This window comes from Elephas maximus, chromosome 3, assembly GCF_024166365.1.
Source record: "Elephas maximus indicus isolate mEleMax1 chromosome 3, mEleMax1 primary haplotype, whole genome shotgun sequence".
NCBI classification, from domain to species: domain Eukaryota; kingdom Metazoa; phylum Chordata; class Mammalia; order Proboscidea; family Elephantidae; genus Elephas; species Elephas maximus.
This window is the reverse complement of record NC_064821.1, coordinates 197,152,114-197,224,202: the sequence shown is the minus strand read 5'-3', so window position 1 is coordinate 197,224,202 and position 72,089 is coordinate 197,152,114. Positions and strand designations below refer to the sequence as shown.

At 38.9% G+C, this 72,089-nt stretch overlaps 3 protein-coding genes across 3 annotated transcripts; all 3 read left to right on the top strand.

The window, feature by feature from the left end:
* The first annotated feature begins 2,177 nt into the window (after positions 1-2,177).
* On the top strand, positions 2,178-4,616 carry LOC126073807 (olfactory receptor 6N1-like). Its single transcript, XM_049880902.1, has one exon. The coding sequence runs from the start codon at positions 2,406-2,408 to the stop codon at positions 3,351-3,353; it is 948 nt and encodes a 315-aa protein (XP_049736859.1). The 5' UTR covers positions 2,178-2,405; the 3' UTR covers positions 3,354-4,616.
* Positions 4,617-21,905: 17,289 nt separating this feature from the next.
* On the top strand, positions 21,906-24,124 carry LOC126073808 (olfactory receptor 10C1-like). The gene has a single exon (XM_049880903.1). It carries the CDS (start codon positions 22,202-22,204, stop codon positions 23,147-23,149), a length of 948 nt encoding a protein of 315 aa, XP_049736860.1. The 5' UTR covers positions 21,906-22,201; the 3' UTR covers positions 23,150-24,124.
* A 27,000-nt stretch (positions 24,125-51,124) lies between these two features.
* On the top strand, positions 51,125-52,162 carry LOC126073805 (olfactory receptor 6N2). Its single transcript, XM_049880900.1, has one exon. The coding sequence runs from the start codon at positions 51,130-51,132 to the stop codon at positions 52,081-52,083; it is 954 nt and encodes a 317-aa protein (XP_049736857.1). The 5' UTR covers positions 51,125-51,129; the 3' UTR covers positions 52,084-52,162.
* The last annotated feature ends 19,927 nt before the right edge of the window (positions 52,163-72,089 follow it).

The following is a 72,089-nucleotide window of genomic DNA, read 5'->3' as shown; positions in this document are numbered from 1 at the left end:
TTACTAATGAATATCAAAGACTACAGCCTTCAGTATGAATTACACTTTGACAAAAAGAAAAATCCTCACAACTGGGCAAATAAACAACATCATGATAAACAGAGAAAATATTGAAGTTGTCAAGGATTTATTTTACTTGGATCCACACTAAACACCCATGGAAGCAGCAGTCAAGAAATCAAACGACATATTGTTTTAGGCAACTTTGCTGCAAAAGACGCCTTTCCAGTATTAAAAAACGAAGATGTCACTTTGAGGACTAAGGTGTTCCTGACCCAAGCCATGGTATTTTTAATTGGATTATATGCGTGTCAAAGCTGGACAATGAAGAAGGGGGACGGAAAAAGAATTGACGGCTTCTTATTACGGTGTTGCAAAGAATATTGAATATACCATGCACTGCCAGAAGATTGAACAAATCTGCCTTGGAATAAGCACGGTCAGAATGCTCCTTAAAAGAGAGGATAGCGAGACTTCTCACGTACTTTGGACATGTTATCAGAAGGGAGCAGTCCCTGAAAGACATTATGTTTGATAAAGAAGAGGGTCAGTGAAAAAAAGGAAATCCCTCAAAGAGATGGACTGATATAGTGACTGCAACAAGTGCTCAAACAATGCAACAATTGGTAACTACAAGCAGAGAGACGTGGGGACATCCTACCACCAAAAAAGAAATACCGGGAGCAGAGCTCATCCTTTGGTCCCAGGGTTCCCGCGTGGAGAATCTCCCAGTCCAGGGGAAGACTAATGAGAAAGACCTTCCTCCAGAGCTGGCAGAGGCAGAAAACCCTCCCCTGGAGCTGACTCCCTGAATTTGGACTTCTAGCCTACTAGACAATGAGAAAATAAATTTCTCTTTGTTAAAGCCATCCACTTGTGGTATATCTGTTACAGCAGCACTAGATGACTAAGATACCTGCCATCCAGCAATCCTCATTGTAGTGGAGTGGAGAGGAATCTAGGTGAGAAATCTCCTTATAAGAATTTTAAGTAGATATGACTCACTTCTGGGGTGCTGAAGGTGTTATTCTCTCTCTACGCACAAGCACATGCAAGATGGGTCATCTCATCATGGACAGTAATGTGGGATTTGCAAAAGATCTTGTGGCCCAGAGGAGGCAACACCCCTGGGAATGGATACCAGAGCCCAACAAGGAGGGTTACAGAGTTGAAAAAGTCTGCTACACTTCCCTATGCATGACTTCCTTCCCCAGGGTAACCCCTTTTGAGAGTTATTCACAGCCAGAAGCCCCAGGGAATACAAAGCAAGAAGCCCTGGGAGGCCAGACTTCCAGGAGTATGGAATATAAATCAGGAAAATACTTAGGAGTAAAAAGGACACCGAGGAGGAAGCTACAAGTCCTAATATCATGAAAAACAATCAGGTAATGGGCAGGGATGGTGCTGCAGAAGTGAGAGTAGTTGAAGAAGAGAACTATGAGAAAGTTTTGACCCTTTCCTGGGTGATGCTTATTAGGTTGTAGAAAGTAAAGTCTAGGAACAATGATGTTGGCACTCTCTCCCCATAAATATTTTTCAGTGACTTTAGAGAACAATAAATTATCCCTTCTGTAAGGGACTTGCAGAACATCTATTTAAACTTTCTTTTTTTTAGAAAAGAGGAAGCTGAGGTTAGGTGAAGAGAAGTTTCCCAGTGTGCATTGCCGGTTAGTGGCAAAACACGTTTACAAAGCCAAACCTGTGACTTCAGAGAAAATGCCTTCTTTTATGCTACAAGTCTTCTAGATCAATTCCTAGGAGGAAAGGGGAAGCTCTGACCACATTGGATTTCTCTCTGAGACTTCCTTGTGGATATCTCCTTCAGTGACCATCTTTTAAAAGGCATAATGTGTCCACTGGGTGAGTTATCATTAGGCACTATGGACCTTAGCCTTCAGAGATTGTTTCCAGAGTTTCTGCAATTATTTATTTTCCCATCTCTTCTTCTTCTAGTCCTTAAAAGAAAAATCCTCAAACTTCAGAGGGACCTCCTGAAAGAGGTGTCAACAGTCACTTTTTAGGGGAAGATATTTTTCTTCCTGACAGCCAATTATTGCTGGTTATTTTATCATTGGAAATTATAAGAAAGAGAGAGGTCAGAATTTTCCTGTCTCTCCTATTTTCTGATGTTGGAGGAGAGAAGAAATATAGTTGTCTGAGTCTCTGTAGTCCAATATTATTAAAAAAAATTAAACAGGAGGAGCAGGAGCCTTGCTTTCTAGTTCTAGCTCAGTCACCAACAGACTCTACGATATGAGACCAACCATTTCTGCTTCCTGGTCTTTGGTTGCTCTACTGCAAAGTAGAGGTGATTACATTCTACATTCTTGACATTAGGAACATTTCCTGAATCAAAGAAGAAGCCTACATTGCTAGTCCTCTGTCCTTGCCCCTCAGTCCTGGGAATGATGGTTCATGTCAACCACACTTGGACCCAAAATTTCATCCTTGCTGGTTTCACTACTACTGGGACTCTGCAACCTCTTGCCTTCTTGGGGACCCTGTGCATCTATCTCCTCACCCTGGCAGAGAATCTGTTCATCATTGTCCTTGTTCAAGTAGATTCTGGACTGTCCACACCCATGTACTTCTTCATCAGTGTCCTCTCCTTCTTGGAGCTCTGGTATGTCAGCACGACTGTGCTCACGCTTCTGCATACCTTGCTCCACGGACATTCACCCATCTCATCTGCTTTGTGCTTCATCCAGCTTTATGTCTTCCACTCCTTGGGCATGACTGAGTGCTACCTGCTGAGTGTCATGGCTCTGGACCGCTACCTTGCCATCTGTCTCCCACTCCACTATCATGCACTCATGAGCAGACAGATACAGCTCTGGCTAGCAGGGGCCACTTGGGTGGCTGGCTTCTCAGCAGCAATTGTGCCAGCCAGTCTCACAGCCACTCTTCCTTTCTGCTTGAAGGAGGTGGCCCATTACTTTTGTGACCTGGCACCACTGATGCAGTTGGCATGTGTGGACACAGGCTGGCATGCTCGGGCCAATGGGACAGTGATTGGTGTGGCCACTGGATGCAACTTTGTGCTAATTTTGGGACTCTATGGGGGCATCCTGAAAGCTGTACTGAAGCTACCCTCAGCTGCTAGCCGTGCCAAGGCCTTCTCTACCTGTTCTTCCCATATGACTGTAGTAGCACTATTCTATGGTTCTGCCTTCACAGTGTATGTGAGTTCATCTGGGAGTCGACCTGAGGGTACAGACAAGCTTATTGCCTTGATGTATGCCCTTCTTACCCCTTTCCTCAATCCCATCGTCTATACCCTTCGAAACAAGGAGGTGAAAGAGGCTGTGAAGAGGGTCACTGATAGGCTCAGGACTATTTTGAAGGGATCCTGATGATCTCCGCTGTCATAGCCCAACTTTTTGGTAACTCTCAAAAACAGCTGGTTAGGCAACCATCTGATGAGAGTCAAAGTAAACATTAGTAAACAATCAATCAGATCACTGGTCACACACACTGCAAGCACTCACTGAAGAGGATGTAGTCCTGGGTTGATCAGAGTTGGAATATGTAGAGAGAAAGGAGATATGGTCTCTGATTCCACCCCAACTGAATGTAGGACAAGTGCCACAAAGGAGGAGAAACAAAAACAAAATGTTAGGTAGGGTATAAAGGGTCTAGCTGAACATATGTCTTAGAGCAGAGTCTCTGGGTGGTGTAAACAATTAATGCAGTCACTGCTAACCAGATGCCTTGAGTCCACCCAGAGCTGACTCAGAAGAAAGGGCTGGTGATGTCCTGAAAAATTAGCCATTAAAAGTCCTTTAAAGCCCAGTTCTACTCTGACACACACAGGGTCACCATGAGCAGGAGTCAACTCAGTGGCAACTGGTTTGGCTTTTTTGGATGTCTTAGAGAAAGAGCGCACTACTGAGAAAATGGAGACTAACTAAGGCTGGGAGTAGGGGCTTTAGTCAAGATAGGATTCCTGGAAAAAAAATTGAGAAGGTGCCAAACAAAGTAGGCACAAAGGAGACTAAAATAATAGTTTGTTTCAAGTTTCAGTTGTGGAACAGTGACCTATGGGCAGAGAGCTCTTCAGATTGGGGAACTCAGTCATCCTGGGTTATCTAGTGATCAGAGGATGCCCAGTGAAGGGGATTGGAGAATGGAAACTACAGAAAACAACTTAGTCTGTAATGGGACAAGAGCAGGTATTGGAGATGTGATTGCAGTCTGAGCTGTCTTCCGATATCATGGAATACACCTTAGAAATTATCTGACCCCACATTAAAAAAAAAAAAAGTATCAAACAAACAAGAAGCTTTGCAAATCATGTATATACAGCACGCACATACAAAGTAGAAAACAGGTGGAAATAGAAAGTAGGAATGGGGATCTGAAGCCCTAATCACTCCTTATACTTTCTTTTCTCCCTCATTTCCGACCATCTCCTTTACTGAACAGAGTTTGAAAATTACCACCCAAGTTCAATCTCCACACTTTAATGATGAGTGAATTGAGGGTCAAAGATCTGCCAAAGGATGAACAGATAATGACAAGGATAGAACAAAAGCCTTGAGACTAAATGACTGTATGGGTCTTGAAAGTTCTCTCTTTTTTCCTCATTCTAATGTATCTTAGTGCTAAAAAATCAAATCGACTATTTTTGTATGTACACTCTAAGCCAGAAACAATGACATCTGCTGTGAAGTATCGTTTTTTATTTAATCTTCACAATTTCTCTTTGAAAGAGGAAGAATCACCCTGATACTTAGATGACGAAAATAGATTTCTGAACCTGCAGTAAAGAGACATGGATTCAAGCCCTAGACCCACTCCACCTAGTCGGGGGACCTTGGTAAGGCTACCTCAGCCTCATTCTCTCTGTCTGTACAAATGATACGCTGGGAGTAGATGAATGTTCATATTTCTTCCAGCCTGGGGAGTTTCGATTCTATAATTGCAACACTTCTAAAGAAAGCAGGACCAGAACCAGGCCCAGATGGGTAGGGAAAGGTGTTGGTCCAAATCCCAGTTTTGCCATTTTTTGTCTACATGATCCTGGGTAAAAAACATAACCTCTCTCTGACCTCAGTTTCCTGTTCCTTATAAAAGGATAGAAGAATTTTCTACAACAGAGTGTTCTGAGGATTAAATGAAGTAACATACACGAAGTGTTGAATAAATAAATTAGCTTTAATATCCCAGGAGGAATGCCATGTAATGGTTACAGCATGCACTTTGAAGCCTGCCTCCCTGGGTTCAAACATTAATTCTACCATTTACTTGCAATACACTTAACTTCCCTGTGCCTCAGTATTCTCATCTGTAAAATGGGAACAATTACGAATGTTTCATCAGACAGTGTTTATGAGTTAAATCAGTGTGCACGTGTAAAGCACACAGAACAGTAAGCACCATAAGAATTTAATCATTTGCTTCAAGTTTTTTCACATAATATTTTGCAGTGAGGATTTTTTCCTTGAGAATGCTTGGTATGTATATATATATATAACCTTACATTTGTTATGTGCGGGGGTAATAGAATTAGTAACACTCCAAATGCAGCATTTCCTTTTGATCTAGATGCCCAAAGCCATCCTTCCATGTCCTGAGAAGTACTCCCTGCTTTCACAAAATCTATACTTTTTCCCTAAATGCACAGTGCAATACTCCATTCTGCTAGCCTGCTAAGTCTATTGCTTTTGAGCTCCTAGCCTTTTCTCCTCCGGAACCTCACTTTGTGCAAAGTGGTTTTCTTATAATCGTGGTCATGGGCACAACAGAAAACTACTTCCTTGGGTGGCAGCACTAAAGAATGGCTGGAAATTGCTTGCCCTTGCAATGGCTTTGGTCGCATTATTTAATAACCCTGTGGGTTCCCATCACCATGGGGCCTATACTGTGTAGTGAGGCTGGGGAGCTTACAACCCTCTTGGGGAGACATAAAAATAGTTATCTAACAACACAAGGCAGCATATATTTCACCATTGATTTCTAGTATAGTGCCTGTTATTTATTTATGAACAAATTAATGAACAAATGAATGCATGAACTCCTAAGAGTCAAATGAGTATGGTAGAGATTAAGTGTTCCTCCCATAACCCCATGCAGAAACAGTCTGTTTCATTCCATAATCTTCTCTCTTGAAACCTCTCCAGGTCCCTTCCTTTAGAATATAAAGTTTAGATATTGTTTAGAGCAGAGAAATATCAGATATTATGTAACACCTTTTATACAATAACCCAGTGACTCAATAGGTCATAACTTTTATTGTCAGATAGGGCCTGAGGGGCCTGGAGCCACTAAACTCATTTGCTCTGGCAGCAAGCAGTCTTTCTGTTCACCTCAATGTGCGTTACAAATATTATCATTTTTTACATGTACTAGGGTCGCTATGAGTCAAAATTGACTCGACGGCAACGGGTTTGGTTTTTTGGTTGGTTTTGTGACAAAAAAAAAGTTGAAACGCAATGCCTTAGTGTAAGACATATTGAGGTAGGTGGCCAAGGAGCACTGTTTCTCCCACTGTGACATCTGGATAGCTACTCTAGCAGGGGATATAATGGGAAGCAGACAGGACTAAAAAACAGCATAATCAGACCATAGACTCTGTACGATCCTTGAGGCTGACATTCTACCACTTTAGGTGTTCGGATAGCTTGATGCCCAAACCAAACACAAATACAAACCAAAATACAAAAGAAAGTAACTACCATAGGACATCAGGTATAAACCAGAGTTATCTTGAGCAAACAAAGACAAATGTCCATAGTATACCACTTCCTATGGTATTTATTTACTCTAAACGATTTATTTGCTTCCACAAATAATACATTTACAGTGTTCAAGAATCAAATCAATCTAAAAAGATTTACATAGAAAGCCTTGATCCAACTTCCCAACCTATCTGCTCCTTTCTACTCCTCACTCTAACCCTGATAAGAAACCACCCTCAAAAGTTTTTCCTATGTGCTTGAAGAGCGTCTTTATGCAAAGCTTAGCAAATTTAAATAATCTCATAATCCCCAATTCTTAGACATAAGCCACCACACTATATACTTTGTTCTATTCTTGCTTTCTTTTACTTAATCTTGGAGACTTTTCCATTTCCTTGCACAGAGTGCCTTCTCATTTACAAAAAGAAACAATTTCATAATATTCCTCTGTGTTTTCAATTTAAACAAACAAAAAACTGGTTGCTGTGGAGTTGATTCTGACTCACAGTGACCCCATGTGTTTCAGAATAGAATTGTGCTCCACAGGGTTTTCAATGTCTGTGATTTTTCAGAAATAGATCACCAGGCCTTTCTTCCAAGGTACCTCTGGTTGGATTCACACCTTTTGGTTAGTAGCCAAGCACTGTTCCATTTTTGTCACCCAGAGATTCTGTTTAATTTAATCAGTCCCTTGTTGAGAAGGACTCTAGGGTCACTTCCAGTCTGGGCTCTTGAAAACAGTACAGTGAGTAACCTTATATAGGCATCATTTCATACATTTGCACATAAGTTCCTTGAAATGAGATTCCTGGGTCATGGTGCAAATGAACATGACTTTGGGTAAATTTTGCTAAATATTCCTCAAAAGAGATTATGCCATTTAGTTCTCCCATCAACAATGGATATAAATGTGTTTGCCCATAGCAACTTCAATAAAGTATTTCCAAACTTTTGAAGCTGTGTAAATACGAAGGTTGAGAAGTAATATCTCATTGTAGTATTAAGTTGCAAATTTATCTTACTATGAATGTGATTGGATTTTTTCTTATGTTTAAAAAACTTATATTTTAAAGATAATTGGCTCTTTGGGGACTCTGTCTCCCTGACTCTACAGTAAACATCTTAAGGGAAAAGACTATGTTTTATGCCTCTCATTTTCCCTAGTTGCTAGCATAAGGCCTGGGGCATAAAAGGTATTTGGTAAATGTATTAAGTAAATAAATAAATGATTGTGATGTCCTCTGTTTCTCAAACTATTTTAGGTGCAGTTGACATCATTTTTCTTAACCTTTGAATCACACATTTTTTGAGCAATGCATTACATGTAAATACAACCGCATTAAAATGTTTCGATGAGTCAAATTTTAGAATCACTTATAATCCCATCACCTTAAATCAATTATTCATCCATTCATTTTAATTTCGAATAAACATGCACATTTTTCAAATATTAACAATATTATTGTGAAATTTTGAAACTTTGCATTTTACTTTTTCACTTGTATTTCTGAGTTTCACTTAAGTTTTTAATGTAAGTATTTTTAGACATTTTCTTCCTCCGTAAATCATGAATTACGTGTTGAGGGTATTGGGTCTTACGCTTCTCTCTCCCTCCCATTCCTGGAGTGAAAAACTGCTAAGTGAGCACTTTTTTCTAACACCTGATGACATGAAAAGAGAAAAATCAGCCTTCTGGGCAAAGCAAGGCATATACTGTGAAACCCCCAACTTTTACCCTTCTTCTTCTTGCTACTTTTAAGCCGCAAAGTTCTTTACTCCTGATCCATAAATAGAATAGAAATCCTTTAGCATGTATTTCTGCACTGACTGATTCTAGATTTTCTCTGTGAGTCCTATGATCAGGTATTTATGTGACATTTGAGAGTCTTCTAAGGGATAGCACATAGTCCTTATAATCTACCCTGTTTAAGGCCAGTGCATTGCTATACAACTGGACACTACAAAGATGAAGGAAGTTTCTCTCAGAGTCTAAATTGTGGAAAAGGAATGTATAAATACCAATGTGATGTAAATCTACGCAGAAATAAAAATAAATACCAAAATGGCTACTTTGGATACAGCAAAAATACTCATTTGCATAACCTAAATAGTTGGCTCGTCTATATAGATTCATAAAATAAGCCTGCAAATGAGGAGTGTTTGGGTTTGGGGGACTGTGGAGTATGCAGTGATTTAGAGAAAGGGTAATTGCAACTAACCATACTGGAGAAAAGTCAGATATTTCAGATGAAGTAGGATACAGGTTCAAGGTGGTTAAGATTGAAATAAAGTGATTATCCAAATACTCATTTTTTTTTTTTTTTTTTTTTTACTCAAAGAGACTCTTTCAATCCTGAAGAGGCATTAGCACTTAGAGAAGCAAATACTTCCTTTCCTTTTGCTCAAAAATCTCCAGCTCCCACAGGAAGCTTTTCCGGTTTGATTGCAGAAGATTAAATGATTGCTTTCCATTCTATACACTTTACTTGCTAATCTTTAATGATGCCTTCTTATCTTTAATTTGTCCCCGTCTCTGATTCTGAAAAATAAAAGTACGTTTGGATCTGTGAATGATTCAAATGCTTACTTTGAATAGATGTTGTTGTTGTTAGGTGCGGTCAAGTCGGTTCCAACTCCTAGCGACCCTACGCACAGCAGAATGAAACACTGCCCAGTCCTGCGCCATCCATATGCTTGAGCTCATTGTTGCAGCCACTGTGTCAATCCATCTCGTTGAGGGTCTTCCTCTTTTCCGCTGACCCTGTACTTTACCAAACATGATGTCCTTCTCCAGGGACTGATCCCTCCTGACAACATGTCCAAACATTGTAAGATGCAGTCTTGCCATCCTTGCTTCTAAGGAGCACTCTGGCTGCACTTCTTCCAAGACAGATTTGTTTGTTCTTTTGACAGTCCGTGGTATATTCAATATTCTTCGCCAACACCACAATTCAAAAGCGTCAATTCATTTTTTCTTCCTTACTCATTGTCCAGCTTTCACATGCATGTAATGTGATTGAAAATACCATGGCTGAGGTCAGGCTCATTTTAGTCTTCAAGGTGAAATCTTGGCTTTTCAACACTTTAAAGAGATCCTTTGCAGCAGATTTGCCCAATGCAATGCATCCTTTGATTCCTTGACTGCTGCTTCCATGGCTGTTGATTGTGGATCCAAGTAAACTGAAATCCTTGACAACTTCAATCTTTTCTCCATTTATCATGATGTTGCTTATCGGTCTGGTGGTGAGCATTTTTGTTTTTTTTATGTTGAGGTGTAATCCATGCTAAAGGCTGTGGACTCTGATCTACATTAGTAAGTACTTCAAGTCCTATTCACTTTCAGCAAGCAAGGTTGTGTTATCTGCATAATGCAGGTTGTTAATGAATCTTCCTCCAATCCTGATGCCCCGTTCTTCTTCATATAGTCCAGCTTCTCGGATTATTTGCTCAGCCTACAGATTGAATAGGTATGGTGAAAGGATACAACCCTGACACACGCCTTTCCTGACTTTGCACCAATCAGTATCCCCTTGTTCTGTCCAAACAACTGCCTCTTGATCTATGTAAAGGTTCCTCATGAGCACAATTAAGTGTTCTGGAACTCCCATTCTTCGCAGTGTTATCCATAGTTTGTTATGATCCACAGAGTCAAATGCCTTCGCATAGTCAATAAAACACAGGTAAACATCCTTCTGGTATTCTCTACTTTCAGCCAGGATCCTTCTGACATTAGCAATGATATCCCTGGTTCCACGTCCTCTTCTGAAACCAGCCTGAATTTCTGGCAGTTCCCTGTCAATATACTGCTGCAGCCATTTTTGAATGACCTTCAGAAAAATTTTGTTTCCATGTGGTATTAATGATACTGTTCTATAATTTCCACATTTGGTTGGATCACCTTTCTTGGGAATAGGCATAAATATGGATCTCTTCCAGTCACTTGGCCAGGAAGCTGTCTTCTATATTTATTGGAATGGGTGAGTAAGCACCTCTAGCATTGCACCCATTTGTTGAAAAATCTCAGTTGATATTCCGTCAGTTCCTGACACCTTGTTTTTCGCCAATGCCTTCAGAGCAGCTTGGACTTCTTCTTTTAGTACTGTTGGTTCCTGATCATATGCTACTTCTTGAAATGGTTGAACATTGACTAATTCTTTTTGCTATAATGACTCTATGTATTCCTTCTATCTTCTTTTTTTTTTTAATTTTTATTGTGCTTGAAGTGAAAGTTTACAAATCAATTCAGTCTCTCACACCAAAAACTTATATACACCTTGCTACATACTCCCAATTGCTCTCCATCTAATAAGACAGACTGCTCCCTCCCTCCACTCTCTCTTTTCGTGTCCATTTCGCCAGCTTCTAACCCCCTCTACCCTCTCCCCTCAGGCAGGAGATGCCCTCATAGTCTCAAGTGTCCACCTGATCCAATAAGCTCACTCCTCACCAGCATCCCTCTCCAAGCCATTGTCCAGTCCAACCCCTGTCTGAAGAGTTGGCTTTGGGAATGGTTCCTGTCCTGGGTCAACAGAAGGTCTGGGGGCCATGACCACCAGGGTCTTCTAGTCTCAATCAGACCATTAAGTCTGGTTTTTTTGATTAGAATTTGGGGTCTGCAGCCCACTGCTCTCCTGCTCCCTGAGGGGTTTGCTCTTGTGTTACCTGTCGGGGCAGTCATTGGTTATAGCCAGATACCATCTAGTTTTTCTGGTCTCAAGCTGATGTAGTCTGTGGTTTATGTGTCCCTTTCTGTCCCTTGGGCTTGTAATTACCTTGTGTTCTTGGTGTTCTTCATTCTCCTTTGATTCAAGTGGGTAGAGACCAATTTATGCATTTTAGATGGCCACGTGCTAGTGTTTAAGACCGCAGACATCACTCTCCAAAGTGGGATGCAGAATGCTTTCTTAATAGATTTTATTATGCCAATTGACTTAGTTGTCCCCTGAAACCCTGGTTCCCAAACTCCTGCCCCTGCTACACAGGCCTTCGAAGCATTCAGTTTATTCACGAGACTTCTTTGTCTTTGGCTTTGTCTGGTTGTGCTGACCTTGCCTGTACTGTGTGTTGTCTTTCAACTATCTAATTAGTGAATACCCCTCTCCCACCCTCCCTCCTTCCCCCTCTCGTAACCATCAAAGAACACTTCTCTGTTTAAGCTATTTCTCCAGTTCTTATACAATATTTGTCCTTTTGCAACAGACTAATTTCACCTAGCATAATGTCTTCCAGATTCCTCCATGTTATTAAATGTTTCACAGATTCATAACTGTTCTTTATCGATGAGTAGTATTCCATTGTGTGAATATAGCATTCATCCCTCGATGGGCACCTTGGTTGCTTCCATCTTTTTGCTATTGTAAACAGTGCTACAATGAACATGGGTGTGCATATATCTATTTGTGTAAAGGCTCTTATTTTCTAGGTTATATGCCAAGGAGTGGGATTGCTGGATCGTACCGTAGTTCTATTTCTAGCTTTTTAAGGAAGCTTCAATCGATTTCCAAAATGGTTGTACCATTTTACATTCCTACCAGCAGTGTGTAAGTGTTCCAATCTCTCCACAACCTCTCCAACGTTTATTGTTTTGTGTATTTTGGATTAATGCCAGCCTTGTTGAAGTGAGATGAAATCTCATTGTAGTTTTGATTTGCATTCCTTTAATGGCTAATGATCGTGAGCATTTCCCCATGTATCTGTTAGCTACCTGAATGTCTTCTTTAGTGAATTGTCTGTTCATATCTTTTGCCCATTTTTTAAATTGGGTTATTTGTCTTTTTGTTGTTGAGTTTTTGCAGTATCATGTAGACTTTAGAGATCAGGTGCTGATCAGAAAGGTCATAGCTAAAAACTTTTTCCCAGTCTGTAGGAAATCTTTTTACTCTTTTGGTAAAGTCTTTCGATGAGCATAGGTGTTTGATTTTTAGGAGCTCCCAGTTATCTAGTTTTTCTTCTGCATTGTTAGTAATGTTTTGTATACTGTTTATGCCATGTGTTAGGTCTCCTAATGTTGTCCCTATTTTTTCTTCCATGATCTTTATCATTTTAGATTTTATATTTAGGTCTTTGATCTACTTTGAGCTCGTTTTTGTGCATAGTGTGAGGTATGGGTCTTGTTTCATTTTTTTGCAGGTGGATATCCAGTTATGACAGCACCAATTGTTAAAAAGACTATCTTTTCCCTATTTAACTGTCTTGGGGCCTTTGTCAAATATCAACTGCTCATATGTGGATGGATTTATGTCTGGAGTCTCAATTCTGTTCCATTGGTCTCTGTATATGTTGTTTTAACAGTACCAGGCTGTTTTGACTACTGTGGTGGTATAATAGGTTCTAAAATCAGGTAGAGTGAGGCCTCCCACTTTGTTCTTCTTTTTCAGTAACGCTTTACTTATCCGGGGCCTCTTTCCATTCCATATGAAGTTAGTGATTTGTTTCTCCATCTTTTAAAGAATATCGTTGGAATTTGGATGGGAATTGCATTAAATCCATAGATTGCTTTTGGTAGAATAGACGTTTTTATAATATTATGTCTTCCTATCCATGAGCAGCGTTTTTCCAATTGTGTAGGTCTCCTTTGGTTTCTTGCAGAAGTGTATTGTAGTTTTCTTCGTAACAGTCTTTTACACCTCTGGTAAGACTTATTCCTAAGTATTTTATCTTCTTGGGAGCTACTGTGAATGGTATTGATTTGGTGGTTTCTTCTTCAATGTTCTTTTTGTTGGTGTAGAGGAATCCAACTGATTTTTGTATGTTTATCTTTTATCCCGATACTCTGCTGAACTCTTCTATTAGTTTCAGTAGTTTTCTTAAGGATTCCTTAGGATTTTCTGTGTATAAGATCCTGTCATCTGCAAATAGGGGTAATTTTGCTTCTTCCTTGCCAGTCTGGATTCCCTTTATTTCTTTACATAGCCTAATTGCTCTGTCTAGGACCTCCAACACAATGTTGAATAAGAGTGGTGATAAAGGGCATCCTTGTCTGGTACCCGATCTAAAGGGAAATGCTTTCAGACTCTCTCCATTTAGGGTGATGTTGGCTACTGGCTTTGTAAAAATGCCTGTTATTATGTTGAGGAATTTTCCTTCTATTCGTATTTTGCCGAGAGTTTTTATCATGAATGAGTGTTGAACTTTGTCAAATGCCTTTTCTGCATCAATTGATAAAATCATGTAATTCTTTACTTTTGTTTATATTTATATGATGGATTGTGTTAATTGTTTTTCTAATGTTGAACCATCCCTGCATAGCTGCTATGAATCCCACTTGGTCATGGTGGATTTTTTTTTTTTTTTTTTGATATGCAGTTGGATTCTATTGGCTAGAATTTTGTTGAGGATTTTTGCATTTAATTTCATGAGGGGTATAGGTATGTAATTTTTTTTTTTTTTTGTGGTGTCTTTACCTGGTTTTGGTATCAGGGATATGGTGACTTCATAGAATGAGTTTGGTAGTATTCTGTCCTTTTCTATGCTCTGAAATACCTTTAGTAGTAGTGGTGTTAACTCTTCTCTGAAAGTTTGGTAGAAATCTGCAGTGAAGCTGTCCGGACCAGGGTTTTTTTTGTTGGGAGTTTTTTGATTACCTTTTCAATCTCTTCTTTTGTTATCAGTCTATTTAGTTGTTCTGCCTCTGTTTGTGTTAGTTTAGGTAGGTAGCGTGTTTCTAGGAATTCATCCATTTCTTCTAGGTTTTCAAATTTGTTAGGCTACAGTTTTTCATAGTAATCTGATTCTTTTAATTTCAGTTGGGTCTGTTGTAATATTGCCCATCTCATTTCCTATTTGGGTTATTTGCTTCCTCTCCTGTTTTTCTTCTGTCAGTTTGGCCAATGGTTAATCAATTTTGTTGATTTTTTCAAAAAAGCAGCTTTTGGTCTTGTTAATTCTTTTAATTGTTTTTCTGTTTTTTATTTCATTTAGTTCTGCTCTAATTTTTATCATTTGTTTTCTTCTGGTGTCTGAGGGTTTCTTTTTTTGCTCTCTTTCTACTTGTTCAAGATGTAGGGATAATTCTTTGATTTTGGCCCTTTTTTCTTGTGTGCATTTATTGATATAAATTGGTCTTTGAGCACTGCTTTTGCTGTGTCTCACTTCTGCTAGGAAGTGTTTTCATTCTCGTTGGATTCTATGAATTTCTTTATTCCATCCTTAATGTCTTCCATAATGCAGTGTTTTTTGAGCAGGGTATTGTTCAGTTTCCAAGTGTTTGATTTCTTTTCCCTTCTTTTTCTGTTATTGAGTTCCACTTTTATGGCCTCATGATCAGAGAAGATGCTTTGTAATATTCAATGTTTTGGATTCTGCTAAGGCTTGCTTTATGACCTACTTAATATATGGTCTATTCTAGAGAATGTTCCATGTGCACTAGAAAGAAAGTATACTTGGTTGCTTCTGACTGGAATGTTCTGTATATGTCTATGAAGTCAAGTTGGTTGACTGTGGCATTTAGATCTTCTGTGCCTTTATTGAGCTTCTTTCTGGATGTCGTGTCCTTCACCAAAAGTGGTGTGTTGATGTCTCCTACTATTATTGTGGAGCTGTCTATCTCACTTTTCAATGCTGACAGAGTTTGTTTTATGTATCTTGCAGCCCTGTCATTGGCTGCATAAATACTTAATATGGTTATATCTTCTTGGTATATTGTCTCTTTAATCATTATATTGTGTCCTTCCTTATCCTTTATAATGGATTTAACTTCAAGGTCTATTTTGTCAGAAATTAATATGGCCACTCCTGCTGTTTTTTTTGATTGTTGTTTGCTTGATGTATTTTTCCCGCCCATCCTTCGAGTTTTAGTTTGTTTTTGTCTCCAAGTCTAAGGTGTGTCTCTTGTAGGCAACATATAGACGGACCCTGTTTTTTAATCCATTGTGCCACTGTCTATTGGTGCATTTAGTCCATTTACATTCAGCTTAATTATGGATAGGTATGGATTTAGTGCTATCATTTTGATGTCTTTTTTTGTGTGTCGTTGACAGTTTCTTTTTCCCACTTAATTTTATGTGCTGACTAGATTATCTTTATATATTGTCTTTTCCTCATATGGGTTGTTCATTTTGCTTCTGCTGAGTCTCTATTCTTTTCTTGTATTTTTTTTTATGTGTAGGATAGTTTGTCTTCTCTGTGGTTACCTTATTATTTACCCTTGTTTTTCTAAATTTAAACCTAACTTTTATTTCTTTGTATCGCCTTGTCTTGCTCTCCATATGAAAGATCTATGACTACATTTCTTAATTCCTCTTTATTGTTTTAATTTTTTCTTCTTTTACATAATAACATCACAGTTACCCTGTTTTCAGTGTTTTTTTTTTTTTTTTTTCTCATCTTTATTTTTTTGATTTCCCTGTCTGGGTTGACTTTAGATTGCTCTGCCCAGTGTTCTAGTTTTTGTTTGAAACCTGCTATTATTCATTTTCTAACCAAAGAATTCCCTTTGGTATTTCTTGTAGTTTTGGTTTGGTTTTTACGATTTCCCTGAACTTCTGTTTATGTGGAAATGTCCTAATTTTGCCTTCATATTTGAGAGACAGTTTTGCTGGATATATGATTCTTGTTTGGAAATTTTTTTCCTTCAGTTTTTATGTAAGTCATCTCGTTGCCTTCTTGCCTGTGTGGTTTCTGCCGAGTATTCTGAGCTTATTCTTTTTGGCTCTCCTTTGTAGGTGACTTTTCGTTTATCCCTAGCTGATCTTAAAATTCTCTCTTTATCTTTGGTTTTGGCAATTTTGATTATAATACTTCTTGATGACTTTCTTTTAAAATCTACCTTACGTGGAGTTTGATGAGCATTTTGGATAGACATCTTCTTGTGTTTCACAATATCAGGGAAGTTTTCTGCCAACAAATCTTCAACAATTCTCTCTGTATTTTCTGTTATCCTTCCCTGTTCTGTTACTCCAATCACTCATAGGTTATTTCTCTTGATAGAGTCCCACATGATTCTTATGGTTTCTTCATTTTTTTTAATTATTTTATCTGATTTTTCTTCAAATATATTTGTGCCAAGTGCTTTATCTTCAAATTCAGAAATTCTGCCTCCCACTTGCTCATATTTGCTTCTCTGACTTTCTATTGTGCTGTCTACTTCTGTAATTTTATTGTTAATCTTCTGATTTTCTGATAGCTGTCTGTCTATGGATTTTTCCACCTTATTAAATTTTTCATTAAGTTCCTGAATAATCTTTCTAATTTCTTCAATTGCTTTATCTGTGTGTTCCTTGGCTTGTTCTGCGTATTATCTCATTTCCTATCGGATGTCTTGAAGGGTTCTGTGTATTAACCTTTTGTATTCTGCCTCTGGTAACTCCAGAAGTGCACTTTCATCTAGAAGATCCCTTGATTCTTTGTTTTGAGAGCTTGTTGAGGTGATCATGGTCTGTTTCCCTATGTGACTTGATATTGACTGTTGTCTCTGAGCCATCTATAAGTTATTGCACTAGTTTATTTTATGTTTGCTTTCTGTGTCATAGCTTTTTGCTTTGTTTTGTTTTGATATGTCCACATGGGTTGCTTGAGTGAGCTAGCTTGATTATTCTCACCTTTGCAGCTCTGACGTCCTGTCCCTAGATGGCTAGAGTTGTTATCAGGTATATCAGTCTAGGAGTCCATTCAGTTTTCTTGTATGAATTCAGTTCAGGTGTCCAGGTATCTGATCATCAAGTGTGTGGTACAGGCTCTGTCCTACAGTATTAGAGGGGCAGGGGTGATTGGCATAGGTAACGGTATCTGATTACAGTAGGGAGTCACTCTCTGTACAAGGCAGGGTGCTGAGAATTGTCCCCCCAGTGTTTCTGAGGAAAGCATGTCCCTGTTCCCTAGAGGGTACAGGCAGGTAGGTCCTGCAGACGGACCATGGCACCCAATGTTTTTGGTCATAAGGACTGGGAGGTACAAGTTATCCTTGGACCCCTGTCACAGGTGGCTGGGTGACCTGAGTGGAGCTACCAGTCCTTATGCCCCTGATGTGGGTGGGTGAGGACCCTGTTTAATATGCAAAGGAATGGCAAACATCAAACACCCAACTGTCCACCGCACAGCTGAAAGGGTTGGAGTCTGCCAACAAGGGCCTATTCTCCTGAAATAGGCCCACACAGGTCCATGCAGAGAAGAAAGGTACTCACAGTCCACAGATTGTTTATGCCTAGATAGGAGCCACTTCTGTCCTGAGCTCCTCCAGTTACTGGAGCTGGCAAATTATGTTTTCCCCCCAATTGCAAATTTATTCCTTCTCCAAGGCCAGGAGGCTGGCTCTAGGTACTCAAAAGGGCCTATCTCAGGCCCAGGGAAGTCAGCTGCTGAAGCTGCCTTGGTGGGGATAGGGGGTGGTGGGCAGTAAAATATATGCAAGTACTTAGCTTTTGCGAAGAGCGCTATTCTTCTCTGGTTTCGGAGGTGTGAGTAGGCTGTGTGGCTGGCTGCTTCTCCAGGGAATGGTGCCTGAGGGCTCCCCGTGATTCAGATCCGGTAACTCCTCTCTGCTTCTGAACTCTCTTCCTCCCCCTACCCCTCAGTTCATTTTCTAAGCTTGCCTTTGATAATCAGTGCTCTTAACTTGTCACAAATATACTTATTTCACTTGTATTTTCAGGTCTTTGTTGTAAAGATGGCTGGAGGAAGCGTCTGTCTATTCCTTTCATCTTCTTTTGATGCTTCCTGCATTGTTTAATATTTTCCACATAGAATCCTTCAGTATTGCAACTTGTGGCTTGAATTTTTTCTTCAGTTCTTTCAGCTTGAGAAATGCTGAGCATGTTCTTCCCTTTTGGTTTTCTATCTCCAGCTCTGTGCACATGTCATTATAATACTTTGCTTTGTCTTCTCGAGCCACCGTTTGAAATCTTCTGTTCAGTTCTTTTACTTCATCATTTCTTCCTTTTGCTTTAGCTGCCTGATGTTTGTGAGCAAGTGTTACAGTCTCTTCTGACATCCACCTTGGTCTTTTCTTTCTTTCCTGTCTTTTCAATGAACGACCTCTTGCTTTCTTCATGTATGATGTCCTTGATGTCATTCCACAACTCATCTGGTCTTCAGCCACTACTGTTCAATGCATCAAATCTATTCTTGAGATGGTCTCTAAATTCAAGTGGGATATACTCAAAGTCATATTTTGGCTCCCGTGGACTTGCTCTTATTTTCTTCAGTTTCAGCTTAAACTTGCATATGAGCAATTAATGGTCTCTTCCACTTTTTTTTCCCCCCACAGTTGTCTCCTGGCCTTGTTCTGACTGACGATATTGAGCTTTTCCATCGTCTCTTTCCACAGAGGTAGTCAATCTGATTCCTGTGTGTTCTGTCTGGCGAGGTCCATGTGTATAGTCGCCATTTATGTTGGTGAAAGAAGGTATTTACAATGAAGAAGTTGCTGATCTTGCAGAATTCTATCATTCGATATCTGGCATTGTTTCTGTCACCAAGGCCATATTTTCCAACTACCAATCCTTCTTCTTTGTTTCCAACTTTCACATTTCAATCAGCAGTAATTATCAATGCACCCTGATTGCACGTGAGGTCAATTTCAGACTGTAGCAGCTGATAAAAATCTTCTATTTCTTCATCTTTGGCCCTGGTGGTTGGTGTGTAAATTTGAATAATAGTTGTATTAACTGGTCTTCCTTGTAAGCGTAGGGATATTATCCTATCACTGACAGCGTTGTACTTCAGGATATATCTTGAAATGTTCTTTTTGACGATGAATGCAACACCATTCCTCTTCAAGTTGTCATTCCCCACATAGTAGACTATATGATTGTCCGATTCAAAATGGCCAATACCAGTCCTTTTCAACTCACTAATGCCTAGGATATCGATGTTTATGCGTTCCATTTCATTTTTGATGATTTCCAGTTTTCCTAAATTCCTACTCCATACATTCCAGGTTCTGATTATTAATGAATGTTTGCAGGTATTTCTTCTCATTTTGAGTTGTGCCACATCAGCAAATGAAGGTCCCAAAAGCTTTACTCCATCCATGTCATTAAGATCAACTCTACTTTGAGGAGGCAGCACTTCCCCAGTCATCTTTTGAGTGCCTTCCAACCTGGGGGGCTCATCTTCTATCACTATATCAGACAATGTTCCTCTGCTATTCATAAGGTTTTCATGGGCTAATTCTTTTCAGAAGTAGACTGCTGGGCCCTTCTTCCTGGTCTCTCTTAGTCTGGAAGCTCAGCTGAAACTTGTTCTCCATGGGTAACCCTGCTGGTATCTGAATACTGGTGGCATAGCTTCCAGCATCACAGCAACACACAAGCCCCCACAATACAACTAACTGACAGACATGTTGGGGACTTTGAATAGATATTCTATTTTGAATAGATAGATACTTTTATTCTACAATTTACCTGGACTCCATATCCATTTATGTACATGCCTACAGTGCTCAGCTGAGGTCAGAGCTCAAATAACAATTTCAGGACTTTGATGAAGATATTGATGATACAGATAGAAATAAAAGTGATCATGAAAAAGTGTATGTGCATCATAGGGATACCCCGGGTAAAAATAATGGTGGTGATGGTGTAAGTAATGATAGTGGGAGCTTAGAACAGTGTACCACATGCAAGAGGAGCCTGGGTGGCATAAGTGGTTTTCTATCAGCTGCTAAACTAAAGGTTGATGATTAGAAACCACACATTGAATCCATGGAACAAGAAAAAATAATCCTTTGTTGTTGAGTTGATTCCAACTCATAGTGACCCTACAGTAACCTATAGGACAGAGTAGAACTGCCCCATAGTGTTTCCAAGGAGTGGCTGGTGGATTCCAACTGCTGATCTTTTGGTTAGCAGCCGAGCTCTTAACCACTGTCCCAACTTGGCTCCATGGAAGAAAGACTTGTTCAATAAACTGTGATTGAATTAATGGGTAAATGATCATGGATGTGTTAAAAGTAGAGGTGGTGGTGACAGTAACAGCAGTGGAGATGCTCAGCATAGACAGAAGTGCTGGTAGTGTCATGTTGATTGTGCTCACATGGTGGTGAGGTTGATATTGATCAGAGTGAGAAGATGAATGACAAATTTCCTTGCAAGGAGAATTTTAAGAGGATGAGACTCACTGCTGGGGAGCTAAAGGTGTTAGCCTCCATGTATGCACATGTGGGATGGATCTTTTCTCACCATGAAAAACAATGTGGGATTTGCAAAAGTGCTACTGACCCAGAGGGAGAAATACCTCTGAGATTGGATTCCAGATCCCAACAATGAAGTTGCAGAGTTGAGAAAAGTCATTTGAGGAGTAGCGATGATCTGCTTCACTTCCCTGTGCTTAACTTTGTGCCCCAGAGGACCCCCTATTAAGAGCTAGTTACACCAGGCAGCCCCAGGGAATAGACAGTAAGGAGGCTCTGGAAGGTTAGCATTTCCATGAGTATTAAATATAAATAGGGAAGTGCCTTGGGGGTAGAAAGGGCTCCAAGGAGAAAGCTACAAGTTCTAATATCATCAAAACATGTAATAGGCAGGGATGGCGAAGCAGAAATGAGAGTAGTTGAAGAAGAGAACTAGAAAAGGGCTTTGATCCTTTCCTGGATGAGGCCTATTAGAATGTGGGAGAAAAACTCTTGGGACACTAGTGTTGACCACCCACCCCCACTCCTACCCGATAAATATTTTTTGGTGACTTTGGGGTGCCATAGACTACCAGGGCTTTAAGCAGCATAAAACATCTATTTAAACTTCTTCTTTTAGAGAAGAGGGATTTAAGGTAAAGAGGGGAGAAATGGCCCAGCCCAATGTCCATTGAGAGTTAGTGGCAGGGCAAGTTTATCAGCCCAGTTGCTAAAGAGGATGATCCTTCTCTTATACTACAGAGCTTCTATACCAAACACCACGGGGGCCAAAACCCCCTCAGTTTTCCCTGTTAGTAATTCCTGGTGCATGCCCCCTTTGGGAACCTTTCCTTAAGATGCCCACTGTTTACTCACTGATATCCTCTTCTGGGCTCTACTGTTCTGAGTGTTGAGGGACTGTAACCAGAGGATCCTCATTTTTTTCTTTTCCCATCTCATCCTCCTTCAGTCCTTACTGAGAACATTCCCGAACTTCAAGGAGGCTCCCTGAAGGAGCCTCAGGGTTAAATTCTTAGAAAATATATATTTCTTTTCTCCACAGCTCAATATAGCTGATCGTTGGATACAAAGTGGATGCTTAAAGAATCATGGGACATTTCATTAGGGGCTGTAGAAGAGATGAGTTGGCAGTTTTCCTGGTAGAGTATGTAGGAGAAAATACCAGGGCCTGCAACTCTGGTGCCATGTCTGTACAATAAGAAAAGTACTGGCTTGCAAATCAGGGAAACTGGAAGCCACTCCAACTTTTCAGGAACAGATTGTGATATAGAGTAAATCACATCTCCCTTCTGGTCTTCAGTTCCTTTTTTTTACAAAGTGAGGGGAGTTGATTTTATAATGTGTAAGATCCTTTCAAACTCATGTGTTCTTTGCCTTTTCTCTTGGGAAATTTCGCAAGTGAGAAAGAAGCCTGAAGTAATTAATCTTCTGTCTTCACCCCTCAGTCCTAAGAATGATAGATCATGCCAACCACACTTCGACCCAAGATTTCATTCTTGCTGGTTTCGCTACTACTGGGACTCTGCAACCGCTTATCTTCTTGGGGACCCTGTGCATCTATCTCCTCACCCTGGCAGGGAATCTATTCATCATTGTCCTTGTTCAAGCAGATTCTGGACTGTCCACACCCATGTACTTCTTCATCAATGTTCTTTCCTTTTTGGAGCTCTGGTATGTCAGCACCACGGTGTCCACACTGCTGCATACCTTGCTCCATGGATGTTCACCTATCTCGTCTGCTTTGTGTTTCATCCAGCTCTATGTCTTCCACTCCTTGGGCATGACTGAGTGCTACTTGTTGACTGTCATGGCGCTGGACCGCTACCTTGCTATCTGTCACCCACTCCACTACCATGCATTCATGAGCAGACAGGTACAGTTATGGCTAGCAGGGACCACTTGGGTGGCTGGCTTCTCAGCAGCACTTGTACCTGCCAGTCTCACAGCCACTCTTCCTTTCTGCTTGAGGGAGGTGGCCCATTATTTTTGTGACCTGGCACCACTTATGCGTTTGGCATGCGTGGACACAAAATGGCATGCTTGGGTCCACATTGTGGTGATTGGACTGATCAATGCATGCAACCTTGTACTCATTTTGGGACTCTATGGGGGCATCCTGAGAACTGTGTTGAACCTGCCCTCAGCTGCCAGTCGTGCCAAGGCCTTCTCCACCTGCTCTTCTCATATGACTGTAGTGACCCTTTTCTTTGGCTCTGCCTTCATTGTCTATGTGGGGCCTCCTGGGATTCCGGCTAAGGGCATGGACAAGCTTATTGCCTTGGTGTACACTCTTTTTACCCCCTTCCTTAACCCCATTATTTATACCCTTCGTAACAAGGAAGTTAAAGAGGCTGTGAAGAGAGTCATTCAGAGGATTAAGGCTGTGTTAAAGGGACCCTGAGGATCTGTAGGGTCAGAGACCATCTACTCAATAATTTAAAAAAATCAGTTCATTAGTCAATCAGCTAATCAGATGCAATATAACAGAACATTAATTGTTTCTCAAACATACTGCATATGCCAAATAAAATGATCAGAGCCTTGGATTTAGACAAATTAGGCAGTGCAGAGGAAGGAGAATATTGTCTCTGAAACCATGCCTGTCTAAAATGGGAGAAAGGATATATAAATGAAAAATATAACAAAACAAAAAAATAAGGGTGTGAGTAAAAATTTTTAGGTAGACTTAGAACTTAAAGGTAGAACTATGTTGAGTGATTTGAGAAGAATAGAAGTGGCTGTGGGGGCTATGGTCAAGATAGAATACCTATAGAAAGACTGAGAAGAAAGTAATGAATGAGACTGGCAAAAAAAGAATTGCTTGAGTAAATGTTTATATGTGAATTGGTGAGCAATTGGAAGAAAGACTCATAAGAGAGGAGTCAAGTGTTCTTGGGTGATCCTGCAATAAAAGGATGTTTAAAGTGGGAGCTGAGAATTTATTTTCTAATGGGGAAGAGGAAGAGGAAGGGTTCTGGGTGTGTTGATGATCTAAGTAAGTTATAAAAATGTATTCTGACTTTTGGATTTGAAATGTAGGTTACTCAACAGGAAGCACCATTCATGGAATCCCTCGAATGCAAAATTAGTTCTGGGAACAAAGCAGAGACATAAAAAGTAGACATCATTTCTGTTCTCAAAGAAATTACATTTTGTTTTAAAGAGCCATTTCTCCCTCTTTCTCATACACAAACACATACACACAAACACACACTCACACACACACACATCACAGCAGCAGCAACAGCTGCAGCAGGTCATATTGACTAACACCAAGAAATAAACTTTTCCATTTTACTGTATGTGCATCTGCGGTGGTGTGAGGTCATGAAAAGTGGCGAAGGGAGTGCATGGATTGGCAAGGAAAGAATGGGAAAAACAAAAGTAAGTCTCACCGTGTTTATTCTGACATTTTCCACAAGCCTCAGACTTTGGTATCCTAATAACCTAGGTACTCAGTTTCTACTTCTTTGCAGGTTCTCTTCAAACCAGTCATGGAGCCATGGCGTCAACAAATGACATTCCGTGTCTCAGGCTAACATGACCACAGGTCTACTGGAAATACTAAAAGAAAACTCTTTTGAAAAATATCTCTCCTGTGCGAGGTTTTGTTGTTTGTTTTTATGATAAGGTTTTTGTTTCCTGTTTTTAAATAATAATGTTCAAAGACTTTTTTTCTAAGCAAGGATGACTTAGTATTCATTGTAAGTTATTTTACTGGGAGGAAAGTTTGTGTGGGGTAAAACACAGTAGCATTGACTTCCGTCCCGACTCAGTCATCCTGACTGGGCTCACAGAGTGTTCTTAATCACTAATGGTTTATCCGTTTTTAGAATGGTTTGTCCATTTTGAGGTTTTTCTATAACGATGCTGCACAGGTACATTTTCCCTGATCATTTAGACCAGATCTGGACTACACTGTCTTTTCCGACATTTCACAGGTCCTAATATTTTTTTTTAACTAGAGGCCCTGGTGGTGCAGTGGTTAAGAGCTCAGCTGCTAATCAATCAAGGCAAGAGAAAAGAAGGACAACATTTTGAAAAGCAAAGAGAATCCGATCCTGCTGACTGAGTCTTTATCCTCTTTACCATACCTGTCAGTTGCAGATTTTTCAGTCTCTGTGAAACACAGGAATCAGGCCACATAATGACCATAGGACCTTTCATTTAAATTACATTTTACTTAAATGACCTTTTATTTAAATGTGGGCTAGAAAGACAAAATCCTTTAAATATGATTTATTTGAGCCAAGATTTATTTATACGAGCCTGCAAAGTCATTTTTGGAAAAGTATTTTGTCTTCTACAGTTATAAAGTTGCAAAAATTATGCCAATATTTTGAGGATAATTTCTTCACCCAGTTCTTTGACTTGCTTAGTGAACAAGGCTTTTTGAGTCTTCCCCAAAGATGGGGACACGGATTAGTTGTGTGTGGCGGGGGGGGGGGGGGGGGCGGGGACCATTGCCGTCAAGTTGATTCTGACTTTAGCAACCCTATAGAACACAGTAGAACTGCTCCATAGGGTTTCCAAGGAGCAGCTGGTGGATTTGAACCTCTGAGCTTTTGGTTAGCAGCTGAGCTCTTAACCACCATGCAACCAAGGCTCCTACGGAATAAATAAGGCTTATAAAACCACTTGGAATTGCCTCAGGGAAACTTTACTCATACAAGTTTGTGTTTTTTTTTTTTTGATGAGGATGTGTATCCCAGACCTACTATATTAGACAGGTTGAGGGTGGGACCTAGCAATCTGTGTTTTAACAAGCCATCAAGATAATTCAGAAGCAAACTAAAGTTTGAAAACCTCTTATCTAACCTGTTTGGTGAGTTTGGAAGGAGGAACTAGGCATGAGTAATCTAGCCTCTTCCTCTCTCCTTGTCAGTCAGTCTGTCAAGTCTGTGTGTTCTGCTCTGCTCTCTGCTTTGTGGTGGAAGGGACTTGCCCAGTTGAGGAAGTCTGTGGCTTTCAGCACTGCTTGATAAAATCCTTTCCTGAGTGCTTAATATAACAGGCAGATAAATCACAAGGGTTTTTTTAAGGGCATAAAAAATTTGAAGAAAATAATTAACAAGATCCACTGACTGAAGATATACAGAATATAGACTGGCTTCAAGCACACGTAGAATTAAACAAACGCTAGGCCATAGGGTTGCTGTGAGTCGGAATCAACTCAACAGCAGTGGGTTTGAGTTTGGTTTTTGGTAGGCCATAGACAAAGCCTCAAAACAGTTAAGCGAATTAGTGTAGAGACCACAGTTTCTAATCATGATTTAATTAACCTGGAAATAAATAACTATGTAAGTTTAAAATGCCCATAAAGAAAAAAAAAAATAGTTGCTGTCAAGTTGATTCTGACTCATGGTAACCCTATGTGTTAAAGAACTGTGTTTCATAGTTTTTTCTTGACTGTAATCTTAAGGAAGCAGATTACCACACGTTTTTTACCTGGTGGCTCTGGATGGGTTGAAACCACCAACCTTTAGTTTAACAGCTGAATATAAACTGTTTGTGCCACACAGGAACCTTTAAAATGTTCATATAATTGGTATTAAAATAAAACACTTCTGAACATCTTGTAAATCTCGGAATAAATTATAAGGAAAAAAAAATTTTTTTTTGATCTGAGCAATAATAACCATCATAATCACAAAACTTTTGGGATGAAGCTAAACTCCTTCTTAGATAAATTCATAACCTTAAATGTTTACACTATAAATGAAGAAATGTGCAAATTTAATTAGCTAAGCATCCAAATTAGGAAACCAGAAAAATCACAACAGGGGAAAAACAAAGAAAATAGAAGGAAGAAAAAAATAACTATAGAAGCAGATTTATATTTGACTTATAAATCAAAAAGCTGATTCTTGGAAGAAAAGTTTAAAAAAATCAAATTTTTGACAAGATTAACAAAGAATAAAAGGGGGGGAGAAAAATAAGAAATATTGAATATGAACAATTAATACAACAGCAAGTACAGCAAAGTTTAAAACAATAAAATGATACTATTACTGCCAATTCATTAAAAAGTTAAATTAGATTCATTTCCAGAAAATTGAAAATTCCCAGTACCAATCTTACAAGCAATAGAAAAATATGAATTGTATTGAATTAGAAGTCAAAAATATTTCTGAAAAGAAAAAAATCAGGTCCAAGTTGCTTAACAAGTGAGTTCTACTAAATACTGAAGAAAAAGATAATTCTTATTTTTACATAAACTTTTCAGAGAATGGAAACACTGGAAATACAATTTAACAACAAAGTTTAAGAAGCTAGCCTAGCACATATTCCATAATGAAAAAAACCAGAACAATGAGAAAATAATTAGAGGCAAATCTTACTCATTAGCATAAATGCAACCTCCCCACCCCAATCCACAATACTGTACTCCTAAACCAAGTCCAACAATGTGTACAAAGTGGTAATGATTGAGTTTGGTTTATCTCAAGAATGTAAAATAGGTTTCATATTTGAAAATTGAATAATGTCATCTATCATATTAACAAAATAAAAGGAAAAAGCATGATTATCTCATTCAATGCAAAAATAAAGAAGAAAACATTCGATATCCATTTCAAATATCCAATATTCAAGAAGCATTGCTATCTAATTAGAAAAAAGAAAGAAACAACAATAAAAACAAATCTACAAATAGAAAAAAGCTTCCTTATCCTATTAAAGGGCATCCTGTAAAAACATGCAACAAATCTAGAAGTGAAGAGTGAAAATCAATTCCCTTAAGAACATAAACAAAATAAGACTAATGGCTAATACAACTTCTAATCATCATTGCTCAAGAGATATACTGCCTAGTGCAGCAAATAAAAAAAGAGGAGTACAGAAAATAGAAGTATAAATATTGGAAAGAAAAAACAAAAACCTGCAAATTATTTGCAGATGATATTCTAATTTATGTTGAAACATAAACAGAACTTCAGATAAATTATTAGAATTAATATAGCAGTTAACAAGCTTGATAGATACAATTCAACTGAAAAGAAAGCCAACTGTATTGTATACAAGTAAAAATCAAACACATAATTAAAGAACAACAGTTATAATAGCAGCAAGTCTTCTGTCCAACATGGAGTTTTAGATGGAAGCACCACACCATCCCTCCATAGCAAAGACCCAAAAAACTAAGTAAAGCAGAGACAAATGTTAACTCTTGAACCCTAACCATCAAACGAAGAGTTAAAGAACTCAGCCAAGCACTGAATGAACAAGAAACTGACAGAGGAAAGAGAGCAACGAGAAACGGGTACAGACGTCCCCTATCAGCTAACACAACACGGATTTGCCATCTTGGATTCCTGTTGGAGATCAGCGGACAGGGAGTATGGGAAAGCAGCTTCGCAGAGCCCCCAGCAGGAGACGGAATATCCAGTAACCACTGATATACACTTTCCCACCCGCCCCCCTTCTCTCCCCCTTTCTCAACCACCCTTGCTGCATAGCTGGCTGCAGTTGCTCAGCCAGCTGAAAAGTGCAGGGTCCTTGCTGTTTGAATTCACCCTGCAGACAGGAAGTATGGGAAAGCAGTTTATAGGAGCTTCTAGAAGGAGACAGAGCACCTGGTAACCAGTGATATATGCTTTCCCACCCCCCTTTCTCCTCCCCCCTGCTGCTGAGCCTCCTCTGTTTCCTGCCAGCCACAGTCTCTTGGCCAAGAGGTACTGGCTTCAGCCTCTCATTGCTTGGCTACACCTCACCCACACTGGCTGGCTCCCAGAGTGCCATTCATTTGTTGCTGATGTTGCTTTTTTTCCATTTCTTTTGTTTTTATCCATGCATCTCACTACCTCCCCCTCCTTTCTCTCAAACACCTGGCTCTGTGTTACACCTTTGCTTCTTCTTGAAAGGCTATGAAGCACCACTCAACTAGGGAACAGCTCCCCAGACCAGCAACCACACTGGTGGTATCCCCCACAGTCATTAGAAGAAAGGAAATAAAAATCAGAGCAGAAATAAATTAAATATAGAATAGAAAAACAATAGAATCAACAAAACCAAAAGTTGGCTCTTTGAAAGGATCATCAAAATAGACAAATCACTGGCCAATATGACAAAAGAAAAACAGAAGAGGATGCAAATAACCCAAATAAGAAATGAAATAGGGAATATTACAACAGACCCAACTGAAACAAAAAAGATCATAACAGAGCATTATGAAAAACTATAACAAATTTGAAAACCTAGAGGAAATGAATAAATTTCTAGAAACACACTACATACTCGAGCTAACACAAAATGATGTGGAAAATCTGAACAGACCCATATCAAGAGAAGAGACTGAAAACTCCCAACAAAAAAGAAGCCGTGGCCCACAGGGCTTCACTGGAGAATTCTACCAAACATTCAGAGAAGAGCTTACACCAGTACTACTCAAAGTATTTCAGAACATACAAAAGGAAGCGATACTGTCGAAATCATTCTATGAAGCCAGCATAACCCTGATAAAAAAACCAGGCAAAGACACCACCAAAAAAGAAAATTACAGACCAGTATTCTCATGAATATAGATGCAAAAATTCTCAACAAAATTCTAGCCAATAGAATCAGCATCATATCAAAAAAAGAACACAACACGACCAAGTAGGATTCATACCAGGTACGCAAGGATGGTTCAATATCAGAAAAGCAATCAACATAATCCACCACATAAATAAAAGGAAAGAATCACGCGATAATCTCAATTGATGCAGAAAAAACATTCAACAAAGTCCAATGGCATCTAACAACAAGAATGACATATATATTTTGAAAATAAAGGCTGAGCCTTATCTATCATCTATCTATCTACCTACCTACCTACCTACCTACCTACCTACCTACCTACCTACCTACCTACCTACCTATCTATCTATCTATCTATCTATCTATCTATCTATCTATCTATCTATCTATCTATCTATCTATCTATCTATCTATCTATCTATCTATCTATCTATCATCTAATCTATCTATCTATCATCTATCTATCTATCTATCTATCTATCTATCTGTCTGTCTGTCTGTCTGTCTGTCTGTCTGTCTGTCTATCTATCTATCTATCTATCTGTCTATCTATCTGTCTATCTGTCTATCTATCATCTAATCTATCTATCTATCTATCTATCTATCTATCTATCTATCTATCTATCTATCTATCTATCTATCTATCTATCATCTATCTATCTACCTACCTATCTATCTATCATCTATCTATCTATCTAATCTATCTATCATCATCATCTACCTATATCTATCTATCTATCTATCTACCTACCTGTCTACCTACCTACCTATCTACTTTTTTGGTGGGAAAATACCAGATTCAGATACATCTGAAATGATTAAACACAAATACCATTTGTGAATCATTCTTAATCTTTCATACTGAACAGGCTTTATGACTCCCTAGAATCTGCCAAATAATGGTTAGGAATCATATCAAACATGACGGTTTGCGGTCTACATGCATAATAAAAATTAACACCAATACAGCCTTTGTTTCTTTCCTTGAATGCATAGAAACACAATGGATGAGATTTAGGCTTACAATAGACTGCAGTGCAGTTAATGTTAATCTTACCTAAGAACTTTGTTACACTTTGTTTAGTATGCATATTTATCTACCGCCCTGGCTTGTACATAATTATATCCTTTAGTTTCTCTTATCAACAGTAATCAAGAGACTCACAACAAAAGTTTCTAAACAAACTTCCAGGTGTAAGTCATATGCTTTACAGCATCCTTTTAGTTATAGCTTATTTCCTCCTTAATAGGACGGTTATTTTTGTGATTTCATATTTTCCTTTCTCAAAAAGGGGCTTATGCAATGTTTCCACTGTAACCACTGTCCTCACCAGGAGTTTGCCTGGAGTTATCTCTGCCATAGCCCAGCCAAACTAGCCTTAAAAAGACATTGCCTGCAAGTCCAAGACAGGGTTCATGGTGGATATGGGCTCTAAGAGTCTGTATTTGTAAAGGACATTGAAGCCCAAATAAGAGAAATCTTGCAGGAGAACATCTATTTGCTTTAAAGACATTTACCCTTTTTGGCTGGATCAGTGTTTTCTGGGATAGAAAGAGATAGCTTTTCAAGCATCATAACAAATGGGAGCAGTCAAGTTGCTAGCGTCTGATAACTTTTATTCAAAATAAAATGTGTGCAAGTAGCTGCACCCATGCGCAAGGAAAGAAAGTCTCTGTGTGATGCAAATAATTAAATAGATAGGCTGCTAATCAAAAGTTTGGAGTTTCGAGTCCACCCAGAACTTTTTTTTTGGAAAAATAATTTTTATTCTCCTTTAATTGAAAGTTTACAAATCAAGTCAGTCTGTCACATATAAGCTTATATACACCTTACTACATACTCCCATTTACTCTCCCCCTAATGAGTCAGCCTGCTCCCTCCTTCCAATCTCTCCTTTCGTGACCGTTTTGCCAATTTCTAACACTCTCTACCCTCCCATCTCCCCTCCAGACAGGAGATGCCAACACAGTCTCAAGTGTCCACCTGATGCAAGTAGCTCACTCTTCATCAGCATCTCTCGCCAACCCATTGTCCGGTCCCTTCCATGTTGGATGAGTTGTCTTTGGGAATGGTTCCTGTCCTGGGCCAACAGAAAGTTTTGGGACCATGACCGCTGGGATTCTTCTAGTCTCAGTCAGACCATTAAGTCTGGTCTTTTTATGAGAATTTGGGGTCTGCATCCCACTGTTCTCCTGCTCCCTCAGGGGTTCTCTGTTATGCTCCCTGTCAGGGCAGTCATTGGTTGTGGCCGGGCACCATCTAGTTCTTCTGGTCTCAGGATGATATAAGTCTCTAGTTCATGTGGCCCTTTCTGTCTCTTGGGCTCATAGTTATCGTGTGACCCTGGTGTTCTTCATCTCCTTTGATCCAGGTGGGTTGAGACCAACTGATGCATCTTAGATGGTCGCTTGTTAGCATTTAAGACCCCAGACGCCACATTTCAAAGTGGGATGCAGAATGTTTTCATAATAGAATTTATTTTCCCAATTGACTTAGAAGTCCCCTTAAGCCGTGGTCCCCAAACCCCCACCCTTGCTCCGCTGATCTTCGAAGCATTCAGTTTATCCCAGAAATTTCTTTGCTTTTGGTCCAGTCCAGTTGAGCTGACCTTCCGTGTATTGAGTATTGTCCTTCCCTTCACCTAAAGTAGTTCTTATCTCCTAACTAATCAGTAAATAACCCTCTCCCTCCCTCCCTCCCTCCCCACTCTCGTAACTACGAAAGAATGTGTTCTTCTCAGTCTATCCTATTTCTCAAGATCTTATAATAGTGGTCTTATACAATATTTGTCCTTTTGCCTCTGACTCATTTCAATCAGCATAATGTCATCCAGGTTCCTCCATGTTATGAAATGTTTCACAGATTCGTCACGGTTCTTTATCGATGTGTAGTATTCCATTGTGTGAATATACCACAATTTATTTAACCATTCAGCTGTTGATGGACACCTTGGTTGCTTCCAGCTTTTTGCTATCGTAAACAGAGCTGCAATAAACATGGGTGTGCATATATCTGTTCGTGTAAAGGCTCTTATTTCTCTAGGGTATATTCCGAGGAGTGGGATTTCTGGGTTGTATGGTAGTTCTATTTCTAACTTTTTAAGAACACGCCAGAAAGATTTCCAAAGCGGTTGTACCATTTTACATTCTCACCAGCAGTGTATAAGAGTTCCAATCTCTCTCCAGCCTCTCCAACATTTATTATTTTGTGTTTTTTGGATTAATGCCAGCCTTGTTGGAGTGAGATGGAATCTCATCGTAGTTTTAATTTGCATTTCTCTAATGGCTAATGATCGAGAGCATTTTCTCATGTATCTGTTAGCTGCCTGAATATCTTCTTTAGTGAAGTGCATGTTCATATCCTTTGCCCACTTTTTGATTGGGTTGTTTGTCTTTTTGTGGTTGAGTTTTAACAGAATCATATAGATTTTAGAGATCAGCCACTGGTTGGAGATGTCATAGCTGAAGATTTTTTCCCAATCTGTAGGTGGTCTTTTTACTCTTTTGGTGAAGTCTTTAGATGAGCATAGGGATTTGATATTTAGGAGCTCCCAGTTATCTGGTTTCTCTTCATCATTTTTAGTAATGTTTTGTATTCTGTTTATGCCTTGTATTAGGGCTCCTAATGTTGTGCCCATTTTTTCTTCCATGATCTTTATCGTTTTAGTCTTTATGTTTAGGTCTTTGATCCACTTGGAGTTAATTTTTGTGCATGATGTGAAGTATGGGTCCTGTTTCATTTTTTTGCAAATGGATATCCAGTTATGCCAGCACCATTAGTTAAAAAGACTATCTTTTCCCCAATTAACAGACACTGGGTATTTGTCAAATATCAGCTGCTCATATGTGGATGGATTTATATCTGGGTTCTCAATTCTGTTCCATTGGTCTATGTGTCTATGTGCCTGTTGTGGTACCAGTACCAGGCTGTTTTGACTACTGTGGCTGTATAATATGTGCTAAAACCAGGAAGAGTGAGGCCTCCCACTTTCTTCTTCTTTTTCAGTAATGCTTTACTTATCCAGGGCTTCTTTCCCTTCCATATGAAGTTGGTGATTTGTTTCTCCATCACATTAAAAAATGTCATTGGAATTTGGATCAGAAGTGCATTGTATGTATAGATGGCTTTTGGTAGAATAGACATTCTCACTATGTTAAGTCTTCCTATCCATGAGCAAGGTATGTTTTTCCACTTAAGTAGGTCCCTTTTAGTTTCTTGCACTAGTACTTTGTAGTTTTCTTTGTATAGGTCTTTTACATCTTTGGTAAGGTTTATTCCTAAGTGTTTTTATCTTCTTGGGGTACTGTGAATGGTATTGATTTGGTGATTTCGTCTTCGATGTTCTTTTTGTTGATGTAGAGGAATCCAAGTGATTTTTCTATGTTTATCTTGTAACCTGAGACTCTGCCAAACTCTTTTCTCAGTTTCAGTAGTTTTCTGGAGGATTCCTTAGGGTTTTCTGTGTATAAGATCGTGTCATCTGCAAATGGAGATAATTTTACTTCTTCCTTGCCAATCCGGATGCCCCGTATTTCTTTGTCTAGCCTAATTACTCTGGCTAGGACCTCTAGCACAATGTTGAATAAGAGCAGTGATAAAGGGCATCCTTGTCTGGTTACTGTTTTCAAGGGAAATGCTTTCAGGCTCCCTCCATTTAGAGTTATGTTGGCTGTTGGCTTTGTATTAAAAAAAAAAAAAAATTTTTCCTTTCTTATGTTGAGGAATTTTCCTTCAATTCCTATTTTGCTGAGAGTTTTTATCATGAATGGGTGTTGGACTTTGCCAAATGCCTTTTCTGCATCGATTGATAAGATCATGTGGTTTTTGTCCTTTGTTTTATTTATATGGTGGATTACATTAATGGTTTTTCTAATATTAAACCAACCTTGCATACCTGGTATAAATCCCACTTGATCGTGGTGGATTATTTTTTTGATGTGTTGTTCAATTGTATTGGCTAGAATTTTGTTGAGGATTTTTGCAACTATGTTCATGAGGGATATAGGTCTGTAATTTTCTTTTTTTTGTGGTGTCTTTACCTGGTTTTGGTATCAGGGATATGGTGGCTTCATAGAATGAGTTTGGTAGTATTCCGTCATTTTCTATGCTTTGAAATACCTTCAGTAGTAGTGGTGTTAACTCTTCTCTGAAAGTTTGGTAGAACTCTGCAGTGAAACCTTCCGGACCAGGGCTTTTTTTTTGTTGGGAGTTTTTTGATTACCTTTTCAATCTCTTCTTTTGTTATGGGTCTATTTAGTTGTTCTGCCTCTGTTTGTGTTAGTTTAGGCAGATAGTGTGTTTCTAGGAATTCATCCATTTCTTCTAGGTTTGCAAATTTGTTAGAGTACAATTTTTCATGATAATCTGATATGATTCTTTTAATTTCAGTTGGGTCTGTTGTGATATGGCCCATCTCATTTCTTATTCGGGTTGTTTGTTTCCTTTCCTGTATTTCTTTTGTCAGTCTGGCCAATGGTTTATTAATTTTGGTAATTTTTCCAAAGAACCAGCTTTCGGCTTTGTTAATTCTTTCAATTATTTTTCTGTTCTCTAATTCATTTAGTTCAGCTCTAATTTTTATTATTTGTTTTCTTCTGGAGCCTGATGGATTCTTTTGTTGCTCACTTTCTATTTGTTCAAGTTGTAGGGACAGTTCTCTGATTTTGGCTCTTTCTTCTTTATGTATGTGTGCATTTATCGATATAAATTGACCTCTGAGCACTGCTTTTGCTGTGTCCCAGAGGTTTTGATAGGAAGTGTTTTCATTCTCGTTGCATTCTATGAATTTCTTTATTCCCTCCTTAATGTCTTCTATAACCCAGTCTTTTTTTCAGCACGGTGTTGTTCAGTTTCCATGTATTTGATTTCTTTTCCTTGATTTTTCTGTTATTGATTTCCACTTTTACGGCCTTGTGGTCTGAGAAGATGCTTTGTAATATTTAGATGTTTTGGATTCTGCAAAGGTTTGTTTTATGACCTAATATGTGATCTATTCTAGAGAATGTTATGTGTGCACTAGAAAAAAAAGTGTACTTTGCAGCTTTTGGGTGGAGTGTTCTTTATAAGTCCATGAGGTCAAGTTGGTTGACTGTAGCAATTAGGTCTTCCGTGTCTCTATTGAGCTTCTTACTGGTAGTCCTATCCTTCTCTGAAAGTGGTGTGATGAATCTCCTAGTATAATTGTGGAGGTGTCTATCTCACTTTTCAGTTCTGTTAAAGTTTGCTTTATTAACTTGCAGCCCTGTCATTGGGTGCATAAATATTTCATATGGTTATATCTTCCTGGTCTGTTGTCCCTTTAATCATTATTTGGTGTCCTTCTTTATCTTTTGTGGTGGATTTAACTTTAAAGTCTATTTTGTCAGAAATTAATATTGCTACTCCTGCTCTTTTTTGCTTGTTGTTTGCTTGATATATTTTTTTCCATCCTTTGAGTTTTAGTTTGTGTCTGTAAGTCTAAGGTGTGTCTCTTGTAGGCAGCATATAGATGGATCGTGTTTCTTTATCTAGTCTGAGACTCTGTCTCTTTATTGCTGCATTTAGTCCATCTACATTCAGCGTAATTATAGATAAGTACGTGTCTAGTGCTGTCATTGTGATGCCTTTTTGTGTGTGTTGTTGACAATTTCATTTTTTCAGTTACTTTTTTGTGCTGAGACGTTTTTCTTTGTAAATTGTGTGTTCCTCATTTTCATAGTATTTGAATTTATGTTTACTGAGTCGCTATGTTTTTCTTGGTTTTTATTTTGAGTTATAGAATTGTTAGACCTCTTTGTGGTTACCTTAATATTTACCCCTATTTTTCTAAGTAAAAACCTAACTTGTATCGTCCTATATCACCTTGTTTTGCTCTCCATATGGCAGTTCTATGCCTCCTGTATTTAGTCCCTCTTTTTGGTTATTGTGATCTTTTATGTAATGACTTCAATGATTCCCTGTTCTATTTTTTTCTTTTTAAAATTAATCTTAATTTGTTTTTGTGATTTCCCTATTTGAGTTGATATCAGGATATTCTGTTCTGTGACCTTGTGTTTTGTTGGTGTCTGATATTATTGATTTTCTGACCAATTTCCTTTAGTATTTCTTGTAGCTTTGGTTTGGTTTTTGCACATTCTCTAAGCTTGTGTTTATCTGTAAATGTTTTAATTTTACCTTCATATTTGAGAGAGAGTTTTGCTGGATATATGATCCTTGGCTGGCAGTTTTTCTCTTTCAGTGCCCTATATATGTCATCCCATTGCCTTCTTGACTGCATGGTTTCTGCTGAGTAGTCTGAACTTATTGATTCTCCTTTGTAGGAGACCTTTCTTTTCTCCCTGGCTGCTTTTCAAATTTTCTCCTTATCTTTGGTTTTGGCAAGTTTGACGATAATGTCTCTTGGTGTTTTTCTTTTTGGATAAATCTTATATGGGGTTCGATGAGCATCTTGGATAGATATGCTTTCGTTTTTCATGATGTCAGGGAAGTTTTCTGCCAACAGATCTTCAACTATTCTCTCTGTATTTTCTGTTATCCCTCCCTGTTCTGGGACTCCAATCACACGGAAGGTATTCTTCTTGATAGAGTCCCACATGATTCTTAGGGTTTCTTCATTTTTTTTAATTCTTATATCTGATTTTTTTCAGCTATATTGGTGTCAATTCCCTTGTCCTCCAGATCCCCCACTGTGCATTCCAATTGCTCGAGTCTGCTCCTCTGACTTCCTATTGTGTTGTCTAATTCTGTAATTTTACTGTTAATCTTTTGGATTTCTGAATGCTGTCTCTCTATGGATTCTTGAAGCTTATTAATTTTTCCACTATGTTCTTGAATAATCTTTTTGATTTCTCAACTGCTTTATCAGTGTGTTCCTTGGCTTTTTCTGTAGATTGCCTCATTTGATTTTTGAGGTCATCCCTGACGTCTTGAAGCATTCTGTAAATTAGTTTTTTAGATTCTGCATCTGGCAATTCCAGGATTGTATCTTCATTTGGGAAAGATTTTGATTCTTTAATTTGGGGAGTTGTAGAAGGAATCATGGTCTGCTTCTTTATGTGGTTTGATAATGACTGCTGTCTCTGAGCCATCTATAAGATATTGTAATGATTTATTTTGTATTTGTTCACTGAGTCTTGTCTTGTTTTGTTTTCTTTCAATATACGTTGATGGGTACTAGATTGCTCTGTCTTGATTGTTGTAGCCTTTGAATCACTTATGTCCCACTACCAGCTGGTTTGGGCTGTTGCCAGATATATAAGCCTAAGAGTCTATTCACTATTCTTGAGTAGAATCTGATTTTCAGTTACCAAGTGTGTGGTGTAGACTGTCACCTATTCACTTAGAGGAGTAGTGGTGATGGTTGTGTGCACCAGATTCTAGTAGCAGCAGGGGGTCACACTCCAGGGGGGTCAGGATGCTGACAGGCTTCCCCCAAGTGCCAGTGAGGTAGTTATGTCTCTATTCCTAAAGCACTTTGGTAGATGGGCTCTGCAGCTGTACCTTAGGCACCCAATGCATGTACCTCTATAGATTGGTGGGTGTCACTATCCTTAGACCACTATGGCAGGAGGCTGTGTGGTTTGGGTGGAGCTTCAGCCCTCAGTTCCCCATTGTGGGTCAGTGAGGGCTCTGTTTAATAGGTAGAGATATCAGACCTGGGAAACTTGTCTTTCCTGTAATCCACTAAAGCAATTACTGTCAGATCACTATCAGAATGGCCTTTGCATTTTAATAGCCACCTTGTTCCCTGTAGGGATGAAAGTCCAAGACTGTGGATCTCATATGCTTAGCTGGATCTGCTTCTGTATTTTTAGTCCAATTTTGGGAAGTCAGGGAAAGATTTTTGGTCTTTGGGTTTTTTGTATCTGCTTCTCTCAGGCCAGGAGAATGGGTTAGGAAAAGACAAAAACAAAGAAAAACTGCAGAGCACTTCTCTCCCTGGCCCAGGAAATTCCAATGTTAATGAAGCCCCCTGGGAAGGGGAAGGGAGGGATCAGATAGATAGGAGAGAGTAGCACCCAGGAGTATAGACAAAGTTACTTATCTTGCTTGGTGATGACTATTTTATCTGAGATTCCTGAGGGGCGTGTAGCCCGTGTGTGTTGGCTGGGTCTAGATTGCCCCCAAGGGTCAGGCCTGCATCCTGTGCTTGTGCTGTCTCAGAAGCCACGGTCAGTTCCTCCGTTCCCAGTTCAAAGCCCAGCACCAAGGTTCTCTGGCTGGGATGCCACGCTCCAGGCTCCAAAACCAGTTGCTGCTTCCCAGTGACTTTTCCTCTTGTCAGCTGCATCGCTGCGCTGCCTGCGTGTGCTGGCTGGCTTTCCCCAGAGGTCACTTCTGGGGGCTAGGGCTGCGTCCTGCGTTTGCGCCGTCTGAGAATGCCGTACTCAACTCCCCTGTGCCCAGTCCAAAGCCTGGCCCCAAGGTTTTCTGACTCGGACGCTGGCTCCAGGTTCTGAAAACAGTCGCTGCTTCCTCACGATTGCTTGTTCTCTTGTTAGCCGCGTCAATGTGCAGCCTGCTTGCACTGTCTGAGTCTCTGTCACTCAGGTCAACTCTTTAGATCTGTATTTGATGGTCATGGTTCATAGTTTGTCATGTATGTGATCGAGTTACTTGTTTTTCCGAGTCTTTTTTGCAAGAGGGATTCGAGGTAGCTTCTACGTAGTCAGCCATCTTAGCCCCCCCCCCCAGAGAACTTTTTGAAAGAAAGTCCTGGCAATCTAAAAAAAAAAAAAAAAACTTTTTTTTTTTTTTTTAATCTACCTCCAAAAAATTAGCCACTGAAAACCCTATGAGTCTGACACATATGGGGATGTCATGAGTCAGACTCCACTCTTCAGCAACTGTTTTATGTGTCTATGGAGGGGGGAAGGCAGGGAGGGAGAGAGGGTTGAGTTTGCCAAATTGCAATCTGGGGGGCTAGGTTGGCACAGGGGCCAAATTAGACATGTGACTTGTTTTAATAAAGTTTTAGTGGAATACAGCCACGTTCAATCATTTACATACTGTTTATGGCTGATTTTGCCCTACGATGGCAGAGTTGAGTATGACAGAGAATGTGAGAATCACAATACCTGAAATATTTGTTTTCTGGCCCTTTAAGAAAATATTTGCCGGCCTCTACCCTAATTCAAATCCACCAGGCAGTCCTTGGAAACTCTATGAGGCAGTTCTACTTTGTCCTATAGGGTCACTATGAGTTGTAATTGACTCCACAGCATCGGGTTTGATTTTGGTTTTGGTTTTTATTCTAAAATGCAGCCCTGGTGGTGCAATGGTTAAGGGCTTGGCTACGAACCAAAATGTCTCTAGTTTGAATCCACCAACCACTCCTTGAAAACCCTGTGGGGCAGTTCTACTCTGTCCTATAGGGTCGGTGTTAGTCAGAATCAACTCCACTGCAATGGATTTTTTTTTTTTTTTTTACCCTAAAGTACCGAAATGGTATCCTATAATGTATAGGTTGATAAACTTTGTACTGATTAAATTATAATCTTTGTATTCTCAGGACAAATTACTAAGTGGTCGCATATTGTTATCATGTTGGTTTCCAATTGAGTGTATTGAATGGTTTCTACTGTGTTCGGCAATAGGGCTGTAACACTGAAGAGACAAATATGAATCCTGCAATCATAAAGCTTACAATCTAGTTTGAAATATGCTGGATAAGTTATTAGATATGTGACAAATTCAGAAATGCTGAATGCTGTGCAAACAAATAACAGAAGAATCTAGCCTATTCTGATTGCAAATGCTGTGTACATATGTGTGTTTGTGGGGGAAAGGGATATCAGAGAAACTTTTTCTTATTTATTTAATATTATTGTGCTTTAGGTGAAAGTTTATAGCTCAAGTTAATTTCTCATTCAAAAACTTATATACATACTGTTTTGCAACATTGGTTGCAATCCCCACAACGTGACAGCAGGCTCTCCCTTTCGTCCCTGGGTTCCCTTTGCCCATTGGTCCATTTTCTGTCCCTTCCTGCCTTTTCATCTTGTTTTTGGGCAGGAGTTACCTGTTTGGTCTCATATATTTGGTTGAACCAAGAAACACATTCTTCACGTGTGTTATTGTTTGTTTTTAAAGGCCTGTTTAATCTTCGCCTGAAAAGTGGGCTTCGGGAGTAGTTTCAGTTCTGAGTTAGCAGAGTGAAGCCTTTTCTTAATTCATTCAAAAAATAATTTTTGAACATGTACTTTGTGCAAGGAAATATACTAGGCACTGAATGATAGTTTTGAAAAAACTTGATCCTTGTCTTCACTGCCCTAATAGTTGATTGGTGAAAAAAGAGAAATAAACACATATATACATAATTAAAATTTGTAATAGGTTCTGTAAAAGGAATAAACAGGATGCAATGAACAGAATAAGAGTTGGGAGATCGGGCACAATGAAGTCCTTAATGGGAAAAGTGTCAATTATTGTTGGAAACTCTAAAAAGGAAAACAATACAGTAGCTGGCAAGGAGAGAAAATGTTTATGCATCACCTACAGTTATGGATTGACTTGTGTCCTACAAAAAGATATGTTGAAGTTTTAACCTCAGGCACCTACCAGTGAATATGACCTTGTTTGGAAGTAGGCCCTTGGAAGATACTACCAGCTAAATTAAGATGAGGTCATAGGAGAATAGGTTGAGTCCTAATCCTGTATGAACCCAACCCATTGTCATTGAATCAATTCCAACTCACAGCAACTTTACAGGATAGAGCAGAGCTGCCCCCATAGGGTTTCCAAGCCTGTAAACCATTACGGAAGCAGACTGCCACATCTTTCTCCCATGGAGCAGCTGGTGGGTTCAAACCACCAGCCTTCCAGATAGTAGCTGAGCACTTAATCACGGAAGAGACACAAACACACACAGAAGGAAGAACACCATGTGAGGATGGAAGCAGAGATTGAAGTTATGCTGCCTCTCCATGTCCAGGCATTTCCAGGGCTACCAGAGCTGAGAGAGGTAAGAAAGAATCTTCCCCTAAAACATTCAGAGAGAGCATGGCCCTGCCGACACCCTGAATTCAAACTTCTGGCCTCCAAAACTGTGAGACAAAAAATGAATTTTAGATTTGGCCCTTTATGTATTTGTCCTTTAAGCATTTTGTCTGAGAATGAAGAAGGCATTCAAAACCCAAGTTGTTCTCCTGATGAATATAAACAATCTCACAAATACTAACATCAGACATGTTCACTCTGTGATCATGATGATGTAAGATTTAAAAAAAAAAAGACAATTTAATAATTATGTCTAAGCACATGCAAAAACAGCATTATTGTACAAACCAGAAGAAAACCAAACACCCCCCTCTTCTGGCTGATATGAGTGACTGCTACTTCTTTGTCAATTATAGCTTTAGTTCCTTCTAGATAAGATACATTAAGATACCCAAACATAGACTTATCCCCAGTAACTGTTAGCATCCAATCCAGAAAAAGCCCTACTTCCTTGAAAGCACCCCTAAGTCACCTAATGTGAGCCTCAATCCTATAATAATTCCTTTCTAACACCCTTTTACTGAGAGGCTCCATACTTCCCGTGGCGTGTGATCTCTCTCATTGCAATATGTTAGTTAAGACCAATGAACAATAGATGCATTCCTGTTCTGGAAGGCAATGATATATTTTGTTTGACTCTCAAAAACCTAAAACCAAACCCGTTGCTGTCGAGTCAATTCCAACTCATAGCAACCCTATATGAAAAAGTAGAACTGCCCCATAGTGTTTCCAACAAGCAACTAGTAGAATAGAACCACTGACCATTTGATTAGGAGTCAAAGCTCTCAACCTCTGTGCCACCAGGGCTCCTTGCTTGTCAAATCAACCAGATATGCCCTCTTTACTACCAGATGCCATTGAGTCAGTTCTTACTCATGGCAACTCCATGCGTGCAGAGTAGAGCTGCTCCATTGGGTATTTGAGTCTGTGACCGTTCAGAAGCACATCACCAGGCCTTTCTTTCAAAGCACCTCTGGGTGGGTTTGAACCAACAATATTTCTGTTAGTAGCCAAGAGCTTAAATATTTGTGTCACCTGGGAACTCCATGTCTTTTTTAAAGGTGAAGAAAATAAGGCTGTGAGATTTTAAGTAATTAGGCAATTTTGCAGAGTTATTTGGAGAGTGTTTAATAAACATACATCTATTCTACACCTACTATGTGGAGCAGGATATGCAGACTAACATTTTGAACTAGTATTTATACCTTTAGCTTTTTTGTATTTTTATCTCATTTAATCCTCACAACACACAGTGAGATCGTTTAGATTCTAATAGGCAAAATGACTCCCAAAGGGCACATAGATAATGAGTGATGTTCAAGAGCGTAGGCCTTGAGGCAAGTGCCACTTCATGACTATGTGACCTTGGTTGAGAGCCCTGGTGGCACAATGATTAAGCACTTGGCTACTAAGTGAAAGGTCGGTGGTTTGAACCCACCAGCAGCTCCATAGGGGGAAAGACCTGGCTATCTGCTTCCACAAAGATTGTTGTTATTGGGTGCCTTCAAGCCGGTTATAATGCATAGTAACCCTATGTACAACAGAATGAAACACTGCCCAGTCCTGCACCATCCTCACAATCATTGCTATGCTTGAGTCCATCTTTGGAGCCACTGTGTCAATCCATCTCCTTAAAGGTCTTCCTCTTTTTGATGACCCTCTACTTCACCAAGCATCATGTCCTTCTCTAGAGACTAGTCCCTCCTGATAACATGTTCAAAGTACTTAAGACTAAGTAAGGAGAATTCTGGCTGTACTTCTTCCAAGACAGATTTGTTTCTTCTTCTGGCAGTCCATAGTATATCCAATATTCTTTTGCCAAATCATAAATCAATTATTTTTCAGTCTTCCTTATTCACTGTTCAGCTTTCACATGCATATGAGATGATTGAAAATATTATGGCTTGGGTCAGGCCACCTTAGTCTTCTAAGTGACACCTTTGCTTTTTAACATTTTAAAGATGTCTTTTGCAGCAGATTTGCTCCAAAATGTCATTTCATTTCTTGGCTGCTGCTTCCATGGGGGTTCATTGTGGATCCAAGTAAAATGAAATCCTTGACAACTTCAATATTTTCTCTATTTATCATGATGTTGCTTATTGGTCCAGTTGTGAGGATTTTTGTTTTCTTTATGTTGGGGTGTAATCCGTACTGAAGGTTATAGTCTTTGATCTTCAGTAAGTGCTTATGTCGTCTGCATATCACAGGTTGTTAACGAGTCTTTCTCCAATCCTGATGCCATGTTCTTCTTCATATAGCCCAGCTTCTCAGATTGTTTGCTCAGCGTACAGACTGAATAAGTTTGGTAAAAGGATGCAACCCTGATGCACACCTTTCCTGATTTTAAACCGTACAGTATCCCCTTGTTCTGTTCAAATGACTGCCTCTTGGTCTATGTATAGGTTCCTCATGAGCACAATTCGGTGTTCTGGAATTCCCATTCTTTACAATGTTATCCATAATTTGTTATGATCCATAGAGTCGAATGCCTTTGCATCATCAATAAAACACAGGTAAACATCCTTCTGGTATTCTCTGCTTTCAGCCAAGTTCCATCTCATGTCAGCAGTGATATCCCTCATTTCACGTCCTCTTCTGAATCTGGCTTGAATTTTTGGCAGTTGCCTGTCAACGTACTGCTGCAACCACTTTTGAATTATCTTTAACAAAATTTTACTTGCACGTATTATTAACAATATTGTTCAATAATTTTCACATTGTGTTGAATCACCTTTCTTTGGAATGGGCACAAATATGGTTCTCTTCCAGTCGGTTGTCCAAGTAGCTGTGTGGTGTGATGGATCATTTTTGTGTGGCCTTTCTAGCCATGGTCTTGTAACTCCCACTGTGTGATAGGGTAATTGTGGCCCACCAAAGGGATTGGCCAGGTTTGCCATCCCACTGGGCCTGAGATAAACCACCCCAGGGGTGATAGAGAGAATAGTCCACTACCAGGAAGGAGGGAGAAAGCAGCAAGACAGACCAGCAGGAGACATCACAGTAAGCTTCCCCACTCACTGATCGAGAGAGTTGAGTGTCTTTGGGTCAGGAATAGGCATGCCTGCAAGTATGGCTGGGAAGTGGCTATCCTGATGGAAGAACTGTATCTCTGAGTGTTCCTGAGCCTGAATTGTAAAATGTAACATCCCTCATAAACCCCACAATTGTGAAAATGGTCTGTGAGTTATGTACGGCCATTGCAATGAATTATTTAACCCAGCAGAGAAGTAGAGAGTGCTCTGGAAGGAATGGTTGGTGTCAGAATTGGTAAAGATGGCTGAGTGGGGGGGCATGTTTGACCTACACCTCATAGGAATAAGTCTTGGGCTGTTAGTCTTGGTTCTCCTTCCCCCTTGTGAAGTTAGAGGCAGTCAGACACTGTCCCAATGCCGTTTTTACAAGCTGTCTCCAAATTTCTTGGCATAGATGAGTGAGAACCTTCAGGGCTGCATCCATTTGTTGAAACATCTCAGTTGTTATTCCATCAATTCGTGGCAACTTGTTTTTTGCCAATACCTTCAGTGTAGCTTGAACTTCTTCCTCCAGTATCATCAGTTCTTGATCGTATGCTACCTCCTGAAATGGTTGAATGTTGTTCAATTATTTTTGGTACAATGATTCTGTGAATTCCATCTTCTTTTGATGCTTCCTGCATTGTTCAATATTTCGGCCATAGAACCCTTCAATACTGCAACTAGAAACTTGAATTTTTCTTCAGTTCTTGCACCTTGAGAAATGCCAAGAGTGTTCTTCCCTTTTTTGTTTTCTAACTGCAGGTCTTTTTGCACATTTCATTGTAATACTTTGTCTTGTCAAATTGCCCTTTCAAATCTTCTGTTCAGCTCTTTTACTTCATCATTTCTTTCATTTTCTTTAGCTGCTCTACTTTCAAGAGCCCATATATGTTTATTACTCACATTTACACACCAGCCAGTAATGCCAAAGATGAAGAAATTGAAGATTTTTACCAACCTTTGCAGGCTGAAATTGATATACAATCAAGATGCATTGATTGTGATTGGAATGTGAAAGTTGGAAACAAAGAAGAAGAAACAGTAGTTGGAAAAGATGGCCTTGGTGATAGAAAAGATGCTGACGATTGCGTGCTAGAATATTGTGAGACTAACAACTTATTCATTGCAAATACATTTTCTCAACAACATAAACGGCAAGTATACACATGGACCTCACTGGATGGAATACACAAGAATCAACTCAACTACATCAGTGGAAAGAGATGATGGAGAAGCTCAATATCATCAGTCAGAACAAAACCAGGGGCTGACTGTGCAACAGACTATCAATTGCTCATATGAAAGTTCAAGCTGAATCAGAAGAAAATAAAAATAAGTCCACGAGAACCAAAGTATGACCTTGTGTATATCCTAACTGAATTTAGAGACCATTTCAAGAATAGATTTGACACATTGAACATTAATAATCAAAGACTAGAAGAATTGTGGGATGACATCAAGGACATCAAACATGAAGAAAACAAAAGGTCATCAAAAAGACAGGAAAGAAAGAAAAGACCAAAATGGATGTCAGAAGAGACTCTGAAACTTGCTGCAAAGATTACAGCCTAGGAAACCCTATGGGGCCATCGTGGTCTATTATGCAGACTCCATGGCACACAACAACAACCACTATCAACACTCTGGAGTCAGTGGAGCTTAGAAGTGATGAGCACATGCTCTGAGGTCAAAGTGCTTTGGTTCATAATTAAACTCTCTGTGCCTTGGTTTTCTCAAATGTAAAATGAGAATAATATGAGATTCATAGTGTGAATGTGAGGATCATATTAGTTAATAAATGCAATGTATTTAGAATGGTGTGTGTTACCTAGTAAATGCTCCATAAATGGGTGTTTTATTGAAGTCTAGAATTCAAATTAAGTTTTTTAGGCTCCAAAACCTTTTATTTTTATTTTTTTTTTCTCCTGGATAGGAATCTCTCTATCAGACAGTGTTGGAAGGAAGGAAGAGTGATGATGGATTGGATCAGGCACACGATTAAGAAGAGCAACTGGCTGAAAAGATGAGGAGTGATACACAATTTATTTAGACTTTTAAGCAATGAGATGACAGTGTTTGGGGAAAGGCTTTTCCGAGCCCACCTGGGAGAAGACAGATTTGGCCTCCCAGGAGCCTAATCTGAGACTGACTCTTACCCACATCGGGGGCTGGGTCTTTCCCTTGCCTGTGCCTTCTGTGGCCTGAAACAGTCAGGATTAACTCTGGGGTGTCTGCCACATGGGGTAGAACTTACTGAAGAGGATGAAGTTCTCTTAGATCCAGTCTCAGTCTCCCACAGATGCACTGACCCAGGCAAGAGCAAAGAGTGATGTTCAGTAATTGGTAGGTGATTTGGGGGCTATGCTAGCCGTAGTGCATGGGGATCTGAGAGGTGAGACCAATAGCAAGGAATCTGAAAACGGATATAATTTTGAGATCAGAGTTGGTTTAGTGGAAACATTACTTCCGGAACATAAGTGCAACTTAGAATGTCCAGTTTTGGGAATCATAGACTATCAGAGTTAAAAGAGACTTTAAAGACCATCTTTTACACCCTCCTCTCCCATTTGATACTTAAATTCATTCTGCTACCAATAAATTGGCTAGCATTCTTTGAGGAAGCACCTGTTTCCTCTTGAGAGACAAGAATTGCCCTGTGTGGTGCCACAGACCCTCTTTCTGCTCACACTTATGGCAGAAAGCAGGGGTTTCTGACAAAATCTCTCATGCCATAGAAGCTGTGACTAAGAAGACCTAATAAGGTATTGTATTCTTTCAAGGGATGGTGCATTTAAAAGTATTTCTCCTAGAACCAAAACGTAAAACCAAACCCGTTGCGGTCAAGTTGATTCTGACTCATACCGATCCTATAGGACAGAGTAGAACTGCTCCATTGGGTTTCCAAGGCTGTAATCTTTATGGAAACAAACTGCCACATCTTTCTCCTGCATAACAGTTGGTGAGTTCAAACAGTGGATATTTCATTTAGTAGCCAAGCGCTTAACCACTGTGCAATCAGAGGACTGTGCAATTATTCTCTAATTGGAGAATTAAAGACACTTGATGCAAAAAGGTAGGGTCCAGAGTTCTTTCCAGTAATCTGGAAATTGTTCCATGTTTGCAAGACCTTACTCAGTCTAAACATACAGTTGACTTCAGAAAAGCTAATGCATAGAAAGAGGAAACATCATCAGTAACAGCTCTTTTCACACAAAAAATGAGCAAACAAATGTTTCTTGAACTGAATTTCTCTGGGTGAGTGGGAGTAATGGGTTTTTCAACAACGTTAGGGGAGGTGGGGGAAGACTAAATTTGAGATGTTAAGTTTATTTTGGATTTTTTGAGCTTGAGAAGCCTAGGGGAGAAGAAGGATGTATTCAGGTACAATTGAAAAAAAAGTAATAAAATTTAGGCTAGGAAAAAATTCAATCGTATTCAAGAATATTAATTGAGCATCTGTGCTATTTCATTGTGTTAAGCCTTGGCAGGAGGATATACAATAATCAATAAAGTACTGCATTTACTCTTAAAGATCTCACCATTTTATGGAAAGGATAGACTCATTAAAAAGTGATATAGTGTGCTAAGTGGAAACTGTTTTGAGGACATAGAAGAAGGAATAAGTAACTTTCCTAGAGAAGTCAAGAAAGACTCAGTAAAGGGTTAATATTTGACCTGATTTTGAAAATTGGGAAGCAACTGTCATATGAAGAAAAGAGGGAGGAAGGAAAACCAGAAGCAAATGGTCAGGAAGGACAAAGGTGCCAGAAAAATAAGGAAGCAAGGGTCTCTGTTTTCACAGATTTGTCTCCTGCAATTGGAGAGGTGAATGCACAGGCCCTTTAAAATAGAATGAGTTCAAGAAGAGTCCTTAAACACTACTTGCTTTGAATGAATTTAGCATTTTAAAATAGCAAATCCAAAAGTTTATTTCTCTTTCAGGGCACTTAGGTTTGAGGGCAATCTCACTGCAATGAATTGCTTAATATCGCCCTTCTAGTCATAGTCTTTGTGACTCACACACAATGATTGAGTGGAACTATGCAAATAAGTTAACATGGAACCCTGGAGAAGGGATTGGCCAACTTTGCAATTCCGCTAGACTTAAAATGAGCCATCCCAGAGACAGACGGAGAGGGAGGCTCTCACCCCAACCAAGAAAGAAGAGGAAAGAGTGGAGCGTGTCCTTTGGATCCAGGATCCCTGTGTTGAGAAGCTCCTGAAACCGTGAGACCAAGTGAGAGGAAGAGCTGTAACGCCAAAGGTGGTGAGAAGTGGCAGCAGAGAAATGATGGCAGCAGAGGCAGGAGACTGCAGGAGACCAGCAAAAGACCAGGAAGAGACCAGCAAGAGACTGCACGGTGGGCTTCCTGGCCCACAGAGTGAGAAAGCTGAGTGCTTTTGGGCAAGAGCAGGTTACCTCCGGCCACTTGGTAGAGCTAGGTTTGCCTACCCAGAGAGCTAGAGCTGAGGGCCTTCTGGTGGGCGTTTACTGGTGGAGTGGGGTGACTCAGGGCACTTACTGGCAGAGCTAAAAGAGCTTTGTAACATTTTTTAGAGCAGGACAGAGGCTGAAGGGCCAGGGAGAGGCATGGTTTCAGGCTCTGCTGAGAAGAGGCTGTCCTGATGGAAGAACTCTATTCTGAGTGTTCCTGAACCAGAACTAAACCCCATATTTGTGAGTGTTACCTCTGAGTTCTGTGTGACTATTGCAACATGTTGTCAGGAGGCATTTGTTCCTGGAGAGGGACATCATGCTTGACAAAGTGCAGGGTCAACAGAAGGGAGGAAGACCCTCACCGAGGTGGATTGACACAGTGGCTGCAACAATGAGCTCGAGCACAGGACCCGGCAGTGTTTCGTTCTGTTGTGCATGGGTTCGCTTGCTAACAACAACAACAAAATTGCAACAAATTATCAAACTCATCAGAGAAGTAGAGTGTGCTGTGGGAGGGACAGATGGTGTCAGAATTAGTAAAAAGGGCTGAGGAGTGGAGGTATGTTTGCTGTCTGCCTCATGGTAATCAGCCTCTTTGATCTTGGTTCTCTCTCCTCCTCCTGAAGTTAGAGGAGATCAGAGGCCTCTGCCCAGGCCATTTCTATAGCAACATTTAGAATTGGGTGATAAATATGAGGCAAAGGGAAAGAATTGGCCTACAAATTATTAAATTAATTAGTTTGATTAAACAATTTCTTACTGAATTCTTTTTTAAAGAGTTCAGTGAGTGTTAAAATTATGCCGAGTATTAAAATTACAAATATAAGCAAGAGACTGCAGTTTGCCAGTGTAGTGGCTGGAACTGAGCAGCCCTGGCCAAATGCAGCATGACCTGCAGTGAGCAGTCTGACTCACATTATCTTTGTGACTCATTAGAAGTCATATTGTTTGTATTTTTGTTGTTATTGCTTTGTTGCTGTCGTTCTTGTTTTATATTTTGTTTTGTTTTGTTTGTTTTTGCAACTGCTTCACAACTTGCTTGAGAAAAAGTTAGAATGTCCAATCCTTCTTTTTTTTTGGTATAAAATTTCATCAAGCGAGTATTTATATGTTTTCTGAAAATGCAGGGTTTATGCTTATTGCCCCACTCATCTTTCTGTCAGTAACACCCACAGGGCAAATTCACACCTCCGTCTCTGGGCTTGAGGTTGGAATAGTTACATTTCAGTGATGTTTTAAAATGCACATCAGGCCCTGCCACTCATCTATCTAAGTTTTCAGTGGTGCCCTACACCTCTTGGAATAAAAAAAAATAAAATAAAAAATGAAGTCCCAAATAATTTGGTGAGCTTCCCCCCAGCTGCTTTACAGTTCGGAGGAACACGCATTTCCTAACTCAGGCTGCTTACTACTCAGGGTCTGTGCATGAGTTATTGTCTGAAAATGTACAACTCCTACCCTCCCTTGAAAATTCAACTCAAGGGCATTGTCCTGGCCTGTCTTCCTGGGCTGAGAAATTAGCCTCTTTCTTGACATTCTGCAGTGTCCTGTACTTCACTGAGATGACTAATTGTTGGGTCAGCCTACTTTATGAGGTTATAAACTTTCTGGTGACAGCGATTGTTCCTCATTGAATATTTTACTCTTTATGCCTGACATAGGTATCTCTTTTGGTTAGTATCCAGGCGACAGGTGCAAACAGTTAAGCACATGACTACTAAACAAAAGGTTGATGGTTTGACCCCACCCAGAGGAGCCTTGGAAGAAAGACCTAGTGATCGTGTTCTGAAAGATCACAGTCTGGAAAATCCTATGGAGCAAATTTCTATTTTGCAATACATGGGGTCACTCTGAGTCAGAATTGGCTTGACAGAAATTAGTTTTTTTTTTTTAATGCCTGACAAAGTTTTTAGAGGTGAAATGAACAATTAAAAAACAAAAAACTTGGCACTGTATGAATTTCATATACAAAATTCACCCATTGATACTTGACTGAAGGAAAAATATGGCCTGGGAGGGAGCCTAGTATGTTTGGAGGAGACCACATAATATGTAGGTAAACAACATGGAGCACAAAAGCTGAAATTGTGTTTCTGTGACCTAGTATATATATGAACTTGAAAAATGACATAACATCTCCATTCTCTCCATCTCTGACTTTTCTTATCTGTAAAATGATAAATCAATGGTACTTATCCAGTCAGATGTGTGAAAATTAAGTAAAATATTAAATGCAGAACACATGGAAAAATGCTTGATACGTAGTAAGTACTAATAAGTGTTAGCTATTACTTTTTTTTTTTTTAGGGTAGTAGTAATGGTAATAGAAATAATGGTAGTAATTAAACTGCATTCACAGAAGAAGAGTTTTGAGCTGGATCTGGTAGTAACCTGAATCTAGTTTTCCCTCCTTTCCTTTCCAACCCAAGTCCCCCATGGAGCAATACAACCACTCAAGCCTGGCTGAATTTGTGCTCCTAGGCTTCCCCAATGTGGGAGATGTTAGGGGATGGCTCTTTGTCCTACTGCTGTTGGCATACCTGTTCACCATCTGTGGAAACTTGCTCATCTTCTTAGTCATACAACTGGATGCAACTCTACGCACACCCATGTACCACTTTGTCAGTGTTCTCTCCTTCTTGGAGCTTTGGTATACGGCCACCACCATACCTAAGATGCTAGCCAATCTTCTCAGTAAGAAGAAGACCATATCTTTTGCTGGATGTCTCCTTCAGACATACTTCTTCCACTCCCTAGGGGCCTCTGAATGCTATCTTCTTACAGCCATGGCCTATGACAGATACCTGGCCATTTGCCGCCCCCTCCACTACCCTGCAATTATGACTCCAACACTTTGTGTCAAGATGGCTGTTAGTTGTTGGACTTGTGGCTTCCTGTGCCCCATTTCTGAGGTCATTCTGGTTTCCAAGCTCCCTTTCTGTGGCTACAATAAAATCCAACACATTTTCTGTGACTTTCCACCTCTGTTGTTCCTGGCCTGCAAGAATACTTCCATTAATGTCCTGGTGGACTTTTTCATCAATGCCTTCATCATCCTTATCACCTTCCTATTTATCATGGTTTCTTATGGGAGAATCATTGAGGCTGTGCTGAAGATACAAACAGCAGGAGGAAGAAAGAAGGCTTTCTCTACATGCACCTCTCATCTCATTGTGGTCCTCATCTTCTTTGGGAGCATCATCTTCATGTATGTGCGGCTAAAGAAAAGCTACTCACTGACCCTTGATCAGACACTTGCTGTAGTCTACTCTGTACTAACACCATTGGCCAACCCAGTTATCTATAGTCTTCGTAACAAGGAGCTCATTAAGGCTATCAAGAGGACAATCTTCCGTAAGTGTGGGAAAGCTCATCCCACTCATCACTGATTTTCTACTACAACTCCTCCCCCACTTTAATGTTGGCCTCGTAAAAGTCCTACGTACCGTACCTTTGGCCTGAATTTCATTTCCTCTCTCCTTTTTAAACACTTTATATCTTTATGTGTTTTTTTCTGTCTCCTACAACTTTGTTGTTGTTGTTTTTAGGTGCTGTCGAGTCAATCCCAACTCATAGTGACCCTATGTACAACAGAACAAAACACTGCCTGGTCCTGTGCCATCCTCACAATTGTTGTTGTGTTTGAGCCCATTATTGCAGCCACTATGTCAGTCCATCTTGTTGAGGGTCTTCCTCTTTTTCAGTGACCCTCTACCTTACCAAGCATAATATCCTTCTCCAGGGCCTGGTGCATCCTGATAAGAAGGCCAAAGTAAGTGAGATGAACTCTCGCCATCCTTGCTTCTAAGAAGCTCTCTGGTTGTACTGCTTCCAAGACAGACTTGTTTGTTCTTCTGGCAGTCCTTAGTATATTCAATATTCTTCATCAACACTGTTATTCAAAGGCATCAATTTTTCTTCAGTCTTCCTTATTCATTGTCCTGCTTTCACATGCATATGTGGCAATCGAAAATATTATGGCTTGGGTCAGGCGCACCATAGTCTTCAAAGTGACATCTTTGCTTTGTAACACTTTAAAGAGGTCTTTTGCAACAGATTTGCCCAATGCAATATGTTGTTTGATTTCTTGACTACTACTTCAATGGATGTTGATTGCGAATCCAAGTAAAGTGAAATTTTTGACAACATTTTCTCTGTTTATCATAATGTCCCGTTGTGAGAATTTTTGTTTTCTTTTTGTTGAGGTGTGACCCATCCTGAAACTGTAGTCTTTGATCTTCATCGCTAATTCCCCTTCACTTTCAGCAAGCGAGATTGTGTCATCTGTACATCACAGGTTGTTAATTAATCTTCCTTTATTCCTGATGCCCCATTCTTCTTCATATAGTCTCGAATTATTTGCTCAGCGTACAGATTAAATAAGTATGGTGAAAAGGTACAACCCTGATGCACACCTTTCCTAATTTTAAACCAGGTAGTATTCCCTCATTCTGTTCCAACTTCTAACACTTGGTTGATGTCATCAATTTGATTCCTGTGTTTTCCATCAGATGAGGTCCATGTGTACAGTCAAATTGCCATTTATGTTGTTGAAAAAACCATTCGCGAGGGATAAGTCATCGTTCTTGTAAAATTCTGTAGTGCGATCTCTGGCGTCATTTCTATCACCAAGGCCAAATTTTCCAACTACAGATCCTTCTTGTTTCCAACTTTCACATTTCAATCATCTAAGCCTTTATGCTTTCCTTTTTACTTGATCAATGTTTTAAATATTTAAGAATTCTTTAGCATCTCCTTTCTTAAAAACAAACACACATATCTTTGGTTACATATTCACATCCAGCTACAGCTCTATTTCTCTGCCCCCTTTTCAATCAAACTTTTCAACATAATTATCGACACAATATATACTCTCTTCTTCACTTCCTATTCGATTTTCAGCCTATTTCAATCTGGCATTGGATCAGATCTTTCAAACAATATGTGGTCAAGGACACTTCTATGTTGCCAAATCCATTAGACCATTATTGTCCTCATTTTTTCTTGAACTCTTGACACACATGACCAGCCCTTACTTCTTGAAATAGTTTGTCTCTTAGCTTCCATGACATAATTATCTCTTGACTTTCTTCTTATCTCTCTTATCAGGCTTTTTTCAGTCTCTTTTTTCCTCTGGCACTATCTTCTTACATGCTCAGAGTCATTATGGTTTTAACTACCTTGCCTATGACAAAAACTCTTGAATTTATATCTCCAGACCAAAATAACCCTAACTGGATGTCTCCCAGGAATTTAAAACTTACCATGTCAAAAATTAAATCTTCAAATTTCCAGCCCAGTAGGCTTGATGATTTTGTTTTCCTGTGCTTGGTCCATAAAGTTTTAAATAATATGTTTCATTTCCTAGTCTTCCATCTCCACTTTTAATTTATTATTAACCTATGTCAATCATTCTTCCAATATATCCCTCTTAAATATGTTTATTTCTCTTTCTTTTCAATGTTACTAAAATCCATTGCCATCCAGTCACTTATGACTCTCATAGAAATCAATATACTACCCTGATGTAAATCACTAACATCTCTCAACTGGATTAATACAGTGATATCCCACTTGACGTCCTTGCTTCTACTCTTGTTCAACTCTAACATATTTCCACATACAATCCAAAGTGATATGTTTTAAATGTAAATTGGATATGCCATTCTCTAAAACCATTCAAAGATTCCCAACTGCACTTAAGCTAAAATTCAAAATCCTTAACATGCTTTATAAGGTTCTGCAAAATTCTTACCTGCCTTCTCAGCATTGGCTCCCACCTCTTCCCCCTCAGCATACTCTTCCCCAGCCATAGTATCACTCTTTGAGTTCTCCAAATTCATTAAGATCTTTCTGGTTTCAGGATGCTTGCACCATTCTTTCCCCAAATCTTTATTCTGCTTATTCCTTCTCATTGTGTGAGTTTCTATTCAAGTATCTTCAAATGATACTATCTTTGAGACAACCTCTGAACACCCAGCTTCATTTATTTTAGTCTTTTTGTATGCTTTGTTTTCCTTCAAAATACTTATCACAATTTATATGTGTATGCATTTTTGTGTATACGTAGATAGATGATATAGATATGGATATGCATATGGATATAGATATAGGTATAGATGATTATCATTCTTTCCTAAAAGTCTATAAACTACATTTGGTCTGAAATCATATATGTTTTGTTTTTGGGCATATGCCCAGAATTTAGCCCAGTGTCAAAACACAGTGAATATTCAATAAAAATTTGCTAACAAAAAAACATAAATGAATAACCCACCTCTGTCAACTTTAATAATCCCATCTTGATTCCAATCACTACTTGAGCCCACTCTTCCATAGAATGCTTTTGTCTACCTTAATTTCACTAACCTCTGTATTTCCTTCAACCAGCCTCATCTAGTCCCATATCTGCCTTTTGGACCTCTTTGGATAATGCCTTGCTTAGCCACTAAATATACGACCACACTCAGTTAACATCTCTGGATATGTATGTCATCATTTACAAACTCTGGTGGGTAGATAAACTATCTCTAGATGATGCTGATTGCTAACATTGTATAATTCTAAGATTCCATTTAACCCTTTGCTTTCTTGTATGTCTTTTGTGGCCTTTGAATTCCGAGGAGGTTTCTTTTTCTGAGCCACAAGTTTCCCAGAAATAGTATAGATTCCTGGAATGTCTATGAAATTTTCTGAATATTCAAACAATTATTTAAATTAGAGGATTTTATTAGCTATGAAGATTAATAGAATATATATACAATTTTTTTTTTTTGCTGAAAATCATTCAAAAGCAACTAAAGCAGTATACCAACAACAAACTGCCAGAAATTCAAATTAGATTCAGAAGAACCAGTGATATCATTGCAGATGTCAGATGAATCCTGGCTGAAAGCAGAGAATACCAAAAGGATGTTTACCTGTGTTTTATTGACTATGCAAAGGCATTCCACAGTGCAGATCATAACAAATTATAGAAAAACATTGCAAAGAATGGGAATTCCAGAACACTTAATTGTGCTCATGAGGAACCTGTACATAGATGAAGTGGCAGTAGTTCCAACAGAACAAGGAATTACTGAGCAGTTTAAAGTCAGGAAAGTTGCGCGTCAGGGTTGCATCCTTTCACCATACCTATTCAACCTGTATGCTGAGCAAATAATCTGAGAAGCTAGACTATAGGAAGAAGAACAGGGCATTGGATTGGAGGAAGACTCATTAGTAACCTGTATTATGCAGATAACACAATCTTGCTTGCTGAAAATGAAGAGGATTTGAAGATCAAATACTACAGCCTTCAATATGGATTACACCTCAACATAAAGAAAACAAAAATCCTCACAACTGGACCAATAAACAACATCATGATAAATGGAGAAAAGAGTAAAGTTGTCAAGGATTTCATTTTACTTGGATCCACAATCAAAACCCATGGAAACAGCAGTCAAGAAATCAAACTATGCATTGTATTGGGCAAATCTGCTGCAAAAGATCTCTTTAAAGTGTTAAAAAGCAAAGATGTCACCTTGAAGACTAAGGTGCACCTGACCCAAGCCATGGTGTTTTCAATTGCCTCATATGCGTGTGAAAGCTGGACAATGAATAAGGAAGACCGAAGAAGAATCAATGCCTTTGAATTACGGTATTGTCACAAAATATTGAATATATCATGGATGGCCAAAACAAATCTGTCTTGGAAGAGGTACAGCCAGAATGCTCTTTAGAAGGAAGCATGCTGAGACTATGTTTCATATACTTTGGATATGTTACCAGGAAGAATCAGTCCTTGGAGAAGGACATTGTTCTTCGGAAAGTAAAGGGTCAGTGAAAAAGTGGAAGACCCTCAATGAGATGGAGTGACATAGTGGCTGCAACAATGTGCTCTAGCATAACAATGATTGTGAGGATGGCACAAGGCCAGGCAGTTTGTTCTGTTGTACACAGGGTGGCTATGAGTTGGAATTGACAGCGCCTAACAACAACAACATATGCAAAAAAAAAAAAAAAAACCCAAACCCATTGCTGTTCTATAGATTCTGATGCATAGTGACACTATAGGACAGAGTAGAACTGCTCCATAGGGTTTCCGACGAGCAGCTGGTAGATTTGAACTGCTGACCTTTTGGTTAGCAGCTGAGTGCTTAACCACTGGGCAGCCATGGCACAGTGCTTAAGCACTTGGCTGCGAACCGAAAGACCAGCAGTTCAAACCCACCAGCCACTCCCTGGGAGAAAGAAGTGGCAGTCTTCTCTCTTAAACATTACAGCCTTGGAAACCCTATGGGCAGTTCTATTCTGTCTTACAATGTCTCTATCAGTCAAAATCCACGGGACAGAAAAGGGTTTACATATATATATATATATATATATATATATATATATATATATATATATATATAACTTTTATAATTTCATAGAACAAGGAAGACAGAAATTGTGATAGCCGTTTACAGATGAGATTGTCCAGGTCTTTCTTTACCTATATTTTTATTTTACTTTCTTCCTATTTTTGTAATTTATTTCTCTCTCTATAGTATTATTTCTCCATATGGTCCCTAGAGGTGTGTGGTGATGCAGAGAGCAGGAAGTTTTCATACTATCTCTTCTTATTTTCTAATGCTGAGACAGATAGCATCTTTTCCCTTCTCTTGAATCTCTTCCATACCGTTTTAATGTAGCAGAACCTAAATTCCCGTGGAAAACAGAAAGCAAAATGATTCACAAATTACAAAACAGAAACTCATCTTTGTTTTGACCGGATTCCCAGTTTCTTGTAAGGTCACTTACCTGAATTTTTTTTTTTAATCTCCTCAGTCCAGGTAAATTAAGTACTATGTGCTAGCTACTGTTCTTGACACCTTAACACCTTTATTGTGCAGAGCTACAACTAGGTAAATACCCGTTGCTGTCGGGTTGATTCCAACTCATAGCGACCCTATAGGACAGAGTAGAACTGCCCCATAGGGTTTCCAAGGAGCTGCTCGTGCATTTGAACTGCCGACCTTTTGGTTAGCAGCCAAACACTTAACCAATGTGCCACCAAGTCTCCACAACTAGGCGAGGGATTGCAAAATGCATAATCTGTATGGAGACAACCAAAGATTAAAATATATTAATATATTTATATGTATGTATATCCATATCTGTATTTTGTATTATCTGTATCTATTATAGATATATATCTGTATACATCTATGGAAACCCTGGTGGTGTAGCGGTTAAGAACTCAGGCTGCTAACCAAAATGTCAGCAGTTCGAATTTACCAGGCACTACCTGAAAGCCCTATGGAACAGTTCTACTCTGTCCTATAGTGTCACTATCAGTCGGAATCGACTCAACGGCAACGGGTTTTATGATTAGTATATATTTAACTTTATAAGAAACTGCCTAACTATTTTCCAAAGAAGATACGTCATTTTGTATTCTGACCACCAATGTATGAGAGGTTAGTTTTTACATATCCTTTCCAGCAATGGCATTGTCAGTTTTTGTTTTCAGATAATTTGATAGGTATTAGTGATATCTCATTATGCTTTAAATTTAAAATTTATTCTTCATTATTGACCTTTTTTAAAAAAAATATTTATATGTCTGGATACAACTACTTTATCAGGTATGTGATTTTCAAATATTTTCTCTCAGTCTGAGCCATCCGGTCAATTCTGACTCATAGTGACCCTAGAGAACAAAGTAGAACTGTCCCACAGGGTTTCTAAGGAGTGGCTGCTGGATTCAAATTGCCAACCTTTTGGTTAGCTGCCTGAGCTCTTAATCACTGGGTCACCAGGGCTCCATATAGAAGAGCAGAAGTTCTTAATTTTAATGAAGTTCAAATTATTACTTTTACTCATTTATGGGTCATGCTTTTAGTGTTACATCTAAGAAAACTTTGTCTAACACAGGTCACAAAGATTTTCTACAATGTTTTTCTTTAGATAATTTACAGTTTTAGTTTTTATAATTAAAGCTATAATCAATTTTGACTTAATGGTTTTATAGAATGTCTTAGTGTTGTGTAGGATTTTCTCTTAGAATATTGGTGAGAGATACTTAGGTTTGTCAAGCACATACTTGTTTAGTCTACTCCAAGATAGTCATGGCAAGGCATTCAAGTTAGACCTCAAAACATTCGTTTAGAACTGGAGAATCAGAATTAACAATTACAATTACACTGTTAGTTCAATGATTAGAGTCTAAATCTTTACACTTCAGGCTTTTACCTTTCACAAGAGGTCTCAGGGATAAAGCTTAACCAGTACTCAAACTCAGCATAGGTCCCTTGTAGCTAGTGTCCAAGGTCAGCAGCAGCAGACAGAATCTCAGTTCCATCTCTGCCTTCTCTCAGACAGTAAGCAGAAATTTAGGGTTAATATGTGAATATTTTACTTTGGTTCCATATGACAAGGGTCAGTGCAACATCAAAGAATACACCTCCTGCTCAACTATTGACTGTCTTATTACCTGACATTTTGCATTTACAACAATAGTAAAACATCTACTATCTGACTATTTTGTGCATTAACAATGTACATCTAGCAGTAATGAACACCAAGGTACAAGATAAGAGTAACGCTGGCTGTTATGGTTAAGGTTTTGTGTCAGCTTGGTCATGATTCTCAGTGGTTTGGCAGTTGTGTAATGACATAATTTGGCAGCTATGTAATGATGTAATCATTCTCCATTTTTGTGACCTGATGTGGTCATCCTCCATTTTCATATAATGCCAATTTCACATAACGACCTGGTCTTTGGAACCTAATCACGTGGATAAGTGAGGAGAGGAAGTAGTACATTATTTCTTTTTTAAGTTCTTTTTTTTTCCTACTCAATTTATTTCTGTATCTATCTCTTTCTTTCCGCATTTTACCATAAGCACCAAGGAGAAACCATTATGCCCATTTAATATATTGCTTAAAAACCTCTTCAGCTAAATATCCAGGCTCATCACTTACAAGTTTGACTTTCCATCAGACATTTAAACATAATTCAGACAAGTTTTTTTTTTTGCCATTTTATACAAAGGATTTTTTTTCCTGTAGTGTTAAATAACATGTTCATCATTTACTTTTAAAGTCTCACCAGAAGCACATTCAACAACTACATTTCAAACAAGATTGTGTTCATGATAATAGAAGCTTTCCTCACAGCTCTCAATTCTTTCTAAACCCTAATCACAATCACCCTTAATGTTCATAATTCTACCAACAGTCACTTTAAGGCAATCTAGGTTCTTATTATCAAGTGCATCAAGATTCCTTCAGTGTCTATCTACCCATTTCCCAATTCCAAATTCCTTTCCACTTTTTAGGTACTTGTTAGAGCAGCAATCCCACTCTTAGTACCAAAATGTCTTAGTAAGATTCTATAGAAAAACAGGAGCCTTGGTGGCATAGTGGTTAATAGCTTGGCTACTGACCAAAAGTCAGCAGTTTGAATCCACCAACTGCTCTTTGGGAACTCTATGAGGCGGTTCTGCTCTGTCCTACAGGGTCACTGTGAGTTGGAATTGACTAAAAGGCAACAGGTTTGAGTTTTTTGGTGTATACATATAGAGAGAGAAAGAAAAAGAGAGAGAGTGCTTGTGGTGCAGTGGTTAAAGTGATTGACTACTAACCAAAAGTTTGGCCAATCAAAACCACCAGTGGCTTCACAGGAGACAGGCTTTTTTTCTTTTTCTTTTTGGGGGGTTTATACATATATATATATAGAGAGAGAGAAACTTACTTCAAGGAAAGGAATTGACTTGCATGATTGCAGGGGAGGGACTAGAAAGCTCAAAATCTGTAGCCCTGGTGACAGGCTGCAGACTCCTACAGGTCTGCATCCCAAGCTCCACAGGTGATAAAGAGAGTGAGGGTTCTGCCAAAACATCTATTTATAGTCTGGAGGCAGAAAATGCCACAGGCAAACTCTTTTTAGCTCATGATTGATTACATTACATTAAATTAATTATGAACGGTTAACCGCTTTTCTTAAGGCTAACTGATTAAATCCCATATAATTACTCCATAGCAGCAACAAGACTAATGTTTGACCAAACAATTTGGAACCATAGCTTAGACAAGCTGACATAAAAAATTAACCATCACATGGGGTTTGAGGTATATATCAAGGTTCTTTTTTTATGAACTTTCATTTAAAAAAAAATAAAGACTCATGGAAATTACAAAAATAGTATAGAGAGGAGGCAGGGCCAAGATGGCTGACTAGGTAGAAGCTACTTCGCATCCCTCTTGCAATAAAGACTAGGAAAAACAAGTGAATCGATCACATACATGACAATCTATGAACCCTGACCATCAAACACAGATCTAAAGAGTTGACCTGAGTGACAGAGACTGAGAACAAACAACCACAGGGAAGCAGCGACTGTTTTCGGGCCTGGAGCCAGCGTCCCAGTCAGGGAACCTTGGCACCGGGCTTTGGACTGGGCGCAGGGGAGCTGAGCACAGCATCCTGAGACGGCAAAAACAAGGGATGCAGCCCTAGCCTCCAGAAGTGACCTCAGGGGAAGCCCAGCCAGTGCACACAGGCAGTGCAGCCACGTGGCTGACAGGAGGAGAAGTCACCAGGAGGCAGCGACTGGTTTTGGAACCTGGAGTGCAGTGTCCCAGCCGGGGAACCTTGGCGAGGGGCATTACACTGGGAGTGGAGGAACTAACCACAGCTTCTGAGACAGCGCAAGCACGGGACGCAGGCCTAACCCTCGAGGGCAATCTCTACCCAGCCAGCACACACATTTGACGCACCCCCCGGGAATCTCAGATAAAATAGTCATCCCAAGCAAGATAAGTAACTTTGTCTATATTCCTGGGTGCTACTCTCTCCTATTTATCTGAACCCTCCCCTCCCCTTCCGAGGCAGCTTCATTAACAATGGAATTCCCTGAGACAGAGAGTGAAGTGCTCTGCAGTTTTTCTTTCTTTTTTGGTCTTTTCGTAACCTATTCTCCTGGCCTGAGAGAAGCAGCTACGAAAAATCCAGGGACCAAAAATCCTTCCCTAACTGGACTAGAAATACAGAACCAGTTCCCAGACAAATATATGTGATCCACAATCTTGGGCTTTCATCCCTACAGGGAAAAAGGTGGCTATTATAATGCAAAGGCAATTCTGATAGGGATTTGACTGTAATTGCTTTAGCGGATTCCTGGAAAGACAAGTTTCCCAGGTCTGATATCTCTGCCTATTCAACAGAGCCCTCACTGACCCACAACAGGGAACTGAGGGCTGAAGCTCCCTCCAGACCACCTAGCCTCCTGCCTTAGGGTTCTAAGAAGGGTGACACCTACCAATCTGTAGAGGTACTTGCATTGGGGACTTAAGGTACAGCTGCAGAGCCCACCTACCAAAGTGCTTTAGGAATAGAGACACACCTACCTCACTGGCACTTGGGGGAAGCCTATCAGCATCCTGCCCCCCCTGGAGTGTGACCCCCTGCTGCTACTAGAATCTAGTGCACACAACTATCACCACTACTTCTCTAGGTGGAGAGGTGACAGTCTGCACCACACACTTGATGACCCAAAATCAGATTCTACTCAAGAATAGTAAATGGACTCTTAGGCTTATATATCTGGTAACAGCCCAATCCAGCTGGTAACAGGACATAAGTGATTCAAGGGCTACAACAATCAAGACAGCACAATCTAGTAGCCCATCTATGTATATTGAAAGAAAACAAAACAAGATAAGACTCAGTGAGCAAATATGGAATAAATCACTACAATATCTTAGAGATGGCTCAGAGATAGCAGTCGATATCAAACCACATAAAGAGGCAGACGATGATTGCTTCTACAACTCCCCAAACTAAAGAATCAAAATCTTTCCCAAATGAAGGTACAATCCTGGAATTACCAGATACAGAATATAAAAAACTAATTTACAGAATGCTTCAAGACATCAGGGATGACCTCGGAAATGAAATAAGGCAATCTACAGAAAAAGCCAAAGAACACACTGATAAAGCAGTTGAAGAAATCAAAAAGATTATTCAAGAACATAGTGGAAAAATTAATAAGCTTCAAGAATCCATAGAGAGACAGCACTCAGAAATCCAAAAGATTAACAGTAAAATTACAGAATTAGACAACTTAATAGAAAGTCAGAGGAGCAGAATCGAGCAGTTGGAATGCAGGGTGGGGGATCTGTAGGACAAGTGAATTGACACCAATATAGCTGGAAAAAAAAATCAGATAAAAGAATTAAAAAAATGAAGAAACCCTAAGAATCATGTGGGACTCTAACAAGAATAACTTGCGTGTGATTGGAGTCCCAGAACAGGGAGGGATAACAGAAAATACAGAGAGACTAGTTGAAGATCTGTTGGCAGAAAACATCCCTGACATCATGAAAGATGAAAGGATATCTATCCAAGATGCTCTTCGAATCCCATATAAGACTGATCCAAAAAGAAAATCACCAAGACATATTATCATCAAACTTGCCAAAACCAAAGATAAGGAGAAAATTTGAAAAGCAGCCAGGGAGAAAAGAAAGGTCTCCTACAAAGGAGAATCAATAAGAATAAGTTTAGACTACTCAGCAGAAACCATGCAGGCAAGAAGGCAATGGGATGACATATATAGAGCACTGAAGGAGAAAAACTGCCAGCCAAGGATCATATATCCGGCAAAACTCTCTCTCAAATATGAAGGCAAAATTAAAACATTTACAGATAAACACGAGCTTAGAGAATTTGCAAAAACCAAACAAAAGCTACAAGAAATACTAAAGGAAATTTTTGGTCAGAAAACCAATAATATCAGATACCAGCACAAAACAAGGTCACAGAACAGAACATCCTGATATCAGCTCAAATAGGGAAATCACAAAAACAAATTAAGATTAATTTTAAAAAGAAAAAAAACACTCAAAACAGGGAATCATTGAAGTCAATATGTAAAAGAGCACAATAATCAAAAAGAGGGACTAAATACAGGAGGCATAGAACTGCCATATGGAGAGGAAAATAAGGCGATATACGACAATACGAGTTAGGTTTTTACTTAGAAAAATAGGGGTAAATATTAAGGTAACCACAAAGAGGTATAACAACTCCATAATTCAAAATAAAAACCGAGAAAAACATAACAACTCAGCAAATATAAAGTCAAATACTATGAAAATGAGGAACACATAATTTACAAAGGAAAACAGCACAAAAAAGTAAGTGAAAAAATGAAATTGTCAACAACACACACAAAAAGGCATCAAAATGACAGCACTAAACACACACTTATCTATAATTATGCTGAATGTAAATGGACTAAATGCAGCAATAAAGAGACAGAGAGTCTCAGCCTAGATAGAGAAACACGATCTGTCTATATACTGCCTACAAGAGACACACCTTAGACTTAGAGACACAAACAAACTAAAACTCAAAGGATGGAAAAAAATATATCAAGCAAACAACAAGCAAAAAACAGCAGCAGTAGCAAAACTAATTTCTGACAAAATAGACTTTAAAGTTAAATTCACCACAAAGGATAAAGAAGGACACTACATAATGATTAAAGGGACAATAGACCAGGAAGATATAACCATATTAAATATTTATGCACCCAGTGACAGGGCTGGAAGATACATAAAATAAACTTTAAGAGAACTAAAACGTGAGACAGACACCTCCACAATTATAGTAGGAGACTTCATCACACCACTTTCGGAGAAGGACAGGACTTCCAATAAGAAGCTCAATAGAGACACAGAACACCTACTTGCTACAATCAACCAACTTGACCTCATAGACTTATACAGAACACTTCACCCAACAGCTGCAAAGTATACTTTTTTTTGTAGTGCACATGGAACATTCTCTAATATAGACCACGTATTAGATCATAAAATAACCCTTTGCAGAATGCAAAACATCGAAATATTACAAAGCATCTTCTCAGACCACAAGGCCATAAAAGTGGAAATCAATAACAGAAAAATTAGGGAAAATAAATCAAATACTTGGAAACTGAACAATACCATGCTGAAAAAAGACTGGGTTATAGAAGACATTAAGGAGGGAATAAAGAAATTCATAGAATGCAACGAGAATGAAAACACTTCCTATCAAAACCTCTGGGACACAGCAAAAGCAGTGCTCAGAGGTCAATTTATATCGATAAATGCACACATACATAAAGAAGAAAGAGCCAAAATCAGAGAACTGTCCCTACAACTTGAAGAAATAGAAAGCGAGCAACAAAAGAATCCATGAGGCACCAGAAGAAAAGAAATAATAAAAATTAGAGCTGAACTAAATGAATTAAAAAAAAAAAATGAATTAGAGAACAGCAAAACAATGGAAAGAATTAACAAAGCCAAAAGCTGGTTCTTTGAAAAAATTAACAAAATTGATAAAACCATTGGCCAGACTGACTAAAGAAATACAGGAAAAGAAACAAATAACCCGAGTAAGAAACGAGATGGGCCACATCACAACAGACCCAACTGAAATTAAAAGAATCATATCAGATTATTATGAAAAATTGTACTCTAAGAAATTTGCAAACCTAGAAGAAATGGATGAATTCCTAGAAAAACACTACCTACCTAAACTAACACAATCAGAAGTAGAACAACTAAATAGACCCATAACAAAAAAAGAGATGGAAATGGTAATCAAAAAACTCCCAACAAAAAAAAAGCCCTGGCCCGGACTGCTTCACTGCAGAATTCTACCAAACTTTCAGAGAAGAGTTATCACCACTACTACTAAAGGTATTTCAAAGCATAGAAAATGACAGAATACTACCCAACTCATTCTATGAAGCCACCATATCCCTGATACCAAAACGAGGTAAAGACACCACAAAAAAAGAAAATTACAGACCTATATCCCTCATGAACATAGATGCAAAAACCCTCAACAAAATTCTAGCCAATAGAATTCAACAACATATCAAAAAAAAATCCACCATGATCAAGTGGGATTTATACCAGGTATGCAAGTCTGGTTTAATAATAGAAAAACCATTAATGTAATCCACCGTATAAATAAAACAAAAGACAAAAACCACATGATCTTATCAATTGATGCAGAAAAGGCATTTGACAAAGTCCAACACCCATTCATGATAAAAACTCTCAGCAAAATAGGAATTGAAGGAAAATTCCTCAACATAATAAAGGGCATCTATACAAAGCCAACAGCCAACATCATTCTAAATGGAGAGAGCCTGAAAGCATCTCCCTTGAGAACGGGAACCAGACAAGGATGCCCTTTATCACCGCTCTTATTCAACATTGTGCTAGAGGTCTTAGCCAGAGCAATTAGGCTAGACAAAGAAATAATGGGCATCCGGATTGGCAAGGAGGAAGTAAAATTATCTCTATTCGCAGATGACATGATCTTATACACAGAAAACCCCAAGGAATCCTGAAGAAAACTACTGAAACTAATAGAAGAGTTTGGCAGAGTCTCAGGTTATAAGATAAACATACAAAAATTACTTGGATTCCTCTACATCAACAAAAAGAACATTGAAGAGGAAATCACCAAATCAATACCATTCACAGTACCCCAAGAAGATAAAATACTTAGGAATAAACCTTACCAAGGATGTAAAAGACCTATACAAAGAAAACTACAACGTACTAGTGCAAGAAACTAAAAAGGACCTACATAAATGGAAAAACATACCTTGGTCATGGATAGGAAGACTTAACATAGTAAGAATGTCTATTCTACCAAAAGCCATCTACACATAAAATGCACTTCCGATCCAAATTCCAATGACATTTTTTAAGGTGATAGAGAAACAAATCACCAACTTCATATGGAAGGGAAAGAAGCCCCGGATAAGTAAAGCATTACTGAAAAAGAAGAAGAAAGTGGGAGGCCTCACTCTACCTGGTTTTAGCACATATTATACAGCCACAGTAGTCAAAACAGCCTGGTACTGGTACAACAACAGGCACATAGACCAATGGAACAGAATTGAGAACCCAGATATAAATCCATCCACATATGAGCAGCTGATATTTGACAAAGACCCAGTGTCTGTTAATTGGGGAAAAGATAGTCTTTTTAACAAATGGTGCTGGCAGAACTGGATATCCATTTGCAAAACGTGAAACAGGACCCATACCTCACACCATGCACAAAAATTAACTCCAAGTGGATCAAAGACCTAAAACCATAAAGATCATGGAAGAAAAAATAGGGACAACGTTGGGAGCCCTAATTCAAGGCATAAACAGAATACAAAATATTACTAAAAATGACGAAGAGAAACCAGATAACTGGGAGCTCCTAAAAATCAAATCCCTATGCTCATCTAAAGACTTCACCAAAAGAGTAAAAAGACCACCTACAGATTGGGAAAAAATCTTCATCTATGACATCTCTGACCAGCGCCTGATGTCTAAAATCTATACGATTCTGTTAAAACTCAACCACAAAAAGACAAACAACCCAATCAAAAAGTGGGCAAAGGATAGGAACACACACTTCACTAAAGAAGATATTCAGGCAGCCAACAGATACATGAGAAAATGCTCTTGATCATTAGCCATTAGAGAAATGCAAATTAAAACTACGATGAGATTCCATCTCACTCCAACAAGGCTGGCATTAATCCAAAAAACACAAAATAATAAATGTTGGAGAGGCTGCAGAGAGATTGGAACTCTTATACACTGCTGGTGAGAATGTAAAATGGTACAACCGCTTTGGAAATCTATCTGGCGTTTTCTTAAAAAGTTAGAAATAGAACTACCATACAACCCAGAAATCCCACTCCTCGGAATATACCCTAGAGAAATAAGAGCCTTCACACGAACAGATATATGCACACCCATGTTTATTGCAGCTCTGTTTACAATAGCAAAAAGCTGGAAGCAACCAAGGTGTCCATGAACGGATGAATGGTTAAATAAATTGTGGTATATTCACACAATGGAATACTACGCATCGATAAAGAACAGTGACGAATCTGTGAAACATTTCATAACATGGAGGAACCTGGAAGGCATTATGCTGAGTGAAATTATTCAGAGGCAAAAGGACAAATATTGTACAAGACCACTATTATAAGATCTTGAGAAATAGTATAAACTGAGAAGAACACATACTTTTGTGATTACGAGGGGGGGAGGGAGAGATATTTACTGATTAGTTAATAGATAAGAACTAGTTTAGGTGAAGGGAAGGGCAATACTCAATACAGGGAAGGTCAGCTCAACTGGACTGGACCAAAAGCAAAGAAGTTTCCGGGATAAACTGAATGTTTCAAAGGTCAGCGGAGCAAGGGCGGGGGTTTGGGGACTATGGCTTAAGGGGACTTCTAAGTCAATTGGCAAAATAATTCTATTATGAAAACATTCTGCATCCCACTTTGAAATGTGGCATCTGGGGTCCTAAATGCTGACAGGGGGCCATCTAAGATGCATCAACTGGTTTCAACCCACCTGGATCAAAGGAGAATGAAGAACACTAAGGTCACACGATAACTGTGAGCCCAAGAGACAGACAGGGCCACATGAACCCGAGACTTACATCATCCTGAGACCAGAAGAACTAGATGGTGCCCATCCACAGCCGATGACTGCCCTGACAGGGAGCACAACAGAGAACTCCTAAGGGAGCAGGAGAACAGTTGGATGCAGACCCCAAATTCTCATAAAAAGACCAGACTTAATGGTCTGAGTGAGACTAGAAGAATCCCGGCGGTCATGGTCCCCAAACCTTCTGTTGGCCCAGGACAGGAACCGTTCCCAAAGACAACTCATCAGAAGTAGAAGGGACTGGACAATGGGTTGGAGAGAGATGCTGATGAAGAGTGAGCTACTTGTATCAGGTGGACACTTGAGACTGTGTTGGCATCTTATGTCTGGAGGGGAGATAGGAGGGTAGAGAGGGTTAGAAACTGGCAAAATCGTCAGGAAAGGAGAGACTGGAAGGAGGGAGTGGGCTGACTCATTAGGGGGAGAGTAAGTGGGAGTATGGAGTAAGATGTATATAAGCTTATATGTGACAGCCTGACTTGATTTGTAAACTTGAACTTAAAGCACAATAAAAATTATTAAAAAAAATTAAAAAAAATAGTATGGAGAGTTTTTGTGTAGACTTCATCTGGATATCCCCAATGATAATAACTTATGTAATGATAGTACATTGTCAAAACCAGGAAATTGACTTTGGCACAGTATTATTAATATGGGAAAACACCAAGGCTTATGGATATCCAGTTGTCCAGCAACATGTATTTTAAAACTATTCTCTCCATTGAATTACCTTTTCACCTGTGTCAAAAATCAGTTGAGGCTGTATGTATGGGCCCATTTTATTTATTTATTTTTGAACTCTTAAAACTATTCCATTGAACTCTATCTCTATCCTTTTTCAAAATGATGTTGTCTTGATTACCATATATTTATACTAAATATTTAAGACAAGTACTACGAGTCTTCTAAGTTTGTTTTGTATGAAAATTGTTTTGGCTATTCTAGTTGTTTTGTTTTCTGTGTAAGTTTTAGAATCAACACGACAATTTCTAAAAAAAAAAGAAAGAAATGAATTTAATGGTAATTTTTTGACTCATGATATCAATTTGAAAGAGTTGAGATCTTTACAGTTTTGAGACTTTCAATCCACAAACATGATATGTATTTCCACTTATTTGTCACCTTGATTTTATCATTGCTTTGAAGTTTTTAGCTTACAGACCTTTTAGATATTTTGTAAGACATAAACTTTTTTATGCTATTGTAAATACAACTTTTATAAAATTTTAATTTCTGTTTTGTGAATGTACATAGAGCCTGTTGCCATCAAGTTGATTCTACCTTATAGCAACCCTATAGGACAGAATAGAACTGCCCCATAGAGTTTCCAATGCTGTAAATCTTTATGGAGGCAGACTGCCACATCTTCCTCTTGAGGAGTGGTCAATGTACAGTGGAGCACTTAACCACTGAGCCACTAGGGCTTCCTGAAACTGTACAGCAATAGGATTAATTCCTATATATTGGTATTATAACCTATAGCCTTGCTTAAGTCCCTTATTAGTTCTAGTAGCTTTTTTGAAAAGACTCTTTGTGATTTTCTACAGAGATAATCTATGTTATTTATAATTTTTTGTTTTTAATTTACAATATCTACTTTTTCTTGTAAAAGAAAAATTTCAGTCCATCACCATTAATATGTTGTTAGTGTCATTTTTTCTTTTTTTTTGTTTGGTGCCCTCAAGTCAGTTGCAACTCATAGCGACCTTATTACGTATAACAAACTAAAACTTATGAGGTCCTGAGCCTTCCCCACAATTGTTACTATGTTTGAGCTCACACTTGCAGCCACAAGTGTTTTGTAGATGCCCTTTTTCAGGATGAGAAAGTTCCATTCTATTTCTAATTTGAGAAAGTGATAAAAGTTGTTGTTTTTTAATCATGAGTGAGTATTGAATTTTGTTAAAGGCTTTTTCCGGGACTTTTGAAAGAATGATATACGTTTTTTTCCTTTAGTCTTTTGATATGGTGAATTTCATTGATTGTTTTCAAAGGCTGAACCAAACTTTCATTTCTAATTCATTACGGTGTATTACCCTTTTTATTATTGTTGAATTTCATTCGCTAAAATCTTGAGGATTTATGCGTCTCTACTCATGAAGAATATTGAATTGTAATTTTTATTTCCCTGTGATGTCTTGGTCTGGTTTTAGTATCCTGTTAATGTTGGCTTCACCTGATGAGTTGGGAAGTGTTTCCTCCTATTCCATACTTTGTAAAAGTTCATATAGAATTGTTATTTATTCTTCCTTGACTGTTCGGTAGAATTTTCCAGGGGAGTCACCTAGGCATTGAATGTTCAGTTGTTGGAAAGTTTATAACTCTATAAATATAAAACGATTCCATTTATATATGTATGTATGTATGTATGTATGAGATTTGGGAGCTTGTGTTAATCTAGGAATTTTCCCATTTCAACTAAGCTGATGAACTTGTCAAGATTTTCATTTTATTGACATCCTATAGTATTATCCTGTCTGTAGCACTGAAAATTATTTTCCTTCTCTAAGTCCTGATATTTTTAATTTGTTTCTTTTCTCTTTCTCTCTTTTTTCTTGTGGCTGTCTAGTTAGAGGACTGTCAATTTTATTGATTTTTCCCCCAAAGAACCAACCTTGGCTACACTGATTTTCTCTGTTGTTTTCTGTTCTGTTTCATTTATTTCTGCTCTTATCATTATTACTTCCTTCTTTTGTTTGCTTGCGTTTAATTTGCTATCCTTTTTTGTGTCAGTTTATTAAGGTGGAGACTTCAATCATGGATTTGTGACTTTTTTCTTTTTTAATATAAGCTTTTAATGCTATAAATTTCTTCTAAATACTGCTTTAGCTCAGTCTCACGGATTTTGACACGTTGCGTTTTCATTTTAACTCAGTTCAGAATGTTTCATATTTTTACATGTGATTTCCTTTTTGACCTATGAGTTATTGAGAAGCGTGTTATTTTACTTACAAATATTTATGAATATTCTAGACATCATGTTCTTATTCATTCTGAGTTTAATTTTTTATAGTACAGTAACATACTTTGTAGAATTTTAATTCTTTTAATAAGGTTTGTTTTATAGGGCATAGTCTTTTTTTTTGTAATCTTTTTTTCCTTGTACTTTAGATGAAGGTTTACAGAACAAACTAGTTTCTCATCAAACAGTTAGTACACACATTGTTCTATGACATTTGTTAACAACCCCACAACATGTCAGCACTCCCCCTTCTCAACCCTGGGTTCCCTATTACCAGTTTTCCTGTTCCCTCTTGCCTTCCAGTCTTTGCCCCAGGGCTGGTGCACCACTTTAGTCTGTTTTTTTTCCATGGGTCTGTTTAATCTTTGGCTGAAGTGTGAACCTCAGGAGTGACCTCATTACTAAGCTGAAAGGATGTCCAGGGGCCATACTCTCAGGGCTTCTCTAGTCTCTACCAGGCCAGCAAGTCTGGTCTTTCTTTTTCAGTTAGAATTTTGTTATACATTTTTCTCCAGCTCTGTCCAGGACCCTCTATTGTGATCCCTGTCAGAGCAGTCAGTGGTGGTGGCCGGGCTGAGAAAGGAATCTTAAAGTCTCCAAATATAATTGAAATTTTGTCTATTTTTCCTTCCAATTATATTAGTTTTTATTTATGCATTTCCAGGCTCTGTTGCTAGGAATTTACATATTCAGGATTATTATGTCTCTTTGGTGAATTGACCCCTTAATCTTTATGTAATGTATTTTTTTATTATTTTTTTTATGAACTTTTATTGAGCTTCAAGTGAACGTTTACAAATCAAGTCAGACTGTCACATATAAGTTTACATACATCTTACTCCATACTCCCACTTGCTCTCCCCCTAATGAGTCAGCTCCTCCAGACTCTCCTTTCGTGACAATTTTGCCAGCTTCCAACTCTCT

Excerpts from the sequence above, each read along its gene's own strand:
- LOC126073808 (XM_049880903.1), top strand. The coding sequence starts at position 22,202 with ATGATAGATCATGCCAACCACACTTCGACCCAAGATTTCATTCTTGCT.
- LOC126073807 (XM_049880902.1), top strand. The coding sequence starts at position 2,406 with ATGATGGTTCATGTCAACCACACTTGGACCCAAAATTTCATCCTTGCT.
- LOC126073805 (XM_049880900.1), top strand. The coding sequence starts at position 51,130 with ATGGAGCAATACAACCACTCAAGCCTGGCTGAATTTGTGCTCCTAGGC.